This window comes from Phalacrocorax carbo, chromosome 2 (genome assembly GCF_963921805.1).
Source record: "Phalacrocorax carbo chromosome 2, bPhaCar2.1, whole genome shotgun sequence".
NCBI classification, from domain to species: domain Eukaryota; kingdom Metazoa; phylum Chordata; class Aves; order Suliformes; family Phalacrocoracidae; genus Phalacrocorax; species Phalacrocorax carbo.
The window spans coordinates 76,739,843-76,811,036 of record NC_087514.1 but is presented as its reverse complement, the minus strand read 5'-3'; the positions used below and the strand labels follow the sequence as shown (position 1 = coordinate 76,811,036).

The window sequence follows — 71,194 nt, the reverse complement described above, 5'->3', positions numbered from 1 at the left end:
CTACCCTCGGGCTTTCCTTAAGAAATGGGGTGGGCTTCTTTGGGAAGAGATCTCCATCTTGTGGCAGGCTGTAAGAAAGATCACGTCAACACTAGAGAGGCGTTCCTTTCCCTTGAAACGGTGGCTGTTGCTAGAAATGGAGTGCAGTTGTTGCGGGTAAGTTTTTCTCCATACCTTTCTCAACCTTATATAGGATAGACCGAGCAAGGCATCTCGTAGTCCTGCTACGTCTCTCCTAAATGCATGCCTAGCAAACGCCTTTGAGCTCATCTGGCTCACGTATCCCATCGCACAATTTTTCGTGCTGGCACTGCTGTGGGAAAGGCATCCCCAGCCTGCGGATGATGAGAGGCAGCAGTACCATTGCCACCTGCATCTGCAGGCAGATGTGCCCAGGGTATAAGCACTCACCTACAGGCAACGGCTATGGCCCTCTACAGCGCTATAAACAAGGCCATCCTCCTTTTCCACTGCTGCAAGGGCGGTACGACTCCCAAAAGATACACATTTTCACAAGGATTTTGTTGTTCAGGTAAAAGGTAGCCTTCCCTGGTGTGAATTATCCCTGCTCTGGGGTCACCAGGGGAGGGCGTTGTACTGTTGTAACTATCTGGGGAGTCGTACTACCAAAACTCTTTTCAAAAGCATGGGAGAAATAGTTTTCATGAATGAAACTACCATGGAGCAGTACCCAGCACGCTCACGGTTGTCCCTTCCCAGGCATTTACAGACAGAGAGTTAGTACATATTTCTAGCAGATGAGAGCAGCATCTTCTGAAAAGTTCATCCCGTATTCTCTTGCGTTTCTTTGGTGCAAAATTTCTGGGTTTGGAACGACTTCTGATCTCAAATTGCTTTAATTATAATTTTTTTTTCAGTCAACTGTAAGGCTCACTGTCACGGGACAGTAAGGCACCACATTAAGCAGGGCAGAACCTTTTAAATTTACCATTAAAACCACTGAAAAAAACCATAAGAGATGTTCAGAAAAGGACACACTAATCACAGAACCTGGAACAAATTACCTCTTACCTCTTCCTTCGTCACCACAAGCGTATCTTTTACCTCTCCCTTCTCTCCAGTGGTAGCTATACCAGCCCAGACTTTCTGTGACCTTGCTATAGGCAGTTTTTCTTTTCTCTAATTTTATGCCTTCCCTTCTAAATGTATGCTTTTATCTAGCATTAAGCCACCAACAGCTATTGAAAAATTTATCACCAATGCCGAAATAACTTCCAAGTATCCATGTTTATTTGCTTCTTTACACGTAATCGGTTTGCCCACAACATGTTTCAATTTTCTTTGTTGATTCTTTTTGAATTTCCTCCCTTTTTTCTAGGGGTAGCTGGCACCAGAATAGCTTGCAGAGACCAGCTTCCAGAGGTCACACCCTCTCTGGAAAAAAAGATCTAGAATTTAAGAAAAATCGGGAGTCTCTATAAGTCTACTTACATGGCTTATGTTCTTCACTATAGCACACCTACATCCATTCTGTAATGCAAACAGTTGGCACGCACGAAATACAATATATCAGGAGCATTCGAGCGCCCTATGTCAATACCTCACACCTCTTTCTGTTTCTTTTCTTTTCATATTTGGAAAAAAAAAATCCATAGGCAAAAATAATAATGAGGGCCAAAGTCCTCCTTCTCCAGAATATTGAATTAAGTATATGACGAGCACAAGCTGCTTTGTGACAACTCTGGTAAGGAATTTCCATGGTTCAGCCGAGCTGCAAGGTTAAGCAGTCGCTGGCTGTAACTGGCACAAAGTGAAATTATTTCTTTGGGAAAGGAGAAAACACGCTTGTAGGGCTTAATCACCATTGAGTAACCTTTCTAACTGGTGACGCCTGTTAATCAAAATGACCCTGAGCAACAGGTTTAGGTGGAGGGATTGGCCCCAACTGGCAGAGACGTCCTTTCCTCTGGCTGTAGGTAAAAACTTGTCAAAAGACAGTAAAAATAATCATAGCAGCTATTCTGTGTTTAAAAGCAGAAGCCTAGGCAACTCCATCGCATTACATTTTAGCTCACAGTACAGAACTCATAACCTGTAAGAATTGGGTATGAATTTTCACAAGCCACGGCCTGGAATTTTGTGCTCTACTTCTAAAAAAAAAAAAAGGAAGGAAGGAAGGAATGTTATTTTTTTCCTGACTGCAGCTACACAACCATTCTAGATGGTCTTTCAAAGCGATGCATTAGCAGACACATCTTTTAGCTTCACGGTTGCAAACCCACATCCAAAGTGCTGTCACAGGCAAACAGCAAGGCCATATCGAAGAAGATTTCCCATGGGTCTTTCCTGCACCAGCGTCAGTGATGGAAGAAGGAGGCTCCGCTCCATAGCTTTGCTGTTGAAACCCAGCGGGGAAAGACAGGAAAACACAGCGACTTCACAACAGCTTTGCTGAAAATGACTACAAACTGAAAAGAAAAAACCAGCGTCATGTGCCAATGAAACGTGCTCCTGTCTTCCGACCTGGCACCCACGTTCAGTCCTCCTCCTCTGCTCCAGTTTCATCCCTTACCACTGGTGAGCACTGACCTGTTTGGGGTACCACAACGCAGGAGAGACGTGAACCCACGGAAGCGATCAGGAGTCTAACCAACAGGACGTTACTAAAAAGAGTGGAAGAGTGATGTGCCTTTAGTCTAGGTAGCATTGTGACGCCAAGTGACAACAGATCTCAACTGTCTGAAGTCCCTGCCACCAAGGGGATGATTAACCCTTCCCCACGTTGGCGCGCGTTAAGGACAGGATAAGGCACAACACCTTTGCATTATGGCAACGGCCATGAGGCATCGGGGAAGAATTTTGCCCGTCTTCAATCTTGCCAAAGAAGACCCCAGGCTAGGAAGCCATTTTACTACTGGCTAACACGGAGTATTTACCAGACTGCGATTGCACAGCAGCATACGCTGCATACAGGAGCGCGAGCACGTCATCACTGGTACGGGTAGCAATATCCAATAGTAAAAACAGTCCAAGTCCAAAAAGAGACCAGGCTTTTTGTAAGTACTGGATGTTTTAAAGAACAAACTAGGCAAAACATGGACCAGGAACCGCAAAAATTAGTTCGCCCTACACAAAGTGAGACTTTGAGGATTCCTGGGAGTCCTTTCCAGACCCGTAACTTTGTGACAACGCAGTTTTGGCTTCGCGTGTCTGGGCCAAGACGACACACAGTTTCTGACCTACTGGGACAAAACCAAGTACTAGAGATCTCTTAATGCTGCAACCGTTATAGCTACAGCACCGTACGTGGCTGCTTTTCTGCAGGTAAGACAAAGAATGGTAATAAAATATTAAAAAGTAAGGCTAAGCAATGTAGTCTTGGGAAATTTTATGCCTCTCCACTAAGCGCTGCAGTTGTGTGAGTTGTTCTGCCGGAGGCATCTGTGCTGGGTGTGAAGGTTTTGGCGGAGTCGGGGAGGGTGCCGCAGGGGTGGCCTCTGTGGGAAGAGGCTGGGGTAACCGGTGAGTGATCTCCCCGTCTTTGACACGACCCCCAAGCTCTCCCATCCCATTTTCTCCACCCGTCGCACTCAGGAGCGGGAGAGAGGGAGGGGCTGGGGGCAGCTGGCTGTTAGCCAAGGTTAACCTGACAGACTGTCTCTTCAGGGAAGAAAACTACTCAGGAGCCTCCTTTCAAACGCCTCCCCAGCCCCAGCTTTCATTTAAATTCCCCAGGATTGCCCACTCATGAGTTTGGAGGCAAGTGCAAGCACTGTTTCTATGCCTACAGTTCAAAGTGTCTTCCACCTCTTAGTAAATGTAAGCGCTCACCAAGACCAATTTCTCACCGCCATCGCAATTGCAATTTTGATAGGAAAAGTGGGGTTTTGTTTGTTTGTTTGTTTGGTGGGTTTCTTCCCAATGACTTGTTGCCGTGGGAGTAGTTCCAGTTTCTATTAGAAAACCAAAAATTGCCTTAGTCAACTCGGCACCTTGACCCGATGCTCTTGGAGGCCAGCCTGGCTTTCACCACCCACTTGCCATTAGCAGATGATGACCATTGCTCCTTCGTCAGCTTTTTACTAACTGGTGTTGGCACGGTTTTCCATAAATGAGAATTCATCTGGGAATTTCATGCTGCTCTGAGACAATTTTGCTAACTCAATTCCAAGGCGCACTGAGAAAATGAAGAGTCTAGATTGCCTTGATTATTAATAAAGACCTCGCCCACCCAGGACTGCAATTATTTGCCTTTATTTAAGAGAAGCTAAGAGATTGCGCATCAAGTGTTACCAAACCACAAAACCAGAGGAGAGTCCTGCATGTCGTCTTACGAAGTTCAGCCAGCCAGAAAGAAGCACATCAGTTTCCGCCAACGCTAAACAGATCCATTAAAGTGGATTTATCTGCACCATTTCCCTTAAATTACAATCATGCCCTGCTTCTGTGCAGTTTTCCCCATTTTCTGAAATTACGTTACCAGCGACCTAGTCTCTTGTTAGGTGGCACTGCTACGGCGGGTGATGAAATATGCACTGGGCTGATACTGGAAGTCCTGCTGACTTGCAAGTCCTGCAGCAAAGCCTGAACGGTGCCAGACGGCGGAAGAGACAGTCACATTACCTGCATCCGTACTGAAAAGGGAAAGAATAAACTTCACCTAACGTTCCCTTGCACTATTTCTATGTGTTTTCTAAAACAAAAGCACGCTCACGTAACTCGAGAGAGTGCCAAGTAATGAGTAACATAAAAAGTAGCAGGAAGAATACTCCTGCCTGGGGCCGCGGTTCTACCTTTTACCTTGTTCACAAGTTCCACTTTGCAGAGGACAAACATATCGGCCCAGCATTGCCGAAATCCCAGTCCTCGGCATTTCAGGACGCATTGTATTCTCTGTTGCCTCGTGTGTTCTCCCTGGTCCTGTCAGCAGAGACATTCCCATTTCAACAGGACTATTCAGGCACGTGGATGAGCACAGTATGCTCACAGGGTGTACCAGAACAATTCCCAGCAGAAATAAGGCAGCTAGTTTATCATACCTAAGGGTTCTATTACCCTTGAGCAACCCTTAGGTTTTACTAAACAATTAAAAGTCTCTGGGGGTTTTAGTCACTTGCCTGAGGGAAGATTTTCAACAGCATGTTTTCATTACGGTTGGGGAGATGCTTGGGGAGCAAAAACCTCACGTTGTACCTGTCTGTAGCTCTCTGACACTAAACTTGTAAGAGCAGATTTAATCACGTAATCTTTACCCCAGTGACACAAAGGTCAATCAGTTTGGACCACATCCCACATTTATTCTTACAAAAATAATCAAATTATTCTACTTTTACTCTTTCAAAAATTAAGATAAATTTGCATACCTGAATTTTTATTTCTCTGAAAAAGTTTCTAACACATACCACACTTTACTAAAGACACAAGCGAAGAATAGGACTGACACTTTTTGTTGAAATCAGGAAGAGCTCTGTGAAATGCCAAGTCTTCCAAAGTATTCTGAACTCAAAGTTCACTGCAGTCTCAGGGCTCCTGCAGTTCCTAAAGCGCTTCAAAAAATGCCAGCTAAACAATGTTTATACATTTTTCAGGAATTCTAAGGACGGCTAGCTTCTAAGCTCTGCGTTTTCCCCAGTAGGAAGAAAAATGCTTTAGAAAAACTGAAGATAAAGCAGGGACACCACTGCAGCCAGCCCTGCCACACTAACAAAATGACTCCATTGGAAAGCTTTTAATTTGTTTTCTGTTCAGGGGCAGCTCTGTCTAGCCACTGGGCAAGGGCATGTTATGTTGGTGGGAACACGAAGTACAAGCTAGCTAGGAATTCTATCAATGTTACAGGTAGATGTTTTAAGGAGCAGGGGGAGACAGTTGACCCTGGGACTTGTGACTTCTTCCTGGCCCAGTGTGTGCACTCTCAGACTCAGGCTACTCCCATCATAAAGCAGTCTATGACCTGCTGTGCCAGCTGGACACTCACAAGTCTATGGGGCTGGATGGGATCCACCAAAGAGTACTGAAGGGGTTGGTGGAGGAGCTCGCCAAGGCACTCTCCATCATTTGTCAGCAGTCCTGGTTAACAGGGGAGGTCCCAGATGACTGGAGGCTTGCCGATGTGACACATACCTACAAGAAGGGTTGGAAGGAGCATCTGTGGAACTACAGGCCACTCAGCCTGACCTCGGTACCAGGGAAGCTAACTGAGAGGATTATCTTGAGTGTGCTCACCAGGCATGTGCAGGCATGTGCAGGCCTCACCTGCAGGCTCACCAGGCCCAGCCAGCATGGATTCATGAAAGGCAGGTCCTGCATGACCAACCTGATCTTCTTCAATGACAAGGTGACCCTCCTACTGGATGAGAGAAAGGCTGTGGATTTTGTCTACCTGGACTATAGCAAAGCCTTTGACAGTATCCCACAGCAGCCTCATGGAGAAGCTGGTGGCTCGTGGCTTGGAGAGGTGTACTCTTTGCTGAAGAAAAACACTGGCTGGGTGGCTGAGCCCAGAGAGTTGTGGTGAACCTTACCATCCATTTCAAGACCTCTAAGATCATCAAACCCAACACTACGACGCCTCCCAAAACATGCCCTGAAGTACAACGACTAAACATTTTTTTATATACCCCAAGGGATGGTGACTTCACCACTTCCTTGGCAGCCTGTTCCAATGCATGACCACTCTTTCAGTAAAGACATTTTTCCTAATCTCCAGTCTAAACCTCCCCTGAAACAACTCAAGGCCATTTCCTCTCATCCTATAACTTTTTACCTGGGAGAAGAGACCAACCCACACCTCGCTACAACCTCTTTTCAGGTAGTTGTAGAGAACGATAAGGTCTCCCCTCAGCCTCCTCTTCTCCAGACTAAACAATCCCAGTTCCCTCAACCGGTCCTCATCAGACCTGCTCTCCAGACGCTTCACCAGCTTTGTTGCTCTCCTCTGGACACGCTCCAGCACCTCGATGTCCTTCTTGTACTGAGGGGCCCAAAACTGAACACAGTATTCACAGGGCAGGGCGGCCTCACCAGTGCCGAGTACAGGGGCACTGTCACCTCCCTGACCCTGCTTGCCACACTTTTCCTGATACAAGCGAGGATGCTGTTGGCCTTCTTGGCCACCTGGGCACACTGCTGGTTGAGCTCCATACAATGGCAACACTCCCTAACACACAGAGCCACCCCACCACCTCTGCGTCCTTGCCTATCCCTTCTGAAGAGCTTGTAGCCATCCATTGCAACACTCCAGTCATGAGGGTCATCCCACCCTGTTTCTGTGATGGAGACTAAGTCATAGCTGTCCCGCTGCACAATGGCTTCCAGCTCCTCCTGCTTGTTGCCCATGCTGCATGCGTTGGTGTAGATCCACTTGAGCCGGGCTATCGATTTCATCGCTATTGAATGAGCATACTCAAACAGAAAACATTTCACAGCCCAACTAGAGTGCAAGTCCAGGCATCCCTGGGCAGTCAGCAGCGAGCAGCAGGGCCCTGGCGCCGTCCTGAGTGTTTCCCCACTGCCCACGTGGCCTGAGCCAGCAGAAAGAAGAGAACAGCCAGCTCTAAGTGGGTGCACACGTTACACGTACTCCCATGTTTTTCCTCTCTTTCAGTTTTTTTTTTTTAGCATTTTGATCATTTTTCTTCCAGCATCATCTTTAGTTTCTTGAGTGTTCTTTTTCCTCCAAGGAAATTTATATTTAGTGTTGGCATCTGTCCCTAGAAGGATTCTTTTCATCGTGTCCTAGACTTTCTTTAATTATTTAGTGATACCATCCTTGTCATGTTTGTTGAGGATAACGACATACGACTGGACAGCCTTTACAGGTGGGTACATAAACACATGCTTATATATGCTAAAGCTCCTGCTCCAGGATCTTTCCAGGCTCTCAGAAGTTCATTATTTGCTGGTTGCTAACATGACAGGTGCCTCATGCTCTCTCTCCTGTTTTCTGTTGCCTGGCACGTGCCAGAAATTTTTTTGGCACTGCTGACAGGGACAGGAACGACTCGTCCCCTCATGTGCCTGCCTTGCCAGCTTTTAAATGGGCCTGTGCTGTGCCATTGTCCTTAGATACCTGGAGACCAGGTACACAGGTGTTGATTCCTGAGTAAGTAGCACGGTCCTGGTGCCTGCCACAAGTGCTGGGAGAGGTGCCTTATTGTGCCAGGCCACTGAAAAGAACGTTTGTTACGATGCAAAGTTTAAACTCACAAAATAAACCCCAGAGCCTAACAAATGTGCTTTGTGCTAATGAAGAATAAGGCACACCCAGAAAATAGAATACATTCTTGTGATTGTACGCAAGTGTAAGGATTCTCTGTAGCTGCATCAGCAGCTTAGCTAGTTATAAGGCTGATCTCAAGGACATCTGCCCGTGGCACACAATAATTGTGTGAATCCATGCCCTGGGTTGTTCTTACGCCTACCTATACCGGCTCCCTGTCAAGGTTATTGATGCATATTTCTATTGTACCTCCTAAGGAGTATGCTCCTGGCTGTGGGTGATTTCCTTTCTAGCGCTATCCAAGAATCTGAACTACAAACCTATTGTTTGCTCATTTAATCTTCCTTTTTAAAACACTTTTTTGACCATTACAGTAATTTGTTACTGAGATGAATGTTGTTCTGTTCAGCCCAGTCATTACTTAACTCCGTACTAGTCCTTAAGTGACTTTTAGATTGAGTGCTGAAGTACCTGTTTGCTACTACTGTGACTTCCTCACGTCTCCTTCCAAGGTTTAAAGAGGAAAAAAGGAATTTTTTTTTTTAAAAAAAAGGAAGAGAGAAACAGAAAAAGAGAGAAGAAGGAAGAAAAAAGACAATGGAAAAAAGGAAGACGGCTATGGAAAGAAGAAAAACTCTCAGGCTCTGTTGCTTCAACTTTTTCTTTATTTTGAGATGTTCCTTTGGGAAACATTCTTCTCATTTTTCAAGGGCAGATTCCCTATCCTTTTGAATATATATTTCTTAAAAATACATTGTGCGCTTTGTGATCAACTTTTTTTGACATAATACCTCTTTATGAGCAGCTGTTTTAGAGGACACAGAAATTTGGGCGGAATTTCATAGCAGGTAGAAGGAGTTAGGCATTAAAAATCACAGCATGGTATAGGGAAGCCAGTGTTATTAATCTTACAAAATCAAGACCTGTATTACAGATGAGTAAGTACTCTCAGTACTTACTGAGTGCATCAGTGCATGATACAGCGATCATACTCTGGACTCAGACTTTGCCCAAAATAACAGGAGTCACTCACTCAGTCTTCGGAGGAAGAAAGCAGCGGTGGACGCATCCCAGGCCACTGGGGGCTCACGGCTTTTGCTGTCCAGCAGCAGGACTTGCAGCTGCTTGATTTTACAGGCAATATCTCATGCGCTGCTACACTTCCCTGTTCCATAGCGGGTGTCACCACAGCCTGGCAGCAGCGCTCGGTGGGCAAACAGTCTTGTCACAATGCTGACAGTGGGACTGGCTGTTCTGTAACAGGGGTTATCACCTCTTGGTGACAACCACAGTGCTGTAAAGGGGAAGAGAGACGGGGGCAGTACGTGACCAGCACGCTTCCATATTAGGGCCGTTTGCCTTTGGAAATGGCGTTGGTTATGCTACCCATATTACCAGGAGACAGGAGCAGGGCATGACAGTCACATGGCTCCAGTGGAAAGCTTCTCATCGTACTGTAAATGCATCCTCCTAAGCCAAAGTCAGACATTGCTGTCAAGCAGATGAGTCGAGCGCATATATCACTGCCACCTCCGAGACGGAGGCAGTAGCCCACAGCAGGAGGCAGCAAACACTACCTTACTTATGGCTTCAGCTGTGAATGTGTGTCTGTGACCAGTGAGGCCTGTGGATGTGGAAGATGCAGTTCCCACTCAGTTCTCCAGGGCGCTGGGTCTGTGATATGTGCAAAGTAATTTCTCTTTCGTGGAGGAGGTCCATGTACTTGGTAACTGGTATGTTACATCAAGCATAAATTCTCCAGAAGATTGGCATTGGTCTTTTCTAGAGAGTTGCCCATGTTAGCACAGGACTGAAGGGGAGTCAAAGACACCTTTGCAACAGAGCTGCCAAGGAGGAAGGGCAAGAAACACCAGTATGATCCCTTGCCATAGCACTTGCTGTAATCACAGACAACTGAGCACCAACATGCTCTTTATGAGAAGATCCAGTGGTGTTCTCACCCCACCAAGAACGAGTCGAGGCCCATATTGGTGGCAAATGTTCTTCCAAGCTTATTGCAAGCAGCGCATGGTAGTGCACGGTCCTCATGACAGTGCATTCATCACAGCCAGTGACAAAATGTCTTCTGGAACAAGCGATGTATGATCTTTGATAGCTTTGTAAACAGTGATCAAAACAAATCACAAAAGGATAAGCACTGCATTATGTTCCCTCCGTATCTCAGGCCAACTTGTTCCTCATGCCTCACCTGAGCCCGTCCTTTCACCCGCACAGTGGACTATTCCGTTCATAAGCTAACTGCTATCATTTGCTTTTCTGACAAGAGGTCTTAACAGCACATTTAAGCCCTGACAGCATTTAATCGCTGAGCCACAGCTTCCGCGAGGGGCACAGTGGACAATGCTTGAGAAATTCTTTCTGTGAGCTGGACGAGTGCCCCAGCAGTGCCTACACCCCTGGGTAAGCACATCTTCTCAGCTCACAGCAGAAGCTATTCCTATCTCTGTATGCAAAGAGCCTGCCGACTGTGGTTGCAACCTGCTCTCACTGTCTCTGTGACTTCACAGCCTGTCAGTTTTCCTATTGACACTTTTCCAGTTCATGGCAACCTCTCTCCTTTCTGTGGGCTTGCTGCCATAAGAGAGAAGTGCTTAGGCTGCCTCCAGCCAGCAAGTGGTACGTTAGCTCCTCTGAAGCTGTGTGTTTGAGCCTGTGTCAGGGTTCATGTTGTAACCAGTTCCTTTCTTGTGCTGCAGACCCCAGAGCTGGACGCAGCACTCCAGGTGCGGTCCCACCAGAGCAGAGTAGAGGGGCAGAATCACGTCCCTTGACCTGCTGGCCACGCTGCTTTTGATGCAGCCCAGGGTACTTTCTGGGCTGCAAGTGCACATTGTTGGCTCATGCCCAGCTTCTCATCCACCAGTACCCCCAGTCCTTCTCTGCAGGGCTGCTCTCAATCCCGTCAGCAGGTCTGACTTAGCCAGCACCTGTTACAGAAAACTTAATGATCTTGCTGTTGTTGACCCCAGAAACATTCTGTTAAGCACAGATTTGTCTGTTGCCAACAGTTGATGAGGAGGATTATGAGAAGTAGTAGGAGCCACAAGAACTGTTAGGATTATAGAGGGACATGGGGTATGCTTTCTCGAAGGGCATGCAGTTCCTTTTTTCCCTCTTGCCCATTGTATCTCTCACCCGTTATTTCCTTCTTCCTCCTGAGAAATAAAATAAATATGATTTTAAGAGAAAATGCAATTATTGCCTGGTCACAGCAACTTTTGTCTTAAGTTAACAGGTACAGCAGAAAGGTAAAAACACATCAGATGACTTTAGGTTGGTATTTCAACACTCGGATTGATTAAACCAGCATTTTAATACTCTGAACCTCATTTTACTTTCAGTTTTCTCTGAAAGTTATTTACCTTTTGCAAGCAATTTGGATGAAACTTTGAAGTGAGGTGTGAGTTATCTTTATGTTTGATAGAGACATCTTCAGTTTCTGCACCTCTTATACGCTTACAACATATATTTAATTTTCAGCCTTTTCAGCTGAATTCAGGGAGAAAGAAAAAAATGGGAGGGATCTCCAAAGCTCTTCTTTTCTTATGGGGTCCCAATTTGTCCAGGCCGTAAGCCTTCACACCCCCAAGCTGATCTGTGGTAGAAAACAACTGAGAGCCAGCTGCACCTGACCGTGCAATTCCTTGATGCTTTCAAGATCATAGACTGCTCATTACAGCAGACACAAGCCAAGAACGGAAAATGCAAGTCAGATCAGAGAGTAACATCTGGCACAACAAGCACAATGAAACCCGCCAGCCTCTCTGTGCATTTTAGGTCCCATTTTTGCTTTGAATAGTCTCTTTCAGAATTATAGCAGAGTTGTAATTGTCTTATATCATTGTAACAGCAAACACAGCCATGAGAGTTTTAAAACATATGACAGCCAGAACTTTTTCCTCCATCACAAAAAGGTTGGCTGTAATACTGCAGCGCAGCAGAGACCGGTCTGGGAGCAGTGCCTGTCCCAGATCTGCCGCCACACTACCTGGCTATAAGCTCTTCGGGACTATCAAATGCTGATAGTAGTTTTTAAAACAAACTTGATCACCGTAAAAATGGCAGGCGGTTACCTGGATTCATCTAGGAAAGAGAACTCCCCATTAAACTTTTCTTTTAGAATAGGGAAACGAATCTTGAGCATTTGCTATTGCTTTTAAGCATATGTATGATGAAAGAGAGAAATGGGAAGGAGTTAAAGCAGCACATCTGGGGATGTTAATCCCACGTGTGCACCTCCTCAGAGCTTGCAGTCACCTGAGAGGTATTTCAGCCGTATCTGTGCTTCTTTCATGAAAATCATGTTTCACGGAAGGGTTCAAAGCACTCGCTTTTGCAGCAAGAGCCACAGCAGAAATGTCCCGGGGTGTGTAACACAGAGCCGGGGCGTGTGATCAGACCCTCACTGTCACACTTGCTAATGGAGTTCATGGAGGGAAACGCACACCACCCCTTCACAGTTAACGCGGGCAATGGCCGTTTCTCAGTCCGGTCAGTCTGCCTTTCGGGTAGCTTCTTTTGCCAAGTGTGTTTTGGAGGAGGCGTGGGAGGAGGGGGAGATGCTGCTGCTGCACGTTCAGTGCAGAGCGCTCGGCTGTGATAGGCTGAGGGACGCGGATCCTCTGCCTATATATGCTGGCAGCTGCATCCTCTGCGCTTTATAGCTGTCACAGAGGAGCAAAGAAAGACAGTGAGAGAGACAGAGGAGAAGGAAAAACCTTACCAACTCACTGTGAGTAGCATTCTTTGTCCTTAAAGCTTTGTGGTTATTGAATTCAAGCAGGTGCTTGAATGGATTAATGCAACAATTGGTTACTCTAGGGTGGGAGCTCAGCTAATAAACAGCCAGCCTCTGCTCTTGTAGGGGTAATCCAGGGCACTCAAAAAGCACTTCTTTTTAACCGAAGTTTGCACAATGCAGAGTGCACCTCTCATGCTGTGTTTGCTTGGTTTTACATACTATAGAATGGAGCTGTAGTTGTTTATGTACATTTATGCAGGCTCCTATAATCCAAAAGTTTATATCTTGACTTTCCAAGTGCAGTAGTTCTGAACAACCGAGAAACAACTTGAGGAATTCTCTGCCAAATATTCTGAGCGAGAAAATTTTCAAGATAAATTCAATGTGTGACCTTTTAGGGTGATGTTTTCCTCAGAAATGACCCTCTCCCATCCCTATAATAAGGCTTAAGAAGGGAACGTTACTAAGCTGCGGACCTGTGCCAGTGACAGCAATGAATAAAACCAGCAACTTCTCCATGGAAAAATGACATTTTAAAATGAAGTGAAGGGCCTGTAACATATATACATAATTCCTGGCTTGTGCAAAGGTAGAAATACAGAGTAGATCCAGTTCCTTTTTACTCATGATGAAATAAAATTCATCCTGGAGTCCTTATTCAGGCAACACTCCTGTTGCCAACAGTAGAAGTTTGGCTAAATGGTAGCAACAGCTGCAAAAACCTTCACCCTGTTGGGTTCAGTAGCAGAGAGTCCCCGTGGCTTCAGTGGTGTCACTGTAGCACCACAAGCCTTTAAATTACATTACATTCTGCAACCATCAGTTGGCAGAATAGAAAGTGCACTTGCCTCCTTTATTAGAAAGAAATACTGTTATTACTTTATTTGAGCCAATGCAGCTATCAGTTTCAGGTGCTGTTAATGCATGCATGCATTCCTCCTTTCTGTGTTTAATACTAGGGGCTGCTAAAGGACTTTATTATGTATGTTGGCTGTTCTGTATTTTACTTTGATGAACTGGAGAACAGGCACTGATAAAATTATAAGATGTCGAATAGACTGCTCTCCTCATTTGTTCTCTTTTTCCTCTCTTTCTTCCTCATAACATATTTCCTGGTAGTATTCTGACATTATTTACTTTTATACTTATTTAATGCAAAACACAGATTCCAAAATTAGAGGCAGCCCTTTTAAACAGAAATAATGAACAAGCTGCGTGTTATCTACATGAAATTACACCTATAAACGTATTTCATATTTAATTGTGCATAAACTGCTCATTCATATGGTTCACTTCCAAACAAAGTAGAAAACGGTTTGCAGGTGCACGTTACCCTGAATATATACTCTAAAGACTAACAACAGTTTTCGGTAACTTCCCTAAAATCAAATGTTGCCATGTTTTCATTTCAGCGCACTGAGGTAGAAGGAGTAGTCTCAACAAAGCAGCAAAGGGTGCGTCAGCTTTAGGCTGGGTAGTGTACTGTCCTGTGACCAGCTCCAGCAAAACTGAAGAGCAAAGGGTTTATATATGAGTAAAAAAGAAAGCTAGACTGCTATCATTTAAAGTTTATTGTGATTCCTCTTGGTTTTATCTAAATTTAAGGATAAAACCCAATCTTCTCCAGTAAAGCAGGACTTGATCTGAAGAAGTATGCAGTGGTGACAATATCCATTGATTCTTGCTGGGAACAAAAGTACTCAGACATAATATACGTTTGGTAGAATTGTATTTTATCAGTCAGGGTGGGGCTGCCGCTGAACCTGAATACAGACTGTGCCTACAAAGTGGTGGAGGTTGATAATTAGGCAGGGTGCCTCCTGAGAAGCTGTGCTGTCCTCGCTTGGCGTTCGGCTGGCAGGTGTTGAATATGCTGAAATTCATCCTGGGAGCGGTGGGATCCTCGAGGGCATGGAGCCTTTGTCACTCTTTATGGGCCTTCAAGAAAACAGAGCGCTATTAGATACTTCAGAGGGAGGCTCAGTTTCTCTGAAGCGTCCATTTAGTTTCAGAAACTTACCCTGAGTTATTTTGCCATTGAAGTCCCTTCAGCTTAGGTGGGTATTTTGAGTACACACAGATTGTTACACTCAGCCCTTCAGAAAATATGGGTGCTCTCAAACAGTGTTTTCATTTTAGACCCTCAGGGCTGAGTCGCCTGCGGCATTTTGCTGCTTAGCAAACCACATTCTGTATTTTTGAGACATACCGGCATGGAGGGACAGAGTCTCTCTCTCTGCATTGTGTGGTTGCGTTGTCACGTGTTGCATATGCGCGCGAGAGGTGGAAGAGAGAAATATTCTGTACCGGTAGAGAGGTGAAGTAATTTGCAATTTTATAGTACTAACTGGTCAGCGCTACAAGTGTCAGACATTCAGTCTACGGGGTGTGGCTTCCACAGCAAGTAACAGTTTCCAGCAGATGAAGCGAAATCTATAATGAACAGTTGATGAGGAGAATAAAAATAGGGGTGAGAGTGAAAGTGGGTCTTGTCACTCACAGAAGAAGAGATATGGAACAGGAGATGAAAAGGAAAATTTAAATGACCGCTGTGTTCCTGCAAGGAGTATGCCTTCCCGGTTCTGGGTGAGGTGTGTGTGTAGCAGTAGGTAAGGGATTTTCAGGCAACGACTTCTAGGAAAGCAGATGCATAAAAATAGATAGGTGTTCAGAGAGATTTTAATTTCTCGGTCTTGCCTTTGGGGGAAAGAAGAATGAAATACTGTGCTTCAGATTGAAGCAGATCGATGTATTTCATGGGGTCAAACAGAATTGAAGGTTCATTAGAGGTTAACTAGACACTAGTTTATATCTATTTATAACCCTGCAGCAGCTATAGCAGATTTGGGATGGACGGTTCATCCTCCTATTCTTCATGCTTAAGCTTCCTGGTTCAACGACCTCTCCCATGCAAAACAGTGGGTTTCCCCTGTAATTTAATTCTTTATCCTGAATTCTGAGAATGCTGTTGCAGCAGTGATTTATGACAGAAGTATATAATAAAGTATTAGTATTAGTATTATAATAAAGTAGATTTATTTTTGTCTGTGTGTTTGTGAGCTGGTGTGAGCTTGCACACAATGCTATTTGATTTATGCCATTTGGTTTACATTTTGGGAAAAGACCAAGCAATTCACGGAAGCTTCTGTGTTAAATGATGCCCTATATTTGACTGAGACAAAGTAAAGCTAGAGAGTAGCGTAGTGATAGCCTTACCTGTTCTGACATTGTCCTGGCAGTTCATTGGCCCCACAGCCACTGAACGAGTTGTTCAGCTGAACATCTACGCCGTGTGTAAGAGTCCGTAGGAATAACTGTAACTCAGTGGTGAGCAGCAGCGGTGCTAGAAACACCAAACCCTCAAGTTGTGAGTCAGTTCAGTCTCAGGCAACTCCCACTGATTTGGTAGTCATAGGTTAAATTCTTATTTTCACAGCTTTTGTCTCAAACCGGAGAATCAAATAACAGATTACCATGTGCGAGTTCTTTAGAGCGTTCGATAGCAATGGACTGATGAACGAAGTTGCATAAAAGAAATAATGATAGCCTAAGTTAAGGGTTAAGTTAGAGATACTGTGAAAAAGAAGTGAAACTGTGCCATATCGAGCTTTGCTCTGGCAAAAATATCTAAACCAAAGAACTGAGCCATGGGGTGTAATTAGATTGCTGCCTCAGAGATGCGTCTCAATGGCTGCAGTTCATGCTGACTTATTTAGAAAGTGCATTAAAATTTTGAACGGCGATCAAAGATGTGTTAAATGAGAATGCACATAAGATTTGGGGGGTGCTGAAGGAATGGAATCGTCCGGATTGCAAAGGAGCAGAAACAAACCGGCTTGCTTAAACACGGTCTTTCAAAGGGGAGACGGCACACGAAGCTGCCTGCCAGAATCCCCTGGGGACAGTAACGACTCCTGGTAATGTGTTTCCGGCAACTTAGTAGCAAGATCTGAGGAAGGTCCTAATTCCCCCTTCGGAAAGGCACAGACAGAGCCAAATAAACACTTACGTGATGGTTAAAGAGCGAAAGAGAACGCTGACAACACAGCAACAGGAGCAGCTATTCTCTGGAGGGGCCAGAAGCCCGTACTGTGCAGATCCTTGCTTTCCCAAGTGGTTCGTGACCTACAGCAGCACCCTGCTTTCTTAAATAGCAGCAGCAGCTGCTCCACACAAATCCCAGATCCTCTATTTGTAATAGCAGAGATGTCTCCAGGATAGTGTTTATCAATGACGTCTTTCTTTTGTACCATGACAGTACTAATTCAAATATCATAAATCCCAGACGGGTCTCTCTTTTCTCAAAATGCCACCCTCTGTTATAAATCCTGAGCCCAAATAGCTGGTGTCTAAGAAACTGTCTCTTAATGACCTAATATTTACATTGTGCTTAACGTAATTATTGCCTTACAAAGTGAAGGTGTGAAGGTACGTGAGCTAAGGGTAGTAATTCTTTACATCAGCAGTGAGTATCCTTGTTTCCCTTGCCAGTTTTCTTGCTAGATCCCAAGGAACAGCACTGCTTACTCAATCTGAGCATATAAAGACTCTTGGAGGTTTTTTGGGTACTGTGGTCTCAAGCTTGTATCCACTGAGCACTCCAAATGCACAGCCACGGACAGTGGAGAAGTTGGGTGGGCCAGGATGGCAGGAGCAGGCACCCTAGTGACAGGAACTCGTGTTTGCACAGCACTTTGCAGGCAAGCTCCCGCTCAGCTCAGCTGAGCCGTACATCGCCTTGGGTGTGCTCGCACGGTCCCTGCCTAGCTCAAAGCACACCCAGAGCTCCAGACCAACATCTTGGAAACAGGGACAGCCCCAGACAGAGCTTCCTCACATCATCCTCCTGCAAAATACAGGACCGATCAAGTCTAAGTGAATTCTAACTGAAACCTCAGTAAGAAGTAAGGTTTTGTAAATGGCGCAGCATGTGCATTTACAGTGAAGGAGTGAAGAAGCTAAATCCTGAGGCAAGACAGGACGCAAGAAGTAGAAAAAATGACAGGGCAGCACAGCAGATCACTGTGATAACCGTGATTCTTATAGCTCGTTACTATAGATTATAACAGACACAGGCAGCGTGCTATTTCCTTAGCCCTCTTCTTTATAAGGCAGGAGGGAGTTGATTACGTGCTATGTAACGGTGCCACACCCGTGTGTCAGCCAGCAGCAGCAGGGATTACGTCTGTGATTTGTGAATCTTCACTGATGTGCCTTTAGTGCTCTTCTCTGATAAAGATACAGCCTATCTGTATTAATCTGATCTACATCATGACCTAGGCTTCAGAGGTTTGACAGTGTGATTTGCTTCTGTACAATGTCCAGCTAATACTGGATTGGAGCAGAACGCAACGCTGTAGGGGCATTGGCCTAATACGCAGAAATAAAAGAGCGTATGGTCTTTTCAAAAAGGCCAGCTGAGTCATCCTATAAATCATCTGAGTTTAAAACAGTCATGTTTGCTTTCAAAAGTGACTTTTCTTTTCTTTTCTTTTCTTTTTCTTTTCTTTCCCCCTCCCCAGGGTTTTTCTGATCATAAGTCGTAAACTCTGATACCCATGGATGCTGCAGAGTTCCGCAAGAGAGGGAAGGAGATGGTGGACTATATTGCAGATTACCTGGAGAAGATAGATAAAAGACAGGTCTTCCCAGATGTGGAACCAGGATACCTAAGGCCCCTCATTCCGGACTGTGCACCCCAGGATCCTGAGAGCTTTGAGGATGTCTTCAAAGACATTGAGAAGATCATTATGCCAGGGGTAAGAAAAATGGGTCTGTAGCGTGATGGTCAATACCACATTTAGGTTTTCAAAGACTTTAAGGAAAGTGTGGATTGAAGGCTGTGCAGCTAGACCTTACGAACATAAGTACCCACGCTGGACAGCTTGTAGAAGGCAGGAGTCTGATTTACATCCATGGTTAAATATGATCTAACGGTTTACACAACTAATGTTTTCTGCTCTTGCTAGAAATAATCAAATCATTCTTTACCTTCACGCAAGGCTTGCTTTTGGAAAGAATCCCCTTTCCTCCCTTGGATCGGTTAAGGCAAAGCTTTGTAACTTTCCATGTCGTGTGATATTTTCGCTACTTGCAAAGCAAGGTAAATGTTTCTTAAAACGGTAGTTTTATTACTCTGCTGTGCCTAAGGGGCTCCTTCAAGCTCGTCTGTAAGTGTTAAAATTCTCTTAGGAGACTTCTTGTGTTGCAGAGTTGACGAGAAAGGATTCTCCCCACTACTTGTTCTGTTGACTTACTCTCCTAAATGTCAGCTTTTTCTAGTACCCTTTCAGGCAGAGGCCCACTACCTAAGTATTAGCCCTTGGCTGGATCACTGTTGGACAAGCAATGCAAAACAATGTGTCTGGCATTTGTCCAGTTCTGAATCTTTCTTGGTTTCCCACTCATGGTATACCATTTGTATTTTCATTATACACTTGTCTCCTAAGGCCTGTAAGTAGCTTGAAGAGGACTGGATTATTAGTAAATGTTAATGAGGAATCTCTCCTTTGGATCTCTGCAATAACCACTTTGGGCTGCTTCTCTGGCTGTAGCTAGGTGATATGATTGCGGTATGACTGGACGTGGAACCACTTCCCTGCAGATGTGTTCACTCAGAGTACTACAATACCAATTCCTTTTCATAGACCAGTGTAAATATTTGCTATTCAATATGGCCTTATCTGGTTTCCCTTGGAGCCAACCCTGCTGTCCTTTCACAGGCAAAAGCTCCACTGAAGCCAACGGAAATCTCCCCGCTCTTCTTAAAGATTTGTGGATGAAGCCTTAAATCCAACAGAATTAAATCAGTGCAGGATAGATATCTAAGAGAATTATGTCCAGCACATGCAAATGCTTTTGTTGCTGCGCATAGGTATGATTGCCTTTCCTTTTTTGTTGGAGGAAAATAAAAACCAACTTCTTTTGTCTGTGAAGTAGAAGAGAAAACACTTTGCTTTGAACTCTTGAGAATATTCAATAAAATAATATCAAATTAAAAAACAAGAGATGAATCATTTGAGAATAAGTAGTGAGGCATTCAGTTCCAATTAAGTCATCAACATGTCATCTTCCCTCTTAACTAAATTGACTTTTTTATATATTTATGTGCCCTGCAAATACATTTACCTTTACAAAATGACACATTCTGAAGAAATGTTCTATGCAAAACTTTCCTCTGACATGAAATATTAGTGTTTGTGAGACAAAGAGCACGAGTGTCTAAATCCCAGCTCTTATAGTAACTCTGATTCTGCCTGTGTTATGCATACTACATACGGAAGACTCGCATGAGCACAGAACCACAAAGTCATAGTATAGCAGAGGTTGGGTGGCACCTCTTGGGATCATTTAGTCCACACCCACTGCTCAAAGAAGAGTCAGTTAGAAGCAGGTTTCTCAGGACTATGTCCAATTGGGTGTTGAATACCTCCAAGGATGAAGTCTCTACAATCTCTCTGTTGCCCTGTTCCAAAGTTTGACCACCCTCATGGCAGAAAAAGCTTTTTTTCTTATGTTGAAGTGGAATTTTCTGTATTTCAGTTTGGACTTGTCAGTGGATACCACTGAGAAGAATCTGGCTTCATCTTCTTACACCCTCCCATGCGGTGTTTATACACATTAACAGGATACCCACCAAGCTTTCTGCAGGCTGAACAATCCCAGCTCTCTCAGCCTTTTATCACGTGACAGAGGCTCCAATCTATTAATCATCTCCATGGCCCTTCGCTGGAATCAGTCCAGTATGTCTATGTCTTTCTCGTACTGGAGAACCCAGAACTGTCCACAGTACTCCAGGTGTGGCCTGACAAGCGCTGAGTATAGTGGGATAACGACTTATTTATATTTGCTTGTGATGCTGTTGTCACTGCAACCCAGCATCCTGTTGGCCGCCTTAGCCACAGCAGCCCACTGTTGGCTCATATTGAGCTTATTGTCCACCAGGACCCCCAGGTCCCTTTCCACAGAGCTGCTCCCCAGACAGGTAGGTCCCAGCTGCACTCCAGGATGATGTTATCCCAGGTGCAAGACCATACACTTGTCCATGTTGAATCTGATAAGGTTCCTGTTAGCCTACTCTTCCAGCACATCTGGTGGCTCTCCCTTCCAAATTATCTGCTCAGTTTCGTATCATCAGCAAACTTCATCAGGGTACACTTGATCCCATCATCCAGATCACTTATGAAGATATTAAACTGCATGTTCAACTATGAAGGCCTCCTGACTCTCTCGCTTGACTTCCTGCATGTGAGGTGGACCATTTTTTAAATTGGAAGAGGTTATCCTTGAAAATCAAACAGCTCTCCTGGACCACTCTTCTCTCCATGTCTGTCTCCCATTGGATTCTTCCAAGCAGGTCCCATAACAGGCCAAAATCTTTTCTCCCGAAGCCCAGGGTTACAATCTGGCTTTGTGCCTTTCTTCCTGCTCTCGTGGTCCTGAACTCCACCATCTCATGGTCACTGCAGCCAAGGCTGCCCCTGACTTTCACATATCTGACCAGTTCTTTCTTGTTGGTAAGTATCTGGTCCCACAGTGTCTCTCCTCATCAGTTCCTCCATGACCTGTGTTAGGAAATGATCATCAAGGCACTCCAGAAACCTCCTGGACTGGTTGTGCCCTGCTGTGTTTTCTGTCCAGCAGACATTAGCTTGGTTGGAGTCCCCCGTGATGACTAAGACGTGCGAACATGAGCTTCCCTCCAGCTGTCTGAATGCTGTACTCACGTACTTCTTCCTGATCAGGTGGTCTGTAGCAGACACCCACCCGAATGTTGCCCGTCTTGAAATCTCCACCAGTTTGGATCCAGAAGCTCTTGACTGGCTCATTGTCTCTCCCTAGGCAGAGCCCCATGCATTCCTGCTGCTCTCTTGCTTAGAGGACCACTCCCCTGCCTTGCTTGCCTTGTCAGTCCTTCCTAAAGAGCCTGTCCTCATCTACTGCAGTACTTCAGACATGTGAGCTATCCCACCACATCTCTGTGATCGCAATGAGATCACCGCCCTGTAACTGCACCCAGCCTTCCAGTTCCTCCTGCTTGTTCCCCATGCGTCATGCCACAGCACACAAGTGCTTCAGATGGACACCCACTTGTGCTGATTAACCAGAAAAGAGATGAGAACTTCCCCTACAATGCTGTCCTCTCAGCACTTCCTTATTTATGCACATACACTTGGGTGGGTCTGCTTTAGCCCTATCTTGTTTTCCAAGATCTCTCTTGTTTGTTCACTCTTCACCCTTTGCTTGCCAACTCAGTCCACCTTCCTCCCTTGACTGTGGGTTTTCATCTCCTTCCCTCATCGTTCCTAATTTAAAGCTCTCCTTACCAGGTTAGTCAGCCTGACTGCAAAGATATTTTGCCTGAATTGTTCAGGTGGATCCTGTCTCTTCCTAGGAGCTGATCCTCAAAGAGGGTCCCACTGGTCTTAAAACCCAAATCCCTGTTGTCAACAACAGAGTCAACACCGACATTGCTTGGGTGCTTCACTAGACCCAGCAGGGCTCCCAGCCCATCTGCAGCCATGGCACTGAACCTGTTCTGTAGTTGCAGATCTGCAGGTGGAGCAGGAGCCTCCCTCCTAGTGCCAGTAGTTGTAAGCTTCTGCCCTTCACCATCGTGGGACTCCATTTCTCAACCCAACAGGCAGAGACTCTGACTGCCCCTCCTTCGGTATATTTTGGGGGTTCAGGCTCTTCTATCTGAGATACCTTGTGTTACGTCTCACAGAAGATCCGCTCAGTCTCCTTTTTGTCATCTCTGATACTGCACCATCAGCTGACCTCCTCACGCTGCTCCTTTACATGGTGACGCAGAGCCTCCACCAGTGCATACCTCCTGCAGGCTAAAAGAGCATCTTCCACTGTCCCAGCCTTGGCAAGAGGCCCTGTTGTCCCTGCAGTCCCAGGCTTGCAGAACTGCAGACTCCCTCAGGAGCTCAGTCTGGGCTGAGACCTGTGATGAGCCAGGGGTAGCTGTTCCAGTTGCTGCTGGGGACTGTGCCCTGTGGAGCATCACCACCACTCCAGAGCCCACGTACACTAACCTTAGCAGGGTTTCTGGACCTCTTCTGTGCATAGTGCTGCACACACTGCTGCCTCTGTTAGCTGTGCTCTCAGAAACTGAAGCGTGACAATGATGGTGCTGTGCAATGACACGGAGGCAGGGAGTATAGGAAGAACTTAGCATAGGAAGACTTGCTGACATTTCGCTTGGAGACCTTTAAAATTATTCAAAAGTGGTTTTAGGGACTTTTGAAATTTGCCGTAGGAACAGTCTACCCCCATTATATTTTCCCTAATCTTCTTCCTGTCTTTTTCCTGACAACACTAACATTTATAAGTACATCTAGTGTTTTTCAGCTATAGTGCTTTTCAGGTGTTTCACCAGGGAATGCCTGATCTCCATTTTATAAATGAGGAACTGGTCTTCCTCAGAGAGAATATGTAACGTGACAGAGGTCATAAAACCTTGCATGGCCCATAAGATATCAGTGGCCCATAAGGGATTCTCGTTTCCTTCATATTGATATCTGTGCTGTGTTCATTGTGTTCAAATATTTATGCTTATTGAATGACTGAAGACGTGAAAATAGAGTTCTTTCAGAGGTGCAAGGCTCAATTAATTGTGTACAGCCTTGATGCAATATTCATTGCTGTCTTTACCCTCTGGAAGAACAAGCATTCATGAGCGGTAAACCTTCTTTAGGGAGCCTTCTTGTGAGATTGGGTGTAGACCTTTGGAGGGCAGTCCTCTAAACGATAATGACCATAATGATCCTGAGCTCCTAACACGAACACTGGGATTGAGGGAACAACTGCTGAACTCTGATATCCACAGTAGGAAGACACGTTGGAAGGGATCACAGAATCACAGAATCGCAGAAGGGTAGGGGTTGGAAGGGACCTCTGGAGATCATCTTGTCCAACCCCCCTGCTTGAGCAGGCACACCCAGAGCAGGGGGCACAGGAATACATCCAGGTGGGTTTTGAATGTCTCCAGGGAAGGAGACTCCACAGCCTCCCTGGGCAGCCTGTGCCCCTGCTCTGGCACCCTCACAGGAAAGAGGTTTTTCCTCATATTGAGGTAGAACTTCCTGTGTTCCAACTTGTGCCCATTGTCCCTTGGCCTGTCATTGGGCACCACTGAAAAGAGTCTGGTCCCATCCTCTTGACACTGACCCTTCAGATATTTGTAGGCATTGATGAAATCCCCCCTCAGTCTTCTCTTGTACAGGCTGAACAAACCCGTGTCTTTCAGCCTTTCCTCATAAGGGAGATGCTCCAGTCCCCTGATCATCTTGGTAGCTCTCTGCTGGACTTGCTCAAGCAGTTCCCTGTCCTTCTTAAACTGGGGGGCCCAAAACCAGACACAGTACTCCAAATGTGTTCTCACTAGGGCAGAGCAGAGGGGGAGGATAACCTCTCTCAATCTGCTGGCCACACTCCTTTTAATGCAGCACATGATACCGTTGGCCTTCTTGGCCACAAGGGCTCAGTGCTGGCTCAGGGTCAACCTACTGTCCACCAGCACTCCCAGGTCCTTCTCAGTGGAGCTGCTTTCCAGTAGGTCAGCCCCCAACCTGTACCGGTGCATGGGGTTGTTCCTCCCCAGGTGCAGGACCTTGCACTTGCTCTTGTTGAATTTCATGAGGTTCCCCTCGGCCCAGCTCTCCAGCCTGTCCAGGTCTCGCTGGATGGCAGCACAGCCTTCTGGTGTATCAGCCCCTCCTCCCAGCTTGGTATCATCAGCAAACTTGCTGAGGTTACACTCTATTCCTTCGTTGAGATCACTGATGAATATGTTGAACAGGACTGGACCCAGCACAGACCCCTGGGGAACACCACTTAGTGACAGGCCTCCATCCAGAATCTGCCCTGTTGATCACTGCCCTCTGAGTTCTGTTGTTCTGCCAGTTCTCTGTCCACCTCACTGTCCACACATTCAACCCACACTTCCTTAGCTTGCCTAGGAGGATGCTATGGGAGACAGTGTCGAACGCCTTGCTGAAGTCAAGATAGACAACATCCACTGCTCTCCCTTCGTCAGCCCAGCCAGTCACGCCATCATAGAAGGCTATATATTTATATATATTTTTAATATATGTATATAAAGCGCCTATCACTATATTGATAAACATTCTTTGGAACCACTCTGATGGCAGGGCTAAGAACAGGAGTCAGCCTGTCACTACCTCAGCACTTCTGTTTCCAACCAATTTAAAAAAAAAAAACAGAAACAAAACCCCACAAGGCTTTGCTGCCAGCCTGCCCGGCTGGTGTTTAATACTGCTACTCCATCAGGGTTGGAGGGAGACCCATTGTGAATGGCAGCAGTTTGCACTGTGACTGGTCAATCATGATCTTCCCTTGGTGAATCCATGTTGACTATTTCTAGTAACCTTCTTGTCCTCTACATGCCTGGAGATGACCTCCAGGATGAACTGCTCCATCACCTTTCCAGGGACAGAGGTAAAGCTGACGGGCGTATAATTTCCCTGGTCTTCCTTCTTGCCATTTTTGAAGATTGGAGTGGCTTTCCTCCAGTCCTCGGTCACCTCTCCTGTCCTCCAAGACCTTTCAGAGATGGTGGAGAGTGGTTTGGCAAGAACATCCGTCAGCTCCCTCAGGGCTCGTGGGTCCATGGCATCAGGGTCCATGGATTTGCAGGGATCCAGTTTGCATAGGTGATCTCTGACCCATCCTTCTCAACCAGGGGGAGGTCTTCCTTTTTCCAGAAGGATCACCTCTTTTGACCTGTTGGCAACAGTTTTCCTAATGTGGCCCAGGATGCTCTTGCCCTTGTTTGCTGCAATGGCACGTTGCTGGCTTATGTTCGTCTTTTCCACCAGGATGCCCAGGTTCATTTCTGCAGAGCTGCTTTCCAGCCAGTCAATCATTGGCCAGAACTGCTGCAGGGAGTTATTCCTCCCCAGGTACAGGGTTTTGCATTTCTCTGTTGAATTTGAGGAGGCTCCTGTTGGCTCATTTCTGCCGCCAATTAAGGGCCCTTTGAATTGCAGCATGACCATACAGTGTATCAAACATTCCTCCCAGTTTTATATCATCTGCCAAACTGCTGAGGCTGCAGCCTGTCCCATCATGCAGGTCATTAATGAAGATGTTAAACAGTACTGGCCATGGTATTGATTCCTGGGGCTCACCGCTGGCCTCCAGCTGGAGTTCACACCACTAGCCACAACCCTATGAGTCTGGCAGTTGAGCCAGTTTTCACTCGGCTTCACTAACCACTTATCTAGCCCCTATTTCATCAGCATGTTAGTAAGGATGTCATGGGAGACAGTACTGAAAGTCTTAGCGATATCCTCTGCTCTCCCCTTGTCCACCAAGCCAGTCATCTTGTAGAAGGCTCTCAGGTTGCTTAGGCGTGGTTTCCCCTTCATAAATCTTTGCTGCCTAGCCCCAATAACCTTCTTGTCCTTAATATGTTTGGAAACAGCTTCAAGGTTCCATCATCTTCCCTGGGATTGAGGTCAGGCCTGTAGTTTCCCAGATCCTCCTTGTAGCTCTTCTTCAAGATAGAAGTGATGTTTGCTTTTCTCCAGTCCTCAGGAACATTCCCCAGTTGTATAACCTTTCAAAGATATTTGAGACTGGACTCAGTGATATTGCTGAGCTCCTGCAGCACTGGTGAGTGCCTCCCATTAAGCTCCGTGGACTCATATATGACCAGTTTATTTAAATGTTTCCTAATCTGATCCTCCTCCAGGTGAGGTCGTCTTTGCTCAAGGCTTTCCCATGCACTTCAGGAGCCTGGGATTCCTGAAGGCAAATTTACCAGTAAAGACTCAGGTGGAAAGGGCATTGAGCACCTCAGCCTTTTCCCTGTCCTTGATCACTGAGTCCCCAACCCCATTCGGCAGCAGACCTACATTTACCCTACTTTCCTTTTCATGCTGATAAACCTGCAGAAGTCTTTCTTATTGCCTTTCACATACCTCACCAGATTCAACTTTAGATGGCTTTGGCTTTCCTAACCCCCTCCCTACCTTCTCAGACAGTGTGTTTATAGCCCTCCTCTCCTGGGTCACCTGACGGTCCTTGCTTTTCTTATATGCTTCCTTTTCACATTTGAACAGTGTCAGGAGCTAATTTCTAGAGCCATATAATCATTGAATATCAGGTTGGAAGAGACCTGAATGATCATCTGGTTGAACCTTTCTTTGCAAACGCATGGTCTAGACAAGATGGCCCAGCACCCTGTCCAGCCAAATATTTACAGTGTCCAATGTTGGGGGATCTAACACTTCCCCGGGGAGACTATTTGAATGGTTGATTGTTCCCTTCATTGCATAAGATAACTCTAAATATCACTGCTGCAAGACAACTGACTACAATTTGTGCAGTTATTGTGTTGTTCTCTCATATTGGTACATACAATGTGGAATTGTACATAAATCACAACTTATAATAGGGAGGTGATAGTCTGATTTTCTACAGAAGATACTGGATACTGGAATGGATTGTTTCATTTTGTGGGAGAGCTATTTGGCCAGAGTCAGTGCTTGAATATTAGCAAAAAACTCCAGAGTGTGGGCAAGAGAGTTCTGTGGACCTCTGCTGCACTGAAGACACTCTTGCGAAGTCAGTCGCATGACAGAGATGAGAGAACAAAATACTGGAGACTCTCCAAAAGCAGAGGCTCCAGAACAGTGCCCTGCACAGAAGCTCAGGCTGCCACTGCCCATGAAACCCTTGTCTTCTAGGCAAACAAATGGAGAACCCTGATTTTGGAGCTATTGGGAGGTGGGGGCCAGAACTAATTCATTTAGAATGTCAGAAAAGATATAGATTTAAAAATGAGAAAAACAAGGTAGGATTTTCTGAAAAATGGGATCCTGTGTTACAGCCAGGTAGTTGAGAACTGTTGACTGGTCCCAGCCTCTAATCTCTTCTGGTTTTGTGGCAACTTGTTTCTGCTTCCTGCATTAGTTAAAAATGACTGTTTTTCCCTAAATACAGGTGACTCACTGGCACAGTCCGTACTTCTTTGCCTACTTCCCTACAGCCTCTTCCTTTCCGGCCCTTCTTGCAGACATGCTGTGTGGTGGAATTGGATGTGTGGGCTTCTCTTGGGTAAGTTGACTGGGGTATGTACTGCTAGGTGGTAACGGTGCTTCACCTTGCCAAGATTGTAAGCACAGCAGTAGCACTCTTCAGTGAAATTATTAATAGCAGCGAAGGCACAGGACTATTTTTCTAGGTAAATTCCCTTGCCTAATTAATACTGACACCCTGAATGACTCCAGGAAGCAAAGGCTACTTCCTTTCAGTAGTTTTGCCCTTGAAAAATCACCAGCCTTTGGAATTAGCGGTAGCAGTGCAAACTTACTGGTAATTCATTGAGTAGTATGACTGCTGCCTATCACCCAGTGTTGTTTTTTCTCTTATCATCTGCATGAATGGGAAATTTTGTTAAAAAAAGCCCCACATTCATCTGAGATGTCCTCTTCTCAGACAGATTTGTACTTGATGCTGAAAAAAAAATGCAAGATGCAAATCCTAGCTTTAACATTTGAGAGTCCTGGTTCTATGAGAGGCCCGGTTTGACATTTTTTCAGTAACTGTTAGAAACCACATGCACAAAATGGTCTTCAGGTCCCAAATTTAGCTGGTGAAGTTAATCAGCTAGTCTCCTCCTCTATAGTCCAAGGACAGAGAAAGAAAGGGAGAGAGAGAAAGAGTTTTCTTGCTCTGGTAGATCCTATTTCTCTTCATGGTCTAGTGAGGTTATTCCCTCTGTTCTCTTTCAACACAGGCTGCAAGTCCAGCTTGCACGGAGCTGGAGACTGTCATGCTGGATTGGCTAGGGAAGATGATTCATTTGCCTGAAGATTTTTTAGCTGGGAAGGATGGCCAGGGCGGAGGAGTCATTCAGGTAAGAGAGGACACATGAAAAAGAATATGGGATGAGTTTGTGGACTTTATGATTTTGTCAAACCTTCATATCATCCCAAAACACTAATAAAGGAAAGGTATCTTTTTTTCTGCCACATGTGTTCCTTTCAGACTTTCAGAAAGGCTGATGCTCTCTGAGAATGTCCACAGGTGGGTAGGATCGTTCATGAAAGTAATGGTTTTGTTGTCAGAGCAGCTGGATTCTGAAACACTCTTGCCCGTGAGGAATTGTTAGTAGTTCGACGTAACGGCACAATTTGGGCTTAAAATCCAAATTGTAATGCTGAAAAATCATGTAGGGTGGAAACTTTAATTTGTTGATCAAGTGAAGTGAGCTCATGCTTACCGACAGTGTGCAGCAGTGTTTCATGGCTGAAAATAGGAAAAATCTTCTCAAATAGAAATGTATCTGAGGATTTGAGCACAGCATCATGGCAAGTGGTTACAAAGGCTTCCAGGAAGTCCCTCTCAGACCTGTTCTCTTGTTTGCTTCAGTCCGTTTCCAAAACAGTATTCCTTTTCTCAGAGGAGAAAAGCAATGGATAAGAACACAGGAGAGCATCTTCTATAAGTAGAAATAACAGAAGGTAGTAGAAATCCTATCAGTATTTGTCAAAGAAGTTGAAATTATTTTAAGAAACTTTCCTTATGTAAAAAAATGAAGGACTGTAATATTAAAATAAAATGAAGAGCTGCTTAAAATGTGAACCTGAACGCTTCTATCGGTAGATAGTATAACTGTCAGACTATACTGCAGTATCCAAAACAGAACAAAACACCCAGACTTGGATGGTGACTGCTTAATGAAAGCCTACAGTGTCTGGACAGAGTATCTGTACGATAATGAATATATCATCAAAGGGCAAACTTGCATGCATAATAAAGCTGTATTGTTTGTCAGCCATGGCTCCACTAGCGCATGGTCTTTCTGTAAATGCAGACTCTGGTCACATCTATTAATCTAACTAAAACAGATCTCTACTATGAAAAAGACTGAATTTTAAATAATTGTTCTGTTCTCTTTTGATAATCTCTGGAGTCTGGTCATTGGGGGCCAGGCTACAATCTATTTTATCCTAAGGTAGGCTTCTGAAATACATCTGAATTATGTGCTAGAAGTGGGGGCTTCTTTCTTTGATCTCAGATGCAAATGCCTTTAGCATATGCCTGTGAACCTTCTAGCATCTTCCCAGGCAAGTATGAATTTAACCCAACTGCTTTGATTCTCCTAGGTGGAGCTGCACCTCCACCAGTGTATTTCCAGAATAACTACTCATCTGCTTGCTCTGTTCAGATCTTGTTCATTACAATTAGTAGGAAGGGGGTTATGCTAAAGAAATCAAGCTTTTGTCATGCGTCTCAACAGCATTTATTTGCACCAGGGAAAGCAAGAAATTATGCCTGGTGGTTATCATCAGGAAATATTGCCCTTCCAGCCTGACAATACTGGATTGCCCATAATTTTAATCAGAAACCTGTGAGTTTCAAGAATCGAAAGCGGGCTCTGTGTTCCTGCTTACGATGAAGTAATTCGTTCTGCAGATCTTCTTGTCTTGCTTTTGAAACAAAAATGATACAAATAAGAGAGTGTGAAGCAAAGACAACATGAGCATGTGAAAGTGCTAGTCATTCTCTTGGTAAATACCAAGTAATTATTGTGGTATTGGGTAAAACTGAGCCTGCAAAAATTGGCTCTTAATTACATTTGAAAGTCTATGTCAATATGAAGCACTTTGTTGTTGTGTGCAGGATGACACTTGGAAATGGCAAAAGATGAAAGAAAATTTCAGTTGAGAGCTCTGGTGGACATGAACATCAGCACTTGCTGATATTTCTTCCGCCTCTTGAGCCTGCTTGCCATGGCAACCTTTGTTTGCTTGCAGCAAAAGGAAAGGTATCATCATCCTTCACTTAATGTAAAATACAGCGTTCAAGAGGAGAAAAAAACCCAGCTTTTAAAAATAAGTGAGAAAGCAACTTTCTTCCTGTGGCTTGTATCCTGCTGTTCATTCTGGATACACTGCTGAAAAGTATACCTGCTTTGAATTTTAAAGAGTTTCTTGCTCTGGAAAGAAAAAGTATTTTAAGGGTGAAACAAAATGAGCCTCAGCCTATATTTTGCCTGGCAAGGAACACTGCTGATCTAGCTTTCGTGTCAATTAGCCAAAGAGTTCAAGAACCAAGGTTTTTTTTTTTCCTCAAAAATATTTAGCACAATACTTTGGTGTGAAGTAAACAGAAGAGCATTATAAACCAGGTTCTGCAAATATTGTAAGCTTCTGTATAAAAAAGGTGACTTACGGAAACTGAGTCAATGTGAAAAAGCCTGTGTCTACCGTGAGACATTCAAAAGCATTTCCAGGTAGCTGGATTCAGGTGCCTTTAGGCTATGGCCTGGCTGTACATCAGGAGGCAAGATTCAGCTGTTGATCCCTGTTTCTGTGTAAGGAAATCCGTACAAGAACTGTTGCATACACCGACCACGCACCAGCCTGGATGAACAGCCGGGATGCCAGGACGTCTGTGGCACTCCTCAGAAGGCTGAGGCTATTCCTGAGCCTAAGTCATTTGTTTGCCCACCCAGCCAGGCAGTCTCCAGAATAGTGGGGGCTTAAATGTCCAGATCTCAAATTAATGCCTTAACCTTTGACATTTCCTACAACCATTTTCTTTCAGATATATTTGTGTGCATTTTTTCAATATGCATATTTGTTACATGTCCTGGATAGATGCTAACAGTTTTACAGGGCCTTATCATAGGAAAAAAAAAAAAAATCGCCATTTTCATCCCATATATTTGAAAGATTTTCACGTATCCCATTAAATATATATTTTAATGAAAGTAGTATTTAGTATTTTTTGCCACCTATTAAATGCAAGGGTGCTAGAGCTAACTTTGCTTTGAAGAACCCAGGCTTAGGAAGGTTGTTTTCAGTGGCTTGCCCGATGCGAGATGGAATTAGGCCTTACACACAGGCTTTTTGTTGCCCAGCTTCGTTATGAGGACACACAACTTCCCTGAAACACTGCACGGACATCACAATAAGCTGCAGTGGTTTGCACAAATGAAAAGCACCCTCATCTGGTGAATGGCAGGAAAGGGTATTTCAGGCAACACTGTCTGACAGTATATGCCCATTATGCGGGTCTTCTGATTACGCAGGGTTCTTTAGAAGATGATATACTGCTTACACTGTGTGAGATTCATCAACGGATAAAGCTGAACCTCCAGGAAGGTACCTTTGGAGGAACCATTTATCTCAGTCCAGAATATTTGCCTACAGTAGATGGAATTACTGCTTTCTGGATATGCTCCCCTCTCCCCACTGAATACTAGGGGACCTAAACAACTATTTCGTCTCATATATTTAACTTTGTAGACCGATAAAGTAAGATGAATCAGATCTGGAAAGTTCTTTGTGTGTAAGTTGAAGATAACTGTGTGCACACCCTCTTGCATCGTGACTTTTGGGAACTACAGACAGGCATGATTTCTCCGTGTTCAGATACTCCGATGAGCATTCTGAGTATCTGGCTACAGACCATATGCAGAATAAGAGTAAATGGGGAGGTGGCCAAGTTATGTTCTCTGTAATTAGCAGACAGAATTTCCTTCGGCCCTAGCCTCCACATGGAAGTTCCGCTTTACTTGACCCAAGAGGGATATTTGTTTTCCTACACCATTCTGTGTCCGTAATATGTCCCTCAGTTGCCATAACGCTGCATGCAGCAGCAGCAGCAGCTATAAGAAATGCACAAAACTGTCTCCAGCTCGTCCCTGTGCTCTGATGCAGACCCTGGGGTCTACGTTCCTCAAACCCCACACCACCGGGGAGGCAGATAAACTACATTTGCCATGGCAATACCTTTAGTAAATGTTTAGGGACTGTCCTTTTCCCTGCTTATTCCATTCATGAGGCTGCTGGATTCCCTCGCTGTTGAGATGTTGACATGTGTAGAAGGCAGCTTTGTCTCTCATAAATAGCTCAGCTAACTTCAGTATTAGGAGAAAGTCTGAGTTCACGGGGATCATTCATGTGTATGAAGCCTGTAGGATCAGGCCCACCTCCAGGGCAGAAAGAAGACTTCCCAAACACTTCAACATTTCTTGTAATTAGTAAGTATGCACAGGTCTTCCACAGAGGGAGGACAGACTTTTGGCACAGGAGAAGAAGCAGCACTCCAAAATTAGCTTGTTGACACTGGGGATATTTCCGAGACATACTTACGAATACAAGCAGCTGTACTCCTTGCAGCGATGAGTGCTTCGGCAGAGGAAGATTCACGTGACAATTGCTCAACTTTGAAAGTACCTAAAAACTCTGTCTTGCGTATGGACCCCCAAAACCATTGGAATTTACAAACATGTCTTTACAGAGTGTTACTTATAGTTTACAGGAGCAGTTTGGAGCATGCTTCATCTGCCTGTTCTAGAGGGAAACCATCTAAAGAATTTGTGGGAGCTTGTACTCTCTTGTGATATTTACAGATCAATTGATGCAAAAAATTCCCCTCTTTGTTGTCACGGAGTATCCAAGGCACCGTTTAAACTCATGTTTTGTGAGTCAAAGGGCAATTTAGAAACAGTGTGTGACTGTTCCTTTCCTCTGCCTGTTTCTGATGAAGAAAACGTACATAACTCATACTTTGTAATGCAGTTAGCTGTATCGAATCATAGCTTTTTGCTCTCTCAGTGTTCTTCCTCTCGTAGCCACAATAACTGATTTGCCCAGGGTAACTCTAAAAATTAAGTAAGCGTCATGATTGTGCCTGTTGCTTGACAGGAATGAGAGTTGACAGGCAGATTCTGATGGAAGCTAAATGGGCGGAAATCCAGAGTAACAGCAATCAACAGTTACTCTGCCGTTGTTGCTGGTTCGCAAGCGGTTGGTGCCTGGTTCGAGAGCCTTTTCACATGCATTTACGTCTGTGAGTCCAGCTTTCTAGCACTGATTACAAGGCCGGTGCCTAAGCTGAACGAGCACGGGGATTAAAGAGAGCAGGCAGAGGCATCCGGAAGGAGGAGACCAAGGCCCAGTAGAGATTCCTGCCTTGCTGTCACACATATTCTTAAAAAGCAAGAGGTTGCGCCGTTTCCCATATGCAGCGTCTGGTAACAGCTTTGCAGATTCATCCAGAAGAAAATGCTGCTTTCCTTCTTCTGGACTGTCTCCCTTTTGAACCTCCCTTCACTTTGTCCCACAGGGAAGTGCAAGCGAGGCCACCCTGATTTCACTGCTTGCTGCAAGAACAAAATCTATCAGGCGGGTGCAGTCAGAAAAGCCTGAGCTAACAGAAGCAGACATCATGGGCAGGCTGGTGGCCTATGCTTCCGATCAGGTGGGTACCTCTCAACACCATGGAAACGTGGGGTCTCTACCTAAACAGTTTCAGCCATCTCAACAGGCAGCTGAATTCAGTGTAAACTCTTTGGATTGGTGACTAGCTGGTTTTGCTTGTTGAAATCTTATTGTACATCGTAAGCGGGCTGGCATCTCGCCTGTGCCGCCATAATACACAGAAAAATATCCAGAGGTCAGTGTTGCACAGTATTGCTGTTTTACGGAAAGAACTCACTTGAAGTACACCAAGGTACTTGAGACGGGTTGTTAATTTCAGTTGTGTTGCCTAAGTCTAGACCAGTTTTTGTTACCTCCAGGCTTGAGTGTCCGTGTGCACGCACATTCTTTTCCTCCTACCTACGCATGCGCAAACAAACACACGTTCATCCTCCCCTGTATGCAGGCATGGGTGCAGGTGCATGCACACAGACAAACCTGGTGCGTGAATATGAAGCGAATTGCTCACAGTACTTGAAGGAGCTGAAAACATTATTATTTTTGTAAAAGAAAAAACTCCTAAAATCTCCATGTATCAATACAGCTAAGAAATCTTCTAAGGAAACAGAAAACTTAGTCCTTGATTTCTGGCTGTGAGTGGTATTTAGGAGACGGAGTTAGGCTGAATTCTCAGCAGGCCAGGACCATGAGAGGCTTCTACTGTTAATGAAAGCAGATTTGAGTCGTGTGAGCTCTGCTGCTCTGACCTTTCTGACACGCTAAGCCTACTGAAGGGCCAAGCAATGTTGCTTCTCTCAATAGCGGTGACATTTTCTTATCTAAATGTCAGCGAGATGGAAGGAGCTTCCTTAGTACTTGATGTTTAGTTTAAAGTAATATCTGATGCTGCAGAATAACATGGCCAGTTTCAGGCTTACCTTGATTTACTACTAAGTGCATGTTAAAAAGCACCAGAGAACAAGTTGCAAGTACACTGGCTCTTTGCTGGTGGGAAGAGGGACTGCACCTGTAGGGTGAGAAGACCTCCAGCACAAGAAAATATGAGGAGAGATAACTGTGTTCAGAAGGCACAAAGGGTATTAGTCCTTCTTCTGCCTGTGACCCAAAGGTCTGTGTGGTGCAGGCCGCCAGTCCCAGAGCTCAGACTCTGACCCTGTGATGCACAAAACCTTCTACTTGTTTTCATTTTTGTCCCGCGTAAATGGCTGACCTGAAATGAGGACTGACAGGCTCTCCTGCCTGCTGAAGGTCAGAGGATCTTACGTTTACAGAAGGATTTGCCTTGGGATATTGCCGACCTTTCAAAGCAGATTGTTGCAGAGCTCACCGGTCCTTCTGCATTAAGAACAGACCCGTGTGACTCTTGGGCAATAATCCACAAAAGAAAGTAAGCCTAAGCCGCTCTGCGGGAGAGAAAACCGTGCGCTGACAGAGCACAACACTGCAAGAAAGCATTAGGAGGGAGGTGGAGAGTTGGCCGGTAAGGAGACCCAGAGCAGAAAGCTGAACTCAGATCTCACACTTCTTGGGAGACCATTTCAGCTGTGCAGCATTTTGGGAAAATCTTTATCCCACTGAAATCATTTTGCTTTGTGTTAATGAGTACAGAGCGGGACTGGCAACAAAGCTTTCCCCAACAGCGACTTGGGGGTTTGGAGACACCGGAAGAGGATCCCTGAGTGTTTTAGTGCCTGGGCTATGCTGGCTGAGGCTCCTCTTGCCTCAGTGAGGACGTGAGACCTGGGAGCTGAGAGGAGCATCCAGCTGCCCCTGATAGCAGACACCTGACTGTTTGGGACCAGGACAGAAGTCAGGGCAGTTTTTTGATAATCTCAAGTTTTCTCAGGCCATTTTCTTCACCAATCTTTTTTTTTTTTTTCCATCTTTATTTGGCTGTGTTGCTCTCCTCAAGGATGGCGGGAGATTCCTGAGTCCTTTGCTGAGGACTAGGAATGCCATGGAGCAGCAAGTCACTAAAGATTTGTTGTAACATTTTAAGCTTAAGACTGTGAGTGGCTGTAGTTATCAGAGAGCCTTACTACAGTTTTGGAGACTTGAGGAAGGACTTGTGAGGCTCTGTCAGGCTAACAGCCTCAGTGTATTATTACAGTTTGCTTATTTACAATTCTTGTGTAAATGAGTTCCGCAATACCTCCTTCCACTGTACCCTTGAATGAAGCACGGCATTGCGATGGCACACACATGGTTTTTCACTTCAAAAGCAGTTAGTTCTATTTCAGGTCTAGTCTTCTAAGTTTTCTCAACCTGGTGCCTAATTAGTTTGCCAGGGCACTTTAAGAAGAGGCGCAGCTGAAATACAAGTTAATAGTCAATCTGCCATGAAAATGCATCATTCCAGGGATATGTGAAGGTGCAAGGCAGACCTTTAGCTTCACCTGGTCTTGTTCAGCCTATGCTTTGGCTTAATCTTCTCCATGGTTACGTGTGGTTAGAATACAATTAGTAAATGCTTTTGTAGGCCGCGCTGGTTTTGGCTGGGATAGAGTTCATTTTCTTCACAGTAACAGGTATGGGGCTGTGTTTGGATTTGTGCTGAAAACAGTGTTGATAGTTCAGGGTGGTGTTTTAGTTACCACTGAGCAGGGCTCGCACAGAGTCAAGGCCCTTTCTGCTCCTCACCCCACCCCACCAGCGAGCAGGCTGGGGTGCACAAGAAGCTGGGAGGGGACACAGCCGGGACAGCTGACCCCAACTGACCCAAGGGATATCCCACACCAGATGACGTCATGCTCAGCATGTGGAGCTGGGGGAAGAAGGAAGTGGAGCATGTTCAGAGTGATGGCGTTTGACTTCCCAAGTAACCGTTACGCGTGATGGAGCCTTTCTTTCCTGGGGATGGCTGAGCACCTGCCTGCCCATGGAAGGAGTGAATGAATTCCTTGTTTTACTTTGCTTGCATGCGCAGCTTTTCCTTTACCTATTAAACTGTCTTTATCTCAACCCATGAGTTTTCTCACCTTTACTCTTCTGATTCTCTCCCCGATTCCGCTGCGGGGGGGCGTGAGCGAGCGGCTGTGTGGTGCTTAGTTGCCGGCCGGGGTTGAACCACGACATAGGCACTAGCAAGAAGCAACAAGGGTAGGATGGAGACTATGAATGAGAATAGTCACGGTACAAAAAGGTGAGAAATTTTTCTCTTTGAAATTAATGACGATTAATGAAGTTGTAGAAGGTGGAAGGTAAAAGAACTTTTTTTTTGTTTAGTCATACTCAGAAGGAGAGTATTTTGTGTCTAAACATACCTTTTACTCTTAATAGAGTTATTACAGGATTCTACTTCAGAATTTTGTAACAATTTCTTAGTGATATCTTTGTTTTCATTTACTGAGATGTACTTTATGTTCTAAAAATATTATTTAAGGGGAATTCAAATACAATGGCTTATAAATGAAATAATATATTGGGAATGATCCTTAATTGCCTACCAAATGAATGCCGATTGAACCACATTTGCTCAGTAGGTAATCTAAAAAGAAATGGTAATGTAAGGAAATACCTCAGTCTATAGCATACCGTGATGTGTATGTTTTTAGGGTTCAGCAAAGCTGTATGCCATAAAGATATGCTGGTGAGCAACTGACTCATTATCAGGCAAGCTGATCATCTGCATGTCTTTTGGTTGATTTGGAGCCAAATCCCAAAGCTCTTCATGGATCCTACCTAGTTGTGGGCATGTTAATTAAAGCTCTCGCTGGGGTTAATTGAATTCTTGTCTGAATGACGCCATGGCAATGGTTTCAAGAATACTTCAGGGTTTCTATTAGAGTATTCTGTGTACATGTGTGTGTGCGTATGTATGTGTGTCTGTCTGCCTATCTGTATGAAAGCGGGAGAGGTACGTATCTGTTGTGTACCAGCAACAATCCCACAACCTCAAGTCTTGCTTTACTTGAAAGAAATGACTTTTTGTTTTCAAATTCAAATGAAGTTCTTACATTCCAGTAAAAGGTATCTGTCTTAAACCCTAACCCTGCCCGTTTCCTTGTAGGCTCATTCATCAGTGGAAAGGGCTGCATTAATTGGTGGTGTGAAGATCAAAAGTGTTCCTTCAGATGAAACATTTAGTGTTTGTGGTTCAGCCCTAAAGAAAGTTCTGGATGAAGACAAAGCTTCCGGTCTTATCCCATTCTTTGTGAGTACTGGATTTTAAGTAAACAGTGGATTTGTTGCTTCTGATAAGCTGTTTCTGTCATGAGAGGTGACCTCATCCCTAAGAGAGGGATCGATAGGCAGCCTAGCTAGAATATGAGGACAGGCTCCATGAGTGTTCTTCACACACCTTTCTGTGCAGTATGAGCAACCCATTTGAGCAGCTGGTTGCAATTCTCAGCAAAACCTGATGTTTTCAAAGGACTTAAAGTTATATTAGACAGTTGAATAAATGCAGTGAATTTTGGAGTTGCATGGAATCCTGCAAGGTTATAATCGCCTAACACCTGAACCGCCTCTTTGACAGAGGTTTTTCAGGTTCTAACTTACTTGCACATAAACCAAGTTCAAGTTAAAGGCAATAAATTAAAGGATGGTATCTCAAACTTGAGTATTTTCAAGAAAAAATAGTTTCTCCTCTGCACTACTTTAGCAAAGAAATCTACCTCCATCACATACCCCAAATAGCAGGAAGGTCAGACATTGCCAGGCGGGTATTTGTGAGCATGTGACTTATCTCTAACAGGTGAGCTAATCTGGCTGTGGAAGTTCTAAGGTGTCATCATTTCTTGTAACCCGCCCATTTTCCTGTCCAGAGATTCCTGCTTCCGCAGCAGTCCAGCAAAAGCACATCATCAACAACATCTTTGGCTCATTTCCAGCCATTATGCCTTTACAAAACTTGATACAGACCATGACTTGTATAGATCTCTAAAGGGGTATGATATGCTACCAATAATATGTTTGTACTGGCCTCCACTCACGAAAATTTTGATGGAAAAAAACCCTATTTTAGAAACCAAGGACTTCAGAAATGGGATTTTGTAAGAGAGTCATAATATGTTGCTATTTTTCAGAAAAGTCACGCCTGACAATGACTTTTTCCTTTCTTTCATGTGGTAACATTTTGAAGAGGGCTAATATGACTTAAATGTCTATTAACTCTATCACGTGGAGCAGCAGTCCATGCACTGTCTTTCAGTGCTCCCTTTCTGGCTTGCAGGTTTCAAAAGCCTGTCTGTTTCTTCTGTTCTTGAGTAATTTGGTGCTATTGTATTTTGCTGTGGTGACACAGATAAGCACAGTGCCAAGGAGACACCTTATGCCACTTTATTCCTTGTCTCCCTGTATTCGCTGATCCTTCACAAATGGGAGCGATTCAACATCAAAGCAAAAAGTTTAACGGAAGAAATTCTGCCTGAAGAGACGTGTGACAGCAGAGGGATTGTTCCTAATGAAGGGATCTTGGTTACATCCAAGCTGATGCAGTCTCCCTTATCAGCAAAAAAGAAGTTTTGTAGGGGACTAAAACTACAAGCAAAATACAGTGCCTTATAGCCATGATTTAATGAATAAATGAGGAATCATTTTACCGGACTTGACAGAAGTGCTTTGATTGTAGAGGGGAGTGGAGAGTCAGGGGCGTGTTACTTGATGCGAAGCAGGTTCTCTCATTACAGCAATCTGGTAATTATAGGTTTGCTTTTCACATACATAGGACGTCGCAGTCTGCCTGTTTTGGGAGGGGCATTGTCTTTAAAACAAGTCTTTGAATTCCTATCCACCATCAATACCTTTTAGCACTAGCAATGTGTATATCATTTTGTTCAGTGAAGGCTATTGCCAGCTAGTGCGCCCAGACCTCTACGCCTCTTTCCTTTTCTTATTTCTGAGCGCAGACGTGTGTTAATTTGCCTCTTTCAAAATACTTTTGCAGAAGTTGAAACAGAGACAGTTTCATAGAGCAAAGCAAGCAGACTGCACACACAAAGCACTTGCCCGTCTCAGGTGTTCTGGCAGTAAAGTTGCCACGATTTAGAGAGGAACAATTTCCAAGTGTGGGCGATATGCACCCCTTCATCTGGCCACCAGTGAAGGGGCAGCTTTAAAGCATGTGCCGAAATCATGTCCATTTCCTGAACTATAAACACTAAGCCGGTGGTTAAGCGTGCGTGTAAATGCCTTTCTCAGTTGGGCCCTGTGCTTCCAGCTCGAGACAGGCCTCTACCTTGAATCAGTGTTGACCAGGATGCTCAAATGTGGAGACCACTTAGTTCAGCACTGCTGAATTCAGACGTAGGGCCTGCTGCATCCCAGCCTAGTTCACTTGAACGTGTGCAAGTGGCCTGTGAGCTCTGTGCTGCCTTTCATAAATCAACACTGATACATTGGAGCTGGCATGTATATAGCACAATACACTTCAACAACCTCATCCAGCATAAAGCCGCTCTAACACGATCGCCTGGCAGCTGAACAAAGGCCCAGCGCGAAGCCTCTTGGATTCTAGCTGAAATGGCTCTTCTGAAGGATGATCTGCAGGATATTAAGAAGCAGGCTCTTTGTATCCAGACTCACTTGGGAAACAATAAATCAGAATTAGGCTGACAGAGGAGCCACCTTTTCAGTAGAAAGTAACGCTTAGCTCCTGACCACAGATTCCCATTTGGAAGAAGCCTTCTTGAGACATGTACGAATGTCTAGGGCGATGTACAAGTCCCTCTTACCGAGCTGTGGCCCTTTAATCCAGGCAGCCACGTTTGATGATCCATTCTGTCAACAGGAACTCCAGTACCTTTAAGTTGCTCAAGTTCAGAGCCTGCTTACGTACCATAAACTGGAAATGATTCTGATGATAATTGCAATGTGAGGTTAGTATGGGGCCATATGATAAGCATGTGGAACACACAGACAATATATAAAACTTAGCTTTAATAGAATACTGTGACTATATTACATTACTTATCAGTCAGTTTTATATTAACATTTGATTAGCATTTGATTGCATCTGTCTCAAGGGACACTTATGGGAGCATTAAAAAAAGTAGATTCTCAAAAGTTCCACTGCAGGATAGGCATTGGCTAAAATCAATTCATTTTGCCCTATATCATCTACTTGCTCTGATTGCTGTGGCCTTTGCAGACAGTTCTTTCATTTGATAATTTTCTTTGCTGTAATACCTAATTTTTTTGCCTTTGTGTTTTTGGCTCCGCAGTTCTGTGCAACACTTGGAACCACACCTTGCTGCTCCTTTGACAAACTCTTAGAGCTGGGTCCTATATGTAAGTCTTTTCTGCTCCTTTCTAAAATTGCAGAAAACAGTTTAAATCGTGCTGAGGCATTTCCAGGGCGTTGGGCAGCAACTGGAAGCAGCCTCATAGAAAAACTGCTAGGTTTGATGTTCTGTTAACGTGTTCGGGGGAGCCTAAAACATTTGGGGTTTGTAAGGTGGTGACTTGCTCTGTGAGGTGTCCTGTGGCCTGTTGTGTGGTGTCCTTCCACACAAGCCCCAGAGACTCAGATTCTCCCAATCCTCCTTTCTAAAAATGTTTCTAGTAGTCTGCTTAGCAGCAGGAGATTATTTTGCTGCTCAGGTTATTCCGACAACCTGACCTAGTAAACTGGTGACACCAGCACTTGTAGGTGTAGCAACTAATCGTGTGTTTCACCAGTTGCTCTCAATGATCTCCTGCTTGTGCAGCAGAGACCAGCAGAAGGACTGTGCACTACTCAAATCATAAGTCTCGTGCCGGCTTTTCTGCGTGCAGGTGAATTTTCTTCTTGACACACGTGAGCAGTAGTCCCACGAAATAAAGGCAGTGTCTCAAACCAAGCATACCTAATCAGTTGAACTCTGAACATGCTTCCAAATAAGCCCAAGTCATGGCTGCTATGAATAATATTTTATTAGCTTTTTCCAGACATCTGTGCAAAAAGAAAGCGTAGCTCACAAGAATGCAAATTCCAGCGTGAACTTGGCGCCCAGTTGCCGATCTGAACGGATATACCTCTGTAGGTGGAAGTACCCACCCGAGTTATTTGGTGACCAGAGTAAAGATGTTATGTGGGCTTCAGTCATCAACTCACAGGCCAGAATTGTTACCAACACTGTGCATTAATACAGGTGATCTACAGCAGGGTGTGAATACGAAATCACAGAGATTACACGAGAGGCTCATACGCTACATATTTCTGCAGAAACCGTCCAGTGACTACTCAAACCCAGCACTTTCTTAACCTTTCAGTGCTCGCCTTTGCATAAGTGTCTCCGTCCTTGAAATAAATAGTTTGCCGCCCATAGTTCAAGAGCATGCGCGTGCACATATATCAATCTGTAAAAAATACTGTTAGGAACGGTGTGTTTGTGATTTGTGAGTTGGCAGTGGGGAGCACAGCTGAAACCCTAGCCCCTCTTGCTCAAGTAAATAGTTTTATGACCATAGAAATGATAACTACCTCTCTAGATACATCTTTTTAGAGTGTATTTTATAATGGTTCTTAAATGAAAATAATTTCATATTTTATGCTGCTTAATATTGGTAGGATAAAGCTAGACACGTAAGGACTCTGTTCCAGTAGAGGTGGGGAGGAAGAAGAGTGTGTTGTGCAGACATCTTTACGCATTAACGGAAAGCCAGATGGAAGCAACATTTAATCCCTTAATTTAATTTTGAATTGGGAAAACAACAACATCAAAGAAAAACCTCTCAGGCACTTGGCATCATGCAAATTAATAGGGCTTTTTAATCTGCTGTTTAATTTTTTTCCCCTTCAATTACTTTTTATTTTTAGGTAATAAGGAAAATATCTGGATGCATATTGATGCAGCCTATGCTGGGAGTGCATTCATCTGCCCTGAATTCAGGCACCTTTTAAACGGCGTAGAGGTGAATCAAGCGTTTCTTCTGTAGCAGCCTGCTAAAACCTTGCTCTGCCATCGAATCTGTGTGTTTCTTATGCATCCAGCAGTAATGGCGCTTCTAGAATCTCTGAGTCCGCTGCACTGCAGTTTACACTACAAATCCCTCTGCACTCTATTACATTACGGAGGCTGTAAATGCTTATTCTGCATTGGTTTTCCTTCTGAATTAGATGAAAAAAAACGTAAAAATAAAGTACTCTGGCAGTAAAAAAAAAGTAATTTCCCGGTCAGTTGTAATTTTATGGATGAACGTGATGTGCAGATGCTAAACTAAACATAGCATTTGTCTCTATGTATCGATTTTGTGTGTGTATGTTTAATATGCTTGGAAGTAGAAAGCTTAGTGAATTGTTTTTGAAACTGGGATAGGAACCACAGTGGATGTCCCTGAGTGTGCAGGTGGTTTTTTTGTTTACACTGAGAGATCTGCTTTTCCATAACACGCCTACCTAAAAAGTACAATTGCTAGCAATTGCTCAGAATGTTGGTAACGCCAATAGCCCAGCTGCCCGCCTAACCTGAATCCCACCTCCCAGATAAGTGAAGACTGGACTTCAGCAGTAGCTAAGTAAGGTGACGCCAGCACGAACATTATCTATAAAGCCCCAGTTCAGGAATTCGTTCGTAGTCAAGGTGCACTCAGACAATTTGACAAAGTTGTGTCATCAGCACGCGGACCCTTTTCTCCTTCATAACTCTGTTTTTTCTTTATCCGTTCTCAGTTTGCAGACTCATTTAACTTTAATCCTCACAAATGGCTCCTAGTGAATTTTGACTGCTCTGCTATGTGGTAAGTATTGCAATAAAAGAAAACATTACAAGAGGCAAAAATCACAGGTGAAATTAGTCTGCCTTTCTAGCAGTAGGCTCTTATTTACATTTCTCTGTTGAAATGAGGAGTTCTGGATGGATTTAACTCTTTGCAAATTATTTACAAAATTCACTCTTTCATTTGATCCAAGATTCTTGAAGTAAAATTTAGAAATAGGCCTGAGCTCTGAGTTATGTTCCAGAGAGAGAGAAATCCTGAGAAGTCTGCGGATTCATACTTGCTCTGTTTTGGGACTGTTGAAAACATAAATGAAAAAAACTTCATCGAAGGAAGTTAATGCAGTGAGCAGCAAGCTCAACAGGGCTTTTTCTCCTTTTCCATCAAATGTATTTTTGTTTGAGCCTTGAGTCTTTCAAAAGCCTCTCCAAAAATGCTTGGGATTTGGCTGATGACAAGCGATTGCTTTCAAAAAGGACTATTTATGCAATTTTGTACTGATTTTCAGTTTCCCCAGATGGCAGCAGAGACGACATTTTGATATAAAAACATGCCAACGTAGAAACCAGTAGACATACTTCGAAGCAGAGCAAAGTATCGTAGTAGTAATAGCAGCGGTCATAATAACATCCCATAATAGATGGTCCTGTTGCGTCCCAAACTGGAATCTCCAGAAGCTAGTGTCTTCCAGCATCACGGCTGATGACACTTCTTAGCAAAACAGCTCTTCAGTAAATGCAGACCATTTACCAAGGTAAAGGAAAACATTAGTTTCAGTTATGATAGAACAAAACTGGCAAAAATGGAAACGGACAAAAAACAGAATGATAAAAAGAAGACTCTAAAACATCATCCCGAAACAGGTCACCTTAATTAAAAGAAGAATAAACGTGAGACAGTGATCACTCAGCTGCCTTTGGTTAACCTTCAGCTCTTCTCTGCAGCGTTGCCTTTTGCACAACTATGGGTATGATCCAGAGAATAGAGGACGCTTTTGAATTGTAAGAGTTTTCCCAATGTAGGCGCTTCAAATATTCCAAGCCATAACGAAATTTTTCTCTTAACAGCCCAGTGCGATGTGTAGCACAGCATCGATGCCTTTTGGGATTTGGAGGCAAGTTCGGTATAAACCTTTTGTAAAATGTTCTCAGACTTCTCGATGTACAGAAGAGAGCAGTCAGCTTCCCATAAAAAGGAATTTAATATAGCCACTGCGAGAGGGGTATATTTTCCGTATTCAAACGCTGGTGTCCTTTAGAGACTCTGCCTTGAAACTACCAGTCGGTTTTGCCTGACTTGTTGAACTGGTGCTCTGCAACATGACAACATAGGAAGAAGTGTCTTCTTTCAGAGCGAGTGAAACTAATCACCTTGCATACTCTTGGTATTTTTGCTTTTCTGTGACTCTTTTCAGGGTTTAAGCATTAACTTGTGGTTGGGAAGGTTGTTTTAGTCTTTGAAAGGAAGGTGCTTATGGGGAGTGGCTATCTGTAGACAGAAGTGAAATTTTCCAGTTGGTTTATAATACAGAGTCTCCCTTTTGGTTATTGTATCTGTCAGTTAAAATGGGCAGAATAGAGGGAGGCTGTTAAAAGCTGCAGATGTGCAATCCAAGGAAGTCGCTTTTCACAAGTTTTCATTGCTTCATTCACCAGGACTTTTATTGTGCATTTTGTATTACGAGGACTTAATACGTGGACCTGTGCCACTCGAGCTAGGTCTTACTTGGTCTACTAGCATGACATGAAGCCTTAAAAAAATTCTAGTTTCTCCATGACAGTTTTGAAATATATATTCAGGAGCCCTCAGTCCACCAGGGGTATCTGCAAAGAAAGTTAACCCCACCACTTCTATCCGATACCAGGCCACACAAGCACCTCCTGCAAAGAAGTTTAAATACGTGGGGTGAAATCTAGGCATGGGGTATAAAGGTGCAGCTCAGCTGGTTCATATACATTGACGTCCAGGCTTTGGATTTATTTGAGTAATCCTTTTAGATAGTTTTTCATGGCTGCCAGATTAAGGCCTGTGAAGTCCCCAGATGGAACAGGCACCATCTTTGAAAAAAGCAGTCACATCACCAAGGAAGTGCAAGAGGACGGCATTCCTACAGCTTCTAAGAGAAGGAATGAAACTCTCACAAGACAATTGATGATGTTGCTTGCCGCTTGGGTTGGCAGCATATGGACTGAGCTACTGAAGCATGAATGTATCAAAATAATGAAATATATCAAATAGACTATGGCACAACAACTTAGGGTTTGTTCACAATATCTACCCTAAGTAAACCTCCTTCCTTCTGTCCACCAGGTATTTTCAGCTCACAGATAGAGTAGTTATTGTTTTTACTGAGAGTATTCCAAATGTCTTTCACTCTTTTTCACGTGCATAAGCTTGCTTATCTTCAGCTATGTACTTTCCATACCTGCAGGCAAGTACTTTGTTAACCTTGGTACTCTCCTGACCTTTGAAGTGAGGGGAAGGCTTCTTGTTTGTTTGAATAAGATGTTTTATGAGCATAGTCCAGATGTGGATGAGACTGGGAGTAGGTACTGGCCTGTGCATTTATACATACGCACTAAAATATTGGAGGTCAGACTTCTACTTTCGAGTTTACATTAAAATATTTAAAGCATTTGAAAATGGATGCACAGAAAATCGTAGATGTTTGGACTTTTGTCATTTTGAGTGTCCCCATGTTGACGTAACTATTGCTTACTGTGTGAAATATCTATAGGCCTAATAGAATTAGGTAGCAGTCTCTCCCTTTTTGATTTCTGGTCTCTTCCATTTCTGTCTCTATAAACTCTGTCATTTGTAAAGGTGAGTCAATCTTACCCACCGAGTGAAACAAAAACCAGCAAAATCTCTTTATTACCCACTGGCAAAATGCAGCTGCCTCTTTCTAAAGGGACACATTGGCTTTTGAAGCTCCGTCCAGTTACGCCACCCACTCTGGCGACAGCAAAGTATGCTTCGCACTGTTGTATTGTGCTGCAGTAGCTCTGTCCGTAATTGTACGCTGGATCCAGGCAAGGGCAGGCCGGTACAAGAGGGAAGCCTGCGTCTGGGCCGGGGAGCTTGGCCCTCCCCGTGGCTGCCGCTGCCACCACCGCAGCACGGACAGACAGTGGCCAGCATCCACCGAGCCTCAGCGCGGCTGTGCTCAGTGTCTAGGAAGCCACAGCTCTTCCCACACCGCTTTGTACTGCAGTAATTTCAAGGCAACTTCTGTTGACTGCAAACATTAACGTTGCTTTAGCTAGTCTCGCTTTCTGGTGTGAGTGTCTGTCACCATAAAAAGATCCCCGTGTCTGTTTCTTGTCTGTTGTTAAATATGCAGTCGTGCAGTCATGCTGCCCGTTCCCGCTGAGCCTTACACTTCCCTGCTTGTAAGCACAGTACTGATACGGCTGTGAAAAAGCACCCAAAATGGCACAGGCTCTGCTCAGGAAATACGCCTGTTTAAACACATGCAATTTGTCTTCACTTCTGGTGGAAATCTAATCCCTTAAATCTTAATTCTTAAATTTCTCAACTGGATTTCTTTCTGGTTTTATGCAGGGTGAAAAAAAGATCAGATGTAATAGAGGCCTTTAAAGTAGAACCCCTTTACTTGCAGCATCACCATCAGGATTCTGGTAATTTTATAATTAATTGATATTGTTAGTATTCTTATTATTACTACTTTACGTGCACACTGATATTTAAAGGAAAGAAGGATTTAAGATTAGAACTGAAATTCGTAAAGCTACCTAGAGTTGTTTAGGAGCCTATTTCCATGTTCAAAGTGCCCCAGGGAGTTAAGCTCATTAAAGTGCAAACAGATACCAAGTGAGATTTTAGTTAGCATAAAAAGCAGTTGACAGAAAGCCGTTTGTAAAGCATTGTATCAACCTTTTTGTACTGGGATTTCAGTGAGGCCACCAGGAAGGACAGCTAAGACAGAGCTTTTCCAATAGCGTTTGTGTGATTGTAGGTTTTGGCTGTTGTGATGAAGCAATGTGAACGTTTTTTCTTTAACTTCCAGGCCTCGTAACAGATTACCGGGTAAGTACAGCATCCCTGTAGTAATTAATACCATAACTTGTACACACTGATATTTCCAGGACTTTTATTTTCTCTTGCTATCATAAACCCCAAAACCTTATGCTTCTTGCCAGGAAGGATGCAGCTTGCTAAATCTTTAACATTCCTCAAGCTGAAACTTTCCACTCTGGTTTTTTGAAAAAAGTCCTTTAAAAGCAGACATCGTCTTGCATGTGTAATAACTCAAGGTTTAAGCAGTAGAAAGGATCGTCCTAAAGATCTTTTTCCTTCACAGAGTGAATAATACATTTTCTGAAATGCACTTGTGTTTTAACCTGGAACCAATAGAAACACTGTAGTTTTGAAATGGGTGACGGGCCTGTCATTGTAGGTGCTAGCCCCACAACTGTAAGCAACCCAGTGTACGTCAGCTTCTAAGATACTTATTGTTCCAAAGCCTTCAGGGAGAATTCAGGAAGCACAAAGGATATTTGATTTGCCTTGTGACCCTTCCATTCTGACGCCGATCCCCTTTTCCAATTTTCATTTGAAAATGTTGAGTATTAAACAATCACACCAGGGCATTAACCGCAAGTAGACATTTCTGTTACCATTAGACCCACCTCTAGCAACAGCCTGTAGGATGGGGCAATGTGTATGCTTCAAGATCATAGAATGATAGAATCATTAAGGATGGAAAGACCTCTAGGATCATCAAGTCCAACTGTCAACCCAACACGCCCAAGAATCCTAAGCCATGCCCCAAAGTGCCACATCTACACGTTTCTTGAATACCTCCTGGATGGTGACTCCACCACCTCTCCGGGCAGCCTGTTCCAGTGCCTGACCACTCCTTCAGTAAAACAATTTTCCTAATCTCCAGTCTAAACCTCCCCTGACACAGCTTGAGGCCATTTCCTCTCTCTCTGTCCCTTGCTACTTGGGAAACGAGACCAGCCCCCGCCTCGCTACAGCCTCCTTTCAGGTAGTTGTAGAGAACGACAAGGTCTCCCCTCAGCCTCCTCTTCTCCGGAATAAAACAATCCCAGTTCCCTCAGCCACTAGTCATAAGACTAGTTGCATGGGGTTGTTGTCACCCAAGCGTAGGACTCGGCACTTGGCCTTGTTAAACCTCATACTGTTGGCCTTGGTCCATCAATCCAGCCTGTCCAGAACCCTCTGCAGAGCCTTCCTACCCTCAAGCAGATCGACACTCCCACCCAGCTTGGTGTCATCTGCAGACTCAGTCCCCTCATCCAGATCATTGGTAAAGGGTTCAAACAAGACTTGCCCCAACACTGAGCCCTGGAGAACGCTGCTCGTGACTGGCCACTAACTAAATTTAGCTCCATTCACCACCACGCTCTGGGCTCACCCATCCAGCCAGTTTTTTACCAGGCAAAGAGCACACTTGTCCAAGCCAGGAGCCACCAGCTTTTCTAGGAGGATGCTGTGGGAGACAGTACAAAGGCTTTGCTGGAGTCCAGATAGACAACAACCACAGCCTTTCCCTCATCCACTAGGCGGGTCACCTGGTCGTAGAAGGAGATCAGGCTCGTCAGGCAGGACCTGCCTTTCATGAACCCACGCTGGCTGGGTTGAACACACTCATTGCAGACTGAACCACATCATTGCAGAATGTACAATATCTGCAGTACCACTGCAACGGTGACTTCTAACATGGGCCTTCTCCCTGGCCTGCAGCACTGGCAAATCCCCCTGGAAAGGAGGTTCCGCTCCCTGAAGCTCTGGTTCGTGCTGAGGATGTACGGGGTCACGGGACTGCAGGAGCACATCCGCAAGGTGACTGGAATTTGCTTTCTTGGGGAACCTGTGGTGGGAGGGCAAGGGGCGATGAGCTTGCTACCCCTCCGTGATTCTGCACACAGCAGACAGCACAGACAACACGTTTTGGATAGTTGGCCTCAGTAGGGGTGCTGCTTGTTTGCCTCACGTCGTATCACAACTTCAGATCACGGCAGGATCAAAACCGTCATCTGCTTTGTGTTAATCTTTAGGGAAGACGAGTCCAGGAATTTGGAATTTCTACAGTGTGGGACCATAGTTCCCTCTGAAATTAAGCCAAGCCAGAGCCCTTTTATTGGGGGCTTACTGGTTTATTGGTGGGAGGTTTTATTGGGCAAAGACATGCTTATTCATGAGTGGTTTTTTTTTTTATTAATGTGCATGCATTGATAGCATGTTTAGATTATGATTAAGGTCACTGGGCTGCATTTATGATACAGTTACCTACTGGGCATGTCTACCTCTGTGGTTTCTTTGGTTTCTGTTTAAAATCCACCTTTTTTCTTTTCTTTTCTTTTTTTTTTTTTTTTCAAAAAAAGGACATGTACAATTTACAGTTTGTTGACATTGTTATGAATAAGTACTAAGTTTACTCTTGGTGTAAAAGAAGAGGGGTTTTTATCTCTAAAAACCACACCTGGCACCACTCTGAATTACATACATACCTCCTCTGCAGCAGTAAAGTCAAACTCAAGCACACCTTTCATCTTTATGAAGTTTAGGGAAACTTCTAGTGAGGGGAGATCCATGACTTGGCTCTAAATATTTACAAGAATATCCATTAGCTAGGAGCATGGGCTAGTAAACCAAACCCTCGGCAGGCACACATGCCTTCCTGTTGTGGTGCTAAACAGATCACTTCCTAAGAAAGGCTTTTTCCACTGTTGTAAAACCACTGCGTGAATAAGTCTCTTCCGACGTGAAAAGGTTCTGGGATGGAGGGTACCCTCTTTGCTTCTCATTTTTATCGCTCTGTAAGTTTCAGCTCACTATACAGATACCTGAATTGTGATTTTATCCTTATTGAGGCTTTCAGAAGTAAACTTTTGACAAGACTGGCAATCCTGATGCTCTGTCATCCTTGCGGCAACCTGAATCATGCCCTCCTGATGGAAACCCCATATTAATTACATGGCCTCTTATCAGGCTGATTTCCATGGGTCAGTATTTACATTCAACAAGTTCCCGCTTTCCCTGACTCCCAGGCATCTCCCTGACCGTCCAGCCAAAAAGCGCTCGTCTTCCTACAGTCATAGCTGAAGACCTTTCCTTTTTATGCTTTCTGTGATCACACAGTTCAGGAAGGCTAAGCAAATCACTCTTTTCTTCAAGATACTGACTCCAAAGTACAACTCTAATACGTTCCCTTGTTCGTAAAGGCGGTGCAGACAGCTAGATTTCGCAGGGCTTCTTGAACTGAGTGTGCGTGTTTCATATTTCATTAAGGACTAAAATGTTGCCTGGTGTGCAGAGAAAAATAAGTTACAACCTCATGTTTGCAACTTTGAAAGGGCAAGCGGGCTGATTGAGTGCAGAATTTGGGTCACTGTATACATCTGTCAGATGGGAACCACTAAGTTAGTTTCTCCTCACCCCCACCCCGGCCCACCCCACCCCGCCCCGCCAACACGAGACAAGTGATGATGAAATTCAGTGGGTTCCAAAGCAGCTAGGAAAAGAAGGCAATTCTATCTCCAGCACTTCTCTGTCGAACTTACATTTCAAGAAATAACTGCATTTCGTTTGCTCCCTCCTCTAGCAGTAGTTGAAGATACCTCTTGCGAGTTTGCAGACGTTGGTCAGCTTGTATCAGCAGCTGCAAAACCGCATTTTCAAATGTGTTTCATCTCTTCCCCATTTTCCTCTCTTCTCAGGAATTATTCTTGGTTCCAGATCTATTGCAATGACTTTGCTTTTGCTAGTGTAGCAATGAAGTAGCAAACCAGCCTGACACTAGTTTGTATTTCCAGACCTACAGAGAGGTTTCAGCACAAAAAGTAATTTGGAACTTAACTTCACTTGTTAACTTCACTTTAGCTAATCGCTTGTCCCAGGGCTTGGCCTTGAAAAGTCTGGACAGGGTGCTGGGCCATCTTCATTAGACTCTGCTCTTCCTAGAAAGGTTGGACTAGATGATCCCTGAGGTCCCTTCCAACCTATGATTCTGTGATTCTGTGATTCTGTGAACAGTTGCTTCCTTTTAACTGTGTTGTAGCATCTTGCAGATAATAGCTTTTATGTTCCCAGTGCTGGCAAAGGCAGCCCTTGAAGAGAAGAGCGGGCACTGTACCTTGTGTACTTGGGGCTGGTAGCTGTGTTTTAGGTGAAGCCCTGGAGTTGCCAGAGTTATTTCTGAAGCTGCCTTTATTACAGTGGGTCGTAGAGTGCACACAGGTAGAACGAGAAGGGACCTGGGAACAGCGGCAGAGGCAGGCACACAGAGCCTTCAGGTGGAGAGCAGAGTGGCTGGAGCTGGGGAAGCGGGAAGAAGGTCTCTCTCTCTCTCTCTCCCCGCGCCCCCCTACCCTCTCGTGTGCTATAAGGAGTTGCCCCAGGGAAGGAAAGGGCCAGGCACACAGAGCCAGGCAGAAGAGCAGAGGTTTGAAAGAGCTCCTTGGGCTGGAACCTGTCGAAGGGGATGCCTGCGTTTGGGATGTAGCGTGCAGTCGTACACCATGTACTTTTCATACGCCGACGTACCTGCGTGTAGGGCATGTCATTCCTGTTCACGCTATGCAATAGCAGCTAAGGCACGCCTCTTCGCGTGCAGGGCTGGGCCTCACTGCAAGATTGGGGACGCAGGGTTTCAATTCCTTCCTGAGTTCATGCAAATCCCAGTACAGATGCTGTCATCAACTAGAAAAAAACAGTTTTTAAACAGGGACCACATCTTAAGGCCTCACAAGTTTACTGCTCCCATTAGTGATGATGTCAGACATTTCCCTTAATCCTGAATAGCCAAAGGAATCAGATCCCTTCCTTTTTTCCCTTCTCACTGCAGAAGAGCAATGGTTACTTACCTGAGGTCGATAGTGATGCACAAAAATCCCTTACAAGCTGCTTTTCTTCAGCCTGCTAAATTTCACTGTGCAGAGAAGGACTGGCATTCCGTTCACACGCACCAAGACTTCCCCGGCCACTGACGCAGTCCATGTGGTTCCACTTTGGGAAGCCACGCGATGAAGGGATTGTCCCAACGGCGTTGCTAGAAACAGTACGTGGGATGGTTTGTGTGTGTCCCCTTTTTCTGTTAAATTATATAACAGTGTTAAAGACAATAATTTTCAAAGGTTAAATAATAGCTGAACATCAACCTAAAGTTAATGACGCTAGGGACACAGCGTGGCACGAATGTCAAAATCAAAAGCATTTGGAGGGTCAGGCTTGGTACGTACACGGTCAGCAGAAACCCGAGAACAGCCTGTCAGTTTTCACCTCCCCTCCTTTCCTGTCCCTAGTTTCAGTGCCTGTGCTTCTCCAAACAGGATTTGATTTTCACAGTCTACCTGCCCGTCTTGACAAGGTGAGGCACTAAGGCCGCACGTGTCCCCCCGTGCGTCACTGCCGTGCCCACATCCAGAGCACGGGCACAGCTCTTGGGCGCCCTGAGAGGCAGGTGTGATACCTAAAAGCCCGTCGGTCTTACAGAGCTTGGACTTCCAGGCTTAGTAATGTTGAACTTCATTGGGTTGAATTACGTTTGGTCGCAGCCGTCTTTGTAAAACCACTTCAGGATGACAGCTCGTGGTTCCAGGGCGCAGGGCCTGGGCTAACTGCGTGAGCAAAGCTCTGACAGGTGAAACGTCAGTGAAGCCTCCGCCTCCTCTCCTTGCCAGTTCTCTATAATCTAAAACACTTGGTGCCCCCCGGTGGCTTCACAAACTATTGCTACTTGTTAGGACTTGCTCAATAGTCTCTCTTTCCCCTTGCTTTTCTTTCTTTCAAATTCCTGAAAACTTCTCTGGTGCAAAAAGCGGACATACATACCTGCTCCAAAAGGTAGAGCGTGGCTCCGCGGTTGTCTTGTACAAACTTCCCGCAGTAAGCCAAATCTTAAATTTTGGTTTTATTCAGTTCTCACCCAGGTAAATTTTGATTAAATTCACTTGGTGATTACATTCAGCTGAACAGCTGTGAAATTCTCATCTCATTGAACATGGCGGGGTTTATGGCTTTGATTTCCAAGACCTGGTATACGCAGCGAGAAATTTTGCAGAGCTGTGTAAAAGACGTCAGCTCGCTTGAGGCTGTACAGCCTGAGGATAGGGGGAGACACTAAAAGCTCGTTCCAACACGTTCCCATGCACTTATGCCTACAGGTATCTGTACGTACACATACGCTTCTTCCGGTCAATTTTGACAGCTGTAGCTCCTGCCCTCTATACGAGCCTTGGAAAGGACTGGGCGTTTTATTGATCTGACTCCCGACTCAAAGAGCTTTCAGTCCCATTTTAGTGGGAGATGAGAAATGGAGGTAACAGGCAGCAGAGAGGAGGTGGGAGCAACGGTAAGGCTGGCTGGTTGCCGAGGGTGCCAGTATGCCCAATATGACGGTTTTCAATCCATGTTTTGATTCAGTGCAAACAAACAATGGTTTTCTATTTTAAGAGATACACAGACATCACAAAGCTATGATTAAGATTGCAAAATGCGTTTCCTTTTCTTCTTTTCTGCAATTTCTGTTTTGCCTTGTTCTTGCCCTTTTGGCAAAAGTCCCTGTGAGATGAAACCTTCCACGTCTAACCCTGGCCCAAAGTGAGGTGCCTCAGTTTTGTTTGATATCTGCCCCTGAACTTGAAAAAAAGCAAGGGGCAAAGGAAGGAAAAGACATGCAGTTAGTTGTTTATTTTTACAAAATGACTCGCAATCATAAACACATAAAATAGAAGGAACTTTTAAGCATCATTTTAGATGTTGCTGATAAGTTTTGGTGCAGCGGCTATCGCACGAAGGCAAACTGCAGTTCTAATAGCCGGTTGCTGCTGCCTTACTCCTTTTTTTTTAGGTACGTGAGCCCTAAAGTGATGACAGCCGGTGAGGGGGGGCTGGACAAGGTACTGCGGGACCCGATGAGGACATAGGTTCTTTTCTTCCAAGGGCTTTTGAATTCATTTTCTCCTTGGGAGTATGAGTACGCAAGCGTCACTGACCGACGTGAAGACCTCCCAGCTGGTTGTTAATACGCCTGCCGGTGTTTTCCCCACTTGTTTGACTTTGGAAGCGCACAGGTTTCCTATGCCTCAAAAGAATTGCTCTGGCTTGGTGTCCAGTGTCACTCTTTTTTCCCCAGTAGCTTCTAAACGGCTTGGCTGAGATGTGCTCTCCATTTGCTTGATCATACTGCCATCGCCTTTCTTTTCAGCTGACCCTGAGCACCCGGGTCAGGAGAGGGAGCAAGTTCTCCCCTTTTTCACAGCGAGTCTCATGCTAAGTGAACTATTCTAAAAGCGTATCTTTCCAGCTTGTTTTGCACGGGAACTGTCACCATTTTCTCTGTGTGTGTCTGTGCATCTCCCCCTTTCTCCACCATCACTTTGGGACCCTTTAGCCATTCCCAGCCAAAACTGACAGTGGCAGAAAACCAAAAGAAGTGCTGCTACAACTATTTACTCTTAACAGGTTATCAGGACAGTTAACCATGCCAAAAGGTTTCATTAAGGAACAGGCTAGCACTGCCTAAGACAGGCTGAGCTACGAATACAGTAACGGCCGGGTACGGTCTCTGGAAGCCAGAAACGGGATGTAAGTTCACATAAGCAGATGGCGATATGTGAATGTTACCACATCTCAGAAGAGGGAACAGAGAAAAGCATGTAGGGGTGGAAACAATTTAGCTCATCTTTTCTCCCAACGAATCAAATTTATACAATGTAGGGACTGTCTTTCTCTCCTCAGCACGTCAGGCTGTCGCATCAGTTTGAACACTTAGTCCTTCAGGATGAAAGGTTTGAGATCTGCGCTGAGGTTGTCTTGGGACTAGTCTGCTTTCGGCTGAAGGTAAGGCAGCTAAGACCTCCTGTTTCTCCTGTCATGTTTTATAGCAATACAATAACCTGCAATTGAATGTAGTCTTTGTAGCTAATACACTTAATTATTTTTTTTTCAGGAAGGTAAAGGGAGTTCCTGTAGATCAAAGCAGATTAACGAAAGAAGCTTAGGACAATTTTGTTTAAAAATTAATCAAATGCTGAAGAGAAATTCAAGCATATTAGGGTATGGGAAGATATAGTCAAGGCAAACAAATGGCTACACAGTCATACAAAATGACTGTTGTGTTCTGTGCTTGATGGCCTTTGATGAAGATGATGGTTTTAATCCATTTCCTTAGACATTGGTACATGACGTGTGAGTGTATGTGTGTGTATTAGACATTTCTTTCCAAGTCACTTTTATACGTGTGTGCACTTAATATACATGTGTGTGTGTGTGTGCACGTATATGTGAAATGACTATAATGGATGAAGATGAGAGCAGTAAACACCCTTTTGTTGTTTTCTTTAAAGACTACCTTTTCCTTTATAAAATCCAACAGTCCAACTGGGCAAATTAGAGCAAGATATGACTAAGAAGAGGTTGCATAGGAGGCCAGCTTCCCAACTACCCTTGGCCCTGGTCTGCCCTTTTTTTGCTGAACTTGACCCTTTTGCCCCTCCTGGCCTTTCAGTCCCCAAAATCGCTGTAAGCGCCAAGTTCCCTGACACAGAGGCCTTGCCTGACGGGAACTAGAAAACTGACGCTGCGCTCAGAGCGTAAGAGCTGAGGTAGCTGGGAGGGTTCAACTTGTTTAATCAGACATTAAAGGTGGGAGATCGGTGTCTTCTTTCAGGTAAAGAACTCATTTAATAGGGGAGCTTGCAACGGCAGCCTCTGTAAAGGGCTGGCTTGTGACCCTGAATCTGAACACCGAGCAATAGTAATAATAACCACAGCACTGGTGTTTTCCAGTCCACAGGACACCTAAATGAGATTGTAGGCTTTCTGAAGCCTCACAAGCACATCTTGTCTCCTTCTGGGTAGGCGTGGTACTGCTACTTTTCACAGACTTTTTGCAGCCAGTTGGTTGCCCCAGTTACCTGCGTTTGATGCAACTGGCTGAGGGAGCTAACGAATCTTTAACAACAAGGTGATGGGGAATTCACCTGGAAGAGCAAAAGGGTTTTGTCTGAATTTATGTTGTTTACAATAAAATAATAAAAAAAGAGATCTGTCGCTAGGGGATCAGACAGATACAGAATATGGATGGAGATGTTCCAGTAAGTGGAAACATGACTCTAATTGCTTTCCTAACAACAGCTTCTGAAAGCTGTTGAGGAATAGGTTCTGTGGCTTTTATTGCTCGGTAACAAGATGCTGGTTGTAGTCTGCTCTCTCACATGGAACAAGCAAACACCAGTTTTGCAGAGACAGCTGTTAGTCGGGGCTCTACTTCTACTGTAAAGGAGCAGCCCCGGTGAAATAGAGCGTAGCAACACAGGAGCTGTCACTTTTGATCAGACCAGTGGTTCACCTACATCTGTTCTCCTGCCCGCAATGATGCAGAGGAAGAAATTAGATGTACAGGGAAAGACAGTTTTACAGTAGCATGGAATTATTGGACATCCAGCTGAGAAACTTTTGGGCAAGTTGTTGGATAAAGGCGTGATTCTGCTGAAAACCAATGTTGAAACAGCAGCGTTTGCATCGCTTGCCTTCCCTGCCCCAGAAAAGAAAGCAAAGCTTTTAAATGAAGCTTCTAAATGAAGAGAGAGCGTTTTATAGGCATTTCTGCAGCTTTATTTGCTTTCTACGTCACTCTTTCAAAAGTCCTCCTGTGATTTCTGTAACTGGTATTGAAGTGCCTCTTCGGATACTTGCAACTTCTCTGCAGTTACAGTAGGACGAAGGGACAGGGGACTTGAACTGCAATGCTGCACAGCTGTAAAAGCATGAAATAGTTCTTCTTCCTTTGTTCTTGAGAAATCTGGTTTTATTTTTGTGCTTAGCTGCAGCTTTTAATTTTTGGCCTGTCACATTGTTGAGCAGATGGAGTAATAATCGATGACTTTCAGGTTGCAACTATTTCATCAAACGTGTCCTGCCAAAGGGTTAGTTTTTGGCCTCCTTGTCATGTCTGCAATTCAATACCAGTCAAGCTAGTCATTTCTCCAAGGAGGTGAGAACATGGTCTTACCAAAGCCGACAGACTCAATCAGAGCTGGCCGCTGCCTCCTCTAAGCTCTGGGAGAGCATTAGGCACTCCTAACTTCAATTTGACGTGACACCCGCGTGTCACAGCAGCCCCTCGGGGCAACTGTGAGAGCAGAACAGAAGAAAGATACAGAAATCTTTCTCCTCCCCCCCGTCACTCCTGCCAAGGCATTAACTTACCATCGTATAACTGCTTGTGTTGCCTAAGAGTTAGTTAGCTATGCATTTCATATTAAAGGCAAGGATCCTCATTTTAATGATGGATCACCTCTGATAAGAAAGCAGGGCACCGTCGTCACCAGTGACTGACCCAAGTTGCCCGAATATCTCCTACAAGGCTAAGGCTAAGCCATGAATTTCAGGCACTCATGCAAATTCCCTGGCAACTTGGCCTCAGTCAAACTAGGTTTTGCCTTGGGTTCAGCTCTAACCCCACTAGGATCCAAAACCAGGAGAATAATACAATTCTCCTCAGTCCCAACGGGAAACTGTCTCTCCGTCATGCCTTGGTTTCATATGGAAAAGGCAAAGCAGGCAAGCCACACCTGGGCAGATTTGAGAGAACGTGTGTGCTGATCTGGATGTCGTCAAGAAGGCCGATGCCACTACAGTAACAAAACCGCTGCCGAATGGACGGGTTTGTCCATTTGTGGCTCTTTTACCGCAGCCAGCGTTCAGTAAGGGAACACTGCGGTTATAGCGCAGAAGCTCCTAGCATCTCTGGCAATTCTGGGTTACCAGCAGCGTAGCAGAAGAGTAAAGGCTGTGCGATAGCTAAGATAGTTCCCCAAAGAATAAAATTATAGCGCTCAAGATCAGCACGGGGCTGAATGCTTTTACTTGAAGCTACATCGCTCACGACCTTAGGGCACAAAACCAGCAGTCAGCTATCACAAACGCCCAGTGTGAACACAGTTCTAAACCCCAGCCTCTAAAACCCAGGTAATCCATGAATCCCGTTGTGGCTGAAAAACTGTCTCTTGTGCCGTCATGTTTGTAATCCTTTGACGGCAAAGGACCGAGAGGGGAGAAAGCGGCTGCATGTTACTGGTGGCACTTGGGCTCGGCTGCTCGGTGGGATTCACATGTTCCAAACTGGCTTTTGAAATCCATCACCATATCTGTTGATTTACAACGATTTCAGGGCTCAAATGAACTGAACAAGGCTCTTCTTAAAAGCATAAATGAGGCCAAGAAGATCCATCTGGTCCCGTGCCACCTGCGAGAGAAGTTTGTGCTACGTTTTGCTATTTGTGCCCGCACAGTGGAATCCACCCACATCAGGTTTGCCTGGCAGCACATCTCACAGCTGGCAACCGATCTTCTGAAAACATGGCAGCAAAACTACCACCAGCAGTAACAGCAGTGAAGCAGCAGTGGGGAGGAGGTAATTAAGTGGCTTTCTCTGTGTTGCCAAGTTTTATTTCAGGGGCAGGCGGGAAAGTGAAGTTATGAAGGAAAAGAGTGCAAAACCTGTTGTTATATAGCCCGTCTGCAGCAGCAAAACCCTTGCCGGCAAGTTGTGTTGTAACCTTAGTCATTCCTTCTCTGTACCGTAGCTTCCTCTTGCCATGGCACGCAGCCGTGGCGGCTCGAGCCGTCGTTTCTTACCAGTCTGTAATCAAGAGCACGTACCGAACCAGGCAACGGAAGTGGAAGGGTTAGTGCTCCCTCCGTCGCCCCCATTAACCTCTAGCGCACCCACTCCTTTCTTCACAGATGAAACACTGAGGTGTTACAACCAAGCAATTTAGCATTACTGTGCCTTCAGAAAGAGTCCAAGCTGGGGGAAGTTCAGTAACCTGGTCATGACACTGTCCACGTCCTGTCTAAACAGGCACGCACAAGTGGTGGCGTCATGGTGTGGGGCACTATCGTGTCATGACACGCTTGCTGCAGTAATTTTGTAAATGAGGTTGGGACTTCAAGGCTTCCTTCACTACACAGCCACACCGGGGGGAGGGAGCACTGAGCGAACGCAAACCCTCCCTACGGCGGCTCTCTGCTTTCTTCCAAAGGGTTTGCTTTTCAAACAGCCATTTTGTCAAACCTCGGCAAATAGGTTGCGCTGGCTCTCGGTTTTCACTCTGATCATTCATAATGAGGCCTCTTAAAAGCTCCTTCCCAAGAGTTTTGTCAAAAGCCCTGTGCTACCTGGCGTTCTATATTTTCAACCATGTTACTCTAAGCAGCGATTACTTGAAAAGAATCTGTAAGCTACGTTCTGTGAAATAGAGTTGTGATTTCTTTTTATGGTTGCCATTCTGCTTACTGCGTTGTGTAATAAATCTTTGACAAATGCGCTAAGAAATGGGATGGCTAAAACGTTACTCTCTGCTTCTCAAATTAGCTAGCACACAAGGTAGCAAATTACAATGCAAACAGAAGTTAAGAGCACCAGCCCCCAAAATATGCTGTGGTGCCCCCCTCGGCGGTTCTCTTCCATTAACAGTGACGCACAGAACATGGAAGTATTGGAAAACAATTGGCCTTCAGAGAAAGTCAAATGACGTGTCCTTGACACAAACCGTTGATGTGTCACCTTGTCCAAGGCAGGTAAAGAGCTGAAATGAAAGTCCGAAACAATACCTGACTTTAGTAAGTACTTCTGCCGTTCTGAAAGCAGAAATCCCAGACAGTTATTTCTACGTAAATTTCTATGTTAGTTCATGACTTGGGAAACTGTGTTCATCCCCAGCAAATAGGGTCCGCACCGATACGGTTTTGCAGCTTTTATGTTATGGAAACAGTAGAATCTAGGAGCCAGAGAGGAATTCCACCTTCTTGGTGAGACAGAGCAGTATTTTCCATGTGAAATATATAACCAGGTCTGTCCAGGAAAAAAAAAAATAGATCAGGTCCTGATCAAAGCTATCATAGAGTAAATCCAGGGTAATTGCACTGAAATGAAATGGAGTTGCGTTGGGCTTATCTGACTATAACTGAAATGAAAAATCTAACTAAGAAGAACTGGAAAAGAAAAGCGTACGGTCAGGCAACACTAGGCTGACATCAGAGGATTTTGGGGAGCGCCTCCCCATGGAAACCAGAGCAGAGGTGGATGGTGCACGCCAGCGTGAGCCTCGAACTGCTGTAGCACGGGGACGCGGGCAGGATGCACGTCCAACCCAGGGGAGGTGAAACATTCCCAAGAGCCCAGAATCAGACAGGGGTCCCTCTGGACACTTGTGGGAAGGTGCTGCCAAAACTAACAGCCAGGTAAACGTTTTTCAGCACGTGGGTGTCACTTTTAGAAGAGGCCGTCGTCCAGACACCAAAACTCCTTTTGGCAAAGAATTTAGGATAAGGGTTAATTTAAAGTATTAGAAATACAGCAGCAAAAGTTACTTCATTCTTGTTTGCAAAGAAGAGACCTAAGTAAATCTTCCAACGAACGGCAGCGACAAGAGCCCTGGAACGACACTTCCCCAAGGCCAGCCCAAAACAGAAATCTGAAATTCACAGTTCTGGTTTTCCTGACGTTCTGGGAGGATTTGAATATGTAGTTGGTGAAGGCCGCCTTACTATTCGGTCTCTCATACCTTCCTAATTCCTACGTAGAGTATTAATGTTAGGTCATCTGAAAAGGAATCTGGGCTTTGTAATCAACTCAAGAACAAAATACTAGAAAAGAACATTTCTGACAGAAGAACGTGACTGCTGTTTCTGTTCTGTAGCTTTGCAACCTATCTGTAAGTGAGAAATACTGTATTTATGAATAGTTACTACGTGACCCTGGATTTACTGTGCCTCGTGTGCAAAAGCTAATGGAGTCTGTGCCAACTGACGCTGTCTGATGCTAAAAGTAATTACACAATCTCAGAACTGTGCGTTAGGAGAATGTCCGTATCTCAAGGGAGACGGTGTGGCCGCTAGAGAAGGAGGGAGGAAAGTAACTTTTCCGTAACCATATTTTTTTTTTTTTAATCTAGTCGAGTGCTAGTACAATACCTACATTCTTAATGATGATGGCAGATGATAAATATATTTTATTACTGAGGGGGGGGAATATTGAAAGGGTATGTATTTGTGAAAGCCTTGCTAATATATTATGCTCAACTGCATTATAATTATGAAATTTCTAATTTTCTCTTGCCTTTATATGTAAGATTCTGCTCACGGTTGTTGGTTTTGTTGTTGCTGTTGCTGTTGTTGCTGTTGTTGTTGTTGTTGTCTCCTGTAACGTTACCATGTTTGAGGAGTGGTACTCGCACTGCAGGTGCCTTACAACAGCAGTCTAAACCTTGAGGCATGCGTGAACTTGAAGCGCTCAAATACAGGAGCAAATGAGAAATGAAACTTGAGAACCCTGAAGCCCAGGGTGGTGGGGGCAGATTAAATAATGATGATAACAGTAATAATATCTATGTAGCATTTGTAGAGGCTCTATGACCTAAATGGAAAAACAATCAGACGTTCAGTGCGCTTTTATTATAATTTGTGTGCTGTCAAATTGCTTTAAAATCTGTTTCCAAAGGCCATTAAAGAGACACGTAGGTCTTAACTGGCAGCAGTAATAAATGGAAACAAAACTATGACTAGTGTCTGTCTTGCTGTTAACCAAGCTTCTCCCATTTTAGTCATGCCAGGTGTGCTGTGAGGGGTCCCACCTCCACGCTCAGGTCACGTCAGTGCCCTGCTTTGCACCATCGGCGACTTCTTCTCAACGTGTTCTTCAGACAAATACTTTGCAAACGCGAGCTGCTGCGGGAAGTTTCATCCGCGGCAACACGAGTCTGAATAACGCCGGTCCATAAGCGGGGTCGTTGCTGACCCTTCCGTAAGGTTCTGTACGGTCCTGCAGCCGCATCTGCCCCTGGAGCCCGCTGCCCAGCTTGGGCTTTGGTTTGCAGCTCAGGCGCGATCGGGGAGGGGGAGGCAGCGGCCCGTTTTGTTAGCCCTGCCTCCTCGCAGGGCACAAAGGGTGCACAAAGGGCGCGGGTGCCCATCGATACCACCCGAACCTCCGCCAAGGGTGGCAGCTGCACGGCGCGACCCTGGTGCCGGCGGCTGTTGGGCAGCGCAGGCAAAGGAGCCGTACCTGGCCTGCGCAGCCTCTGTTTGACCTGTCCCGGTGCATCACCTCAGCTCCGGTGCTCCCTGGGCGAGCCAGGGCTCACGTCTGGGCTCATTTCCCAGGGAGCTCGATCACCGCGAGGGCGGTGGCTGAGGGGAGCCCGGGACTGTGCTTGCCCAGCCTGCTCTGAAGGGAAGGAAGGACACCCAGAGTGCCTTCTTACCAAGAGGAGAGAAAGGAATGGCAGGGTAGGCTGGGGAGAGGTGGCTGCCCTGCCATTTTGGGCAACCATCGGCTTCCGCACAGGAGGAGCCGCAGCACTTCTGCTCTCGCAGTCGCCGGACGCACATAAGTGCCAGGGCCTGCCTCCTGTGCCTGGCAGGAAGGGTTTGTCTCCGCGGTGCCGTCTTCTGCTGCTATCAAAAGGGGCCCGCATGGGCAAGAAGCTTCTGAATTCTCTAGCCTCTTCCTTCCTGGCTGCTGTCATCCTCAGCTGAAGAACCAAACCTTCGCCACAGGTGCTGTCCCGAAGTGTGCGCAGGCATATCTGGCTCTGGGAACACCCTGGGCCAGCAGCGGTAACCAAAAAATCAGCACACGTACTGTCGGCACGTGGCCTCTGAACTTGACTCGTCCTCCCTCCTTCTACCCCTCTCTCGCTGTGGCAACTCTGGCCTCCTTTGCCTTGGGGCCACCAAAAGCTCTACATCTTCCTCCTCTGCTCTCCCATACTTGATGCAATGCTTCCCAGTGCTACAAGCTGAACAACACCTCTTAGGCCTTTTCCCTTGATCCTTTTCTAAAGCTAAAACCATACGGTCACTTGGCACTAAATAGCAATCCTTCCGCCACTCCGGGGGATCTCACAATGCAAAGAACAAACCAACATACGGTACTTCATCCCCTTTCCCCACGTGCCGGCAAAACAACATTAGTTGCAATACAGTATTATACTGCAGAGTTCCATTCTTAGGCCATTTCTCTTGACCTTCCAAAATATACACCTGCCACCAATGACTACAACATTCAATTAACTGTTTCCTTGTAAGAGAGCCAATCCCCACAACCCCATCCCTCCGGTGTTTCAATAAACATCCCAAAGGTGTTTTTTTAAAAATTCCTCTGAGGACTGCCCAGATCCCATATTATAACAGAATAGCACCCTTGATTGATCGATCAACACACAGCACAGAACACACACGCTCACCCCCCCCGTATGGCTGATACCACCTGCAAACAACCCCTTACGGCTGGCACTTCATGCAAACAAGCCTTCCCTTACCCTTACGGCTGGCACTCCGGGCGTCCCTGTAACTGCGTGCAAACAAGCCTTCCCTTACCTGTGTTCTCCTTTTGTATCCCTTTAGAGCCCAGTCCGGCGGGAGATTACTCTCCCGACTTATGGGTGTGTCCTCAGTAATACCTTAAGAAATCCCAGGGGTATTGCCCTGAACCCACGGAACCAGGGGATCGGAGGATCTCCCCGAAACACCTTCGGTGGCACCGGAGTCCTCTCGATCCTGTGGATCCGTCGAGCTTTGGACAAAGTGTCCCACCTGGGTCGCCAAATTGTCACCAAAAACCCAGAATAAAACTCCTTAACACTGGGCGTGTTGAAGAGCAGGCGTGCTTTATTCGGCGCCGGGTGCCTGGGGGATCTTTCCGCCTTGCACGCGCACCTACCATAATTCCTTTTTGACGTTCATACGTGACAGTTAACCACCACGCCTACCTAATCCATAATCATTGGCCTGACCGAGCAACCTCTGCTTCCCGTGGCCTGTATTTTCTTCGCTTAAGTTGAAAGCTACGGTGTGATTTTAACTCACTGCAGACGCTCAAGAGGAGTCGGGGGGTGCTCCTTTCGTCCCGCAACGGAGTTGGCGGCAGCAACCTCCCCCTGCCGCAATTGCCTTTCCCCCAGTTACTGGGGCGGCTCTCGCTGCTGTCGTTGCTTCATGGTCGTGGCACCCCTCGATCTTCCTTGCGGGAGGGTGTTTCTTTCTGTTACCGGTCCTTGAGGTTTCTCAGCTCGTGAACCTTGAACTCCTCTCACAGCTTGGCTCATGGAGTCGTTTGTATTTCTCAGGATGTGCGTTTGGGTTGATAACGGCTCAAGCTGCAAGTTTAACCCTTCAGTCAGTTACAGCAGACGGACACGACGCACAGGGCCAAGGGGGGGGGGGGGCATCGAGTGGGGGGACGGGACGACGCGAGGGGCCCGGGGACGGACGGACGGGCGGGCACGAGGACACGGACACCGCGGCTCCGCTGGGGGCGTGGGGGGGCGGGGCCGGGGGGACTCGGCAGGACGCGGCGTTGCCCGCGAGCGGCGGGCGGGGCGGGGCGGGGCGGGGCGGAACGAGGCCGTCCCGCCTCCAAAGGCACGGATCCCTCGCCTATTGGAGGGCGGGCGCCTGAGGCGCAGCCAATAGGGAGCAGGAAGGCTCGCCTGCCCCGATAAGCCTGAGCGGGTGACGGTGGCTCAGCGAGCCCTCCCGCCTCCCGCCCGGCCCGCCCTTCCGAGTTGCGATTGGTTGCGGCTCCCAGAGCCCTGTTATCCGATTGGTGGGCGGGAGCGGGCGGTGCCTGGGGCAGAGCGGGCGCGGGATCCGAGGCGGCTGCTGGATCCGAGGCGGCTGCGGCCGGTGGGTGCGGTGGGCGGTCGCCGGTTGCCGGCGAGGGGCGCGCGCTGGGCGGAGGCGGTTGGCGACCGTCGCGCCCCTCTGGCCCCCCGCTGCGCCTCCGCGGCTGGTCCCGCACGGGCGGCCCGGCCCGGCCCGGCCCGGCCTGTCCTGTCCCGGCCCGGCCTCTTCCGCGGGCGAGGGCCGCGGGGGAAGCCTCGGGACTCTGGTCGCGGCTTCCCCGCCCCGGCGCGGCGGGGTGGGGCGGCCTGCTGGAGGCCGCGCCGGTGAGGGCGGCCGGGGCTGCGGGGCCCAGCGCCGGCGGAGCCGCGCCGGCGTGTGCGGGCTCAGCAGCCGCCGGGGTCCGCGCCTCGCCTCGCCTGGGCGGCCGGCGTGCTGCCCGCCGCGCTGCCGTGCCCGCGGCCAGCGGGCTTTCCCGGGCTCGGGTGGGTCCGGGCGCGATGGCACCCGCGGGCGGGTCGGGGCGTCACGTACCGCCCCGCCGGCTGGGGCCGGGCGCCGCGCGCGGGAGTCCGTCGCTGGCCGCGCTGTGATGAGTCCCCGGGGTGGGGGGCGCGTGTGGGGGTGCGGTGCCCACGGGCGCGCCCCGAACGGGCTGGGCTGTGGGGGAGGGCTGGCCGTCCGAGCGCGCCTTTGGCCGGCTCTTGCCGGGAAGCAGCGCAGCCGTGAGGGCACCCGACGGGGCCCCGGCTGGGGAGAGAACGTGCGTTAGAAGGCGCTTAAGGAGAAAAAAATCGAACCGGCCTTTTAAACTGGCCGCCGCTTGTTAGGACCTTCCCTCAGGGCCGTGAAGATGGTCACTAAATCCTTAGGCGGCGGTGGCGATCTTGAGATTTTATGTCCTGAGTGACGTAAATCTGTGGGCTATTCCATGGGGGCAAATGCCTGCTGCTAAGCTTCCTCTGAACTTAGCTTTTGCGTTTCATGTGATGTCTTCGATTCAACAGTTACGGAAAGGTTGTGCACACGGGGACAGTTATTTCGTGCGTTGTTTAGTCGCTGCCCAGAGAAAAGAAACAGAAGGCTGCAGCCCCCCAGCTCCCGCCCAGCTGCGGGTGGGTTGTGGTGGGCGTGGCTTGTGGTGGGCATCCCGTAGGTGCAAGTTAGGCTCCTCACGGTGCAAAAGTTGGCCGTGATTTTTCAGAAGAAATCTTAATTTTGTATTGGTTTTTTAAATGGGCTTCCCCTGTAAAGGCCCTGGATTTGTGGGTAAAAGATGTTTTGACTTTTTTTCTAAACAGCTCTACAAAGTTGGGCCAAAGTCCAAGAAAATGCAAACTGAAATGATTTATCTCCTTATTGTTTCTATGTGCGTAACCCCTGCTGCCATAATCGGATTGCGCTGATGCAAGACTTCTTGGAAGGAACTAGAGAGGGACCACCTTGCCCTGCCCCATCTTCCTTCAGCTCTGTCTTGTGTGTTACACCTACATATATACACACAGTCTATGTGTCATGTATGTACGCATACATTAACTGGCTTGCGCCTGCATCTCTTCTGAAATTGTGAATTCTTGACATAACCAGCAATGTCTCTGTGTGTGATACGTTGCAGAGAAAGACTTCTTTGAAACTGGAACAGAACGGAATATTTCAGTTGGAAGGGACCTACGCTGTCATCTAGTCCAACTGAAAATACATCGTAAACATGAGCGTATCTTTTCAAGTCTGGCACAATGCTCCTTCCTAGCCAAATGCCATCTTTCCTACTTCTTAAACTGAAAAATCCCTGAAGGAATTTAAATTCTGCTTTCTAAGCCTGAGAAACAGGCACGGCTTTAAACACAGGAGAGCTTTGTTTCTCTGAAATATAAAATGGGGAGATTTTAGTACATTCTGAATGGAATAAATAGTCTTGAACGCTTGCTATGACTCTAAATATTTCCTTAATCTGAAAGTTTGCTACCTTCAGGCTTATTCGTTCCACTCTTAGCTCCCCTTGCAGGCATTGGATGTAGTTTTATTTATTAGCTTCCTTGTTTCATTTTTGTTACCATCACTGTAATGAATGTCCTCATTCCGACAGTGACGTATAGCCTGTCCGCCCCTGCGCTGTGCCATATTGTGTCAAGTAAGAGTGAAAGCGCTGGTGACTTCATTTAGCGAGGCCAGTTTTTGTTTGGCCGTCTGGTACCATTCTCTACAGTCTACCTACCTCCCCAGGAGACCCCTGGTCAGAAGCAAACTCTCTTTTTCCTTACTTTATTTTTTTTCCTCTTGTCCTTTTCTTTCTTTGAACAAGGAAGAAAAGAGAACTGCAGTCAAAATGGCTTTACACCACAAAGCTGGTTGTTTTTTGGAAACGGTAAAGTGTCCAGACTGGTGGAGTAGCTTGCAAGAGCCACTGTGCTATTTCTCCCAGTTAAAATAATGTCTGTTTTTGCCTGGGTGTGTATTTAGAAAGGGGGGGGGAAGCAGCCAAAGGAAATAGCTGTGAAATGTGTTTCGTAACAGCAGGTGCTTTCCATGTGTTTCAGAGTCAGTGATGGAGACCCCCGGCCGCAGCGCGCTGCACCTGAGTGACTGGCAGAAGAGCTACTTTGCTGTTACCTCTGGCGCCTGCACGCCCGGGCAGAAGGCAGATGAATACCGTGCCCAAATCCTGCGCGTACAGTACGCGTGGGCAAACTCCGAGATCTCTCAGGCCTGTGCCACCAACCTGTTTAGAAAGTATGCAGAGAAATACTCTGCAATTATTGACTCTGACAACATAGAGACTGGCTTGAATAACTACGCTGAAAACATTTTGACTTTGGCAAAGTGCCGGCAAAACGACAGTGACAAGTGGCAATCTGCCCTGACAACAGATAATGTATTTGGGTTAAAGCGTGTGCAAGAGCGGATGCAGGCTGGCAAAAATTTCCGAAGCTCTGGGGTGGCACCGGCAGATGCCTGTGCCCCAGCTGATAAAGGTCTTGGTGCCTCCGCCGCTCCAGGTCTTCCTCAGCTCGGCGTCCCCAGTGGCGCCGGAGAGACTGAACTCTGTGCTGGCCCAGCAAAATGCGCAGGTCGGGGACCCGATCTCCTTGGGCAGCCCTCACCGGCAGAGTCTCCTCAAAGCGGCGTGCCTGCTGCGACCGAAACTTCGGCTGCCCGTCCTGCCACCTCAGCCTCCTTCAAGGAACAGCTTCCTACAGGTTTCCAGGCAACTCCGCTGTTTGGAAGTAAAGAAGCGGCACGAGGCAGTTCTCTGAAACCGTCGAGCAGCTGTCGTGATGGACGACATCTGTCTCTTCCTGGTCAGTCAGCTACACCTGCCTGGTCCGCAAGTTCTGGAAAAAGAAGAGCGTTTTATGGCCTGGCTGATGAAGGCAGCGCGGTGGCTCCCAGCCTTGCCCCGTGCCAGGCTTCTGTTGGTACTGAAACCAGCAGTCTTTCAGGGAGCAGAAACAGAGATGAGGAGAGCAGCGTTCCTGGTTTTAGAACTGCAAAAGAACAGCTGTGGGTGGATCAGCAGAAGAAATCTCAGCACCTGCCCCAGCGTGCCCCAGTCGCCTCGTACGGAGGCGTAAAGAAGTCCCTGGGCGCAGGCAGATCTCGGGGTCCGTTTGGCAAGTTTGTTCCTCCGGTTCCAAAACAGGACGGGAATGAGAACGGAGAAGCGCAGTGTAAACCTCATGCGAGAGGGCCGGCGGATCCGCCGCCGCTTGTAGATGAGCGGCTGAGAAACATAGAGCCAAAAATGGTTGAACTCATCATGCATGAGATCATGGACCACGGGCCTCCTGTCAGCTGGGACGACATTGCCGGGGTTGAGTTTGCTAAAGCTACCATCAAAGAAATAGTGGTCTGGCCCATGCTGAGGCCAGACATCTTCACCGGGTTACGTGGTCCTCCAAAAGGAATTCTTCTCTTTGGGCCCCCTGGGACTGGCAAGACTCTTATAGGCAAGTGCATCGCGTGCCAGTCGGGAGCGACTTTTTTTAGCATCAGCGCCTCCTCTCTGACTTCCAAGTGGGTAGGCGAGGGGGAAAAGATGGTCCGTGCGCTGTTCGCTGTGGCACGATGTCAGCAGCCAGCAGTGATTTTCATCGATGAAATCGACTCGCTGTTGTCCCAGCGTGGAGATGGGGAGCACGAGTCGTCGAGACGGATAAAAACGGAATTTCTGGTCCAGTTAGATGGGGCAGCAACCTCCTCTGAAGATCGTATTCTAGTGGTCGGAGCAACGAATCGGCCCCAGGAGATCGACGAAGCTGCCCGGAGGAGACTAGTGAAGAGACTGTACATCCCTCTTCCAGAAGCCTCGGCCAGGAAGCAGATCGTTACCCGCCTAATGTCAAAGGAGCACTGCTCTCTAAGTGAAGGGGAGCTGGACGTCATAGTTAAGAAATCGAATGGATTTTCTGGGGCAGACATGGCACAGCTCTGCCGAGAAGCCTCTCTGGGCCCTATCCGCAGCCTCCAGGCGACGGACATTGCAACCATCGCACCAGAGCAAGTGCGGCCTATTGCTTTTCTGGACTTTGAGAGTGCCTTCAGAACGGTGCGGCCCAGCGTCTCCTCAAAGGACCTGGAGCTGTACGAAACCTGGAACCAGACGTTTGGCTGCGGTGGGTCGTCGCACCCTACCTGTTTCTCGGGAACGTCTCCTTAGCGCCGCCGCGTACTGCAGCTGGGATAATCTGGGGTGTCTGCACTTCTCTTTCTTTGTTTTTGTCTTTGAAACACATCTTCCTGTGTTATGCAGGCAGATGTCCAGGCCCTGCCCTGAGGTTTAGCTCACTGAAAAGACGGTGAGAAACCGCTGGTCATGCTATGAGAAACTGCTGAACACAAGTAGTGGAGCGAGAAGCTGACAGAAATGACCGATGGCTGCAGTGAAGGTGGGCAGACTTTGCTGACATTTAAGGGGAAGATGGTCAAACCTCACGTACAGCTGAAGGGAGGATTGGGGGCACCTTGCAAGGCCCCTGTGGTGTGTCAGTAATGCCGTGCTAGGCTGAGGGGAGCCGGGTAACGTCAGCAGAAATGCCAGTTTTGGGTAGGGATGCGGCAAAACTGGGGCTGATGGGGGAAAAGCACTTGGGGGCGTGTCGTTTGGGAAGAGACAGGCGCAGAGGAAGGAAGGAGTCAAGGCGGGTGTGAGAAGATTGGGAGGGTGGGTAAACGGGGAGGGTCTCATGGAAGCAGCGCTCTTGTCTGCCAGTCCTGTGCCACACCACTGCCGTCTACCCAGCTTCTCATTAAACCCTTCCTCTGATCATTTTCTGCTTGGCCTTGCTTTCTGTGCTGTGTGTGTGGATGTGTGTTATCGGGAGCCAGCCGTGGGCAGGCCAACGTGTTTAGAGCCAGGTGCCGTGGTGATCCCGCTGTGCGGGCAAACCTCACCAGCACTGCTCGCTAGCAAGCTTCAAGCTGGACAAGCTGGCAAGTAGGAGGAAAAGCAGCACCTGGAAAGAGGCGAGCTATGAGCCAGGGGCAGGGTAAGGGGGCTCAGGGTCTGGGTATGGCTTTTAGATGAACTTAAACCCCGTGGCAATGTTTGAAGGCTCCAGGAGCGTGGTGGTCTTGTGAAGCTGGAGAGTGCAGGGGCCTGCGTGTCTCGCCAGTGAGCCGCAGTCCTGTTTGCGGGAGGTGAGGGACAAGATGGGGCTGTGTCGTTCGATTTATGTGAGCGCGTTTGCTGGGTAGGTGTGTGCTGCCGAAAGCGCTGCTTGCTCTCTGTTCTCGTGTGTGTGTGTGTGTGTGTGTGTGTGTGTGCATGTGCGC

At 46.1% G+C, this 71,194-nt stretch overlaps 2 protein-coding genes across 5 annotated transcripts; both read left to right on the top strand.

Annotated features, from left to right (window-relative positions):
- The first annotated feature begins 18,481 nt into the window (after window positions 1-18,481).
- On the top strand, window positions 18,482-59,189 carry LOC135311969 (aromatic-L-amino-acid decarboxylase-like). Its single transcript, XM_064443324.1, is given in 13 exon segments — window positions 18,482-18,703; window positions 27,924-28,037; window positions 28,720-28,839; window positions 34,065-34,199; window positions 38,169-38,312; window positions 41,323-41,389; window positions 42,900-42,994; window positions 43,752-43,819; window positions 47,363-47,439; window positions 47,829-47,848; window positions 49,532-49,630; window positions 55,529-55,630; window positions 58,965-59,189. Coding segments are annotated over 13 exon segments (1,467 nt in total). The 5' UTR covers window positions 18,482-18,502.
- A 6,221-nt stretch (window positions 59,190-65,410) lies between these two features.
- On the top strand, window positions 65,411-70,593 carry FIGNL1 (fidgetin like 1). Of its 4 annotated transcripts, none has more exons than XM_064443313.1 (3): window positions 65,411-65,485; window positions 66,835-66,939; window positions 67,038-70,593. In XM_064443313.1, exon 3 carries the CDS (start codon window positions 67,968-67,970, stop codon window positions 70,077-70,079), a length of 2,112 nt encoding a protein of 703 aa, XP_064299383.1. In that variant the 5' UTR covers window positions 65,411-65,485; window positions 66,835-66,939; window positions 67,038-67,967; the 3' UTR covers window positions 70,080-70,593. The 4 variants fall into 4 exon arrangements, with proteins under 4 accessions (XP_064299383.1, XP_064299384.1, XP_009503160.2 ...); XM_009504865.2 differs by lacking the exon at window positions 65,411-65,485 and having other exon boundaries at window positions 66,247-66,939; window positions 67,038-67,136; window positions 67,966-70,593; XM_064443314.1 differs by lacking the exon at window positions 66,835-66,939 and having other exon boundaries at window positions 65,429-65,485; window positions 67,960-70,593.
- Window positions 70,594-71,194: the final 601 nt, after the last annotated feature.

Bases quoted from the DNA above. Each gene is read 5' to 3' on its own strand.
- FIGNL1 (XM_064443313.1), top strand. From the start codon at position 67,968: ATGGAGACCCCCGGCCGCAGCGCGCTGCACCTGAGTGACTGGCAGAAG.